At 46.6% G+C, this 72,089-nt stretch overlaps 3 protein-coding genes across 3 annotated transcripts; 1 reads left to right on the forward strand and 2 right to left on the reverse strand.

The window, feature by feature from the left end:
• Positions 1–4,734: 4,734 nt before the first annotated feature.
• Positions 4,735–30,337, reverse strand: LOC120027166 (Y+L amino acid transporter 2-like). The gene is made up of 11 exons (XM_038972037.1): positions 30,238–30,337; positions 24,555–24,667; positions 13,410–13,860; positions 13,120–13,262; positions 10,931–11,056; positions 8,744–8,888; positions 8,364–8,487; positions 7,620–7,820; positions 7,024–7,173; positions 6,372–6,555; positions 4,735–5,892 (listed from the first exon to the last, which is right to left on the reverse strand). Exons 3-11 carry the CDS (start codon positions 13,715–13,717, stop codon positions 5,798–5,800), a joined length of 1,476 nt encoding a protein of 491 aa, XP_038827965.1. The 5' UTR covers positions 13,718–13,860; positions 24,555–24,667; positions 30,238–30,337; the 3' UTR covers positions 4,735–5,797.
• Positions 30,056–55,940, forward strand: LOC120027167 (stathmin-2-like). Its single transcript, XM_038972038.1, has 5 exons — positions 30,056–30,183; positions 53,303–53,398; positions 53,573–53,751; positions 54,070–54,261; positions 54,527–55,940. The coding sequence occupies exons 2-5, from the start codon at positions 53,317–53,319 to the stop codon at positions 54,584–54,586; spliced, it is 513 nt and encodes a 170-aa protein (XP_038827966.1). The 5' UTR covers positions 30,056–30,183; positions 53,303–53,316; the 3' UTR covers positions 54,587–55,940.
• Positions 55,941–62,771: 6,831 nt separating this feature from the next.
• On the reverse strand, positions 62,772–65,517 carry LOC120027243 (hairy/enhancer-of-split related with YRPW motif protein 1-like). The gene is made up of 5 exons (XM_038972144.1): positions 65,301–65,517; positions 64,826–64,901; positions 64,614–64,697; positions 64,308–64,389; positions 62,772–63,896 (listed from the first exon to the last, which is right to left on the reverse strand). Exons 1-5 carry the CDS (start codon positions 65,384–65,386, stop codon positions 63,223–63,225), a joined length of 1,002 nt encoding a protein of 333 aa, XP_038828072.1. The 5' UTR covers positions 65,387–65,517; the 3' UTR covers positions 62,772–63,222.
• Between the last annotated feature and the right edge of the window lie 6,572 nt (positions 65,518–72,089).

Consider the following 72,089-nt stretch of genomic DNA (forward strand, 5'->3'; position numbering starts at 1 on the left):
ACAATGTTGACCCCAATGCTTCCCACAGTTGTGTCAAGTTGGCTGGATGTCCTTTAGGTGGTGGACCATTCTTGATCCACACGGGAAACTGTTGAGCTTGAAAACCCCAGAAGCGGTGCAGTTGATACAAACCAGTAGGCCTGGCACCTACTAGCAGAGCCCGTTCTAAAAGGAACTTTAAATCTTTTGTCTTGCCCATTCAACCTCTGAATGGCACACATACACAATCCCTGTCTCAAAGCTTAAAAATCCCTCCTTAACCTGTCTTCTCCCCTTGACATCAATAAGGGATCATAGCTTTCACCTGGTCAGTCTGCCATGGGAAGTTCTTCATGTTTTAAATGTAATGAATTTGCACCACACTTAGTGTGTGTATATAGATATAGTACTCCAAAAAGATGAACCAGAGAAACTGTACACCACTGATTGATTAGTGTCCCCCCCCACGCAATAAATAAAATTCAAAGTTCAGACACCCAAATATAACATTCCTAGTAAAAGATAACAGTGCACCAGTACTAAAGATTGAGGCAGAAATGCCTATGTTGTTCTGTAAAGTGATGAGCGATCATTGTGAAGTTAGACTTGTAAAGGGACTTGCTTTCTGTATGCACCCTGTGAGTTAGGAATGACGGTAGGAAATACAACTATCAAGTTGGTGAGTTAATTTGTTAAAATGTCCCCAGTTTTGAATACAGTGAATACATTAACATTTTTTAAAAAAGGCATAAAGTTACCAAACCCACCAGCAGTGGAAGATAAGTGACGTCACCAAGAGTAACATATAATGCTAGGGAGATGGGTCTAACGTTCCACTTTTTTTGTTCTGCCCTAACCTGGCCAGAATAATTCCCAAATGTCAAACTGCTGTATACCTGCCCACTGACAACAATCAAAAGTTACATCAAAAAGACTCTAGAGACATTAAAAATGGCAGCCATACATCCGTGGAATTGTTTCCGTTTCACAAATCAGTTCATGTAAGACAAATGAATTTGATTCACCAAGTCTCTTAACCTGTCAACAGCTCTGGATGGAATAAGAGAAAACGTTACATTAAAGCAAATGTCAAGATGCCATTGACCACATCTGTACACTGAAAAATATAAAAACGTAATATGTAAAGTGTTGGTCCCATGTTTCACAAACTGAAATAAAAGATTAGAGAACTTCTCCATACGCACAAAACCTTCTCTCAAATTTTGAACAAATTTGTTTACATCCTTGTTAGTGAGCATTTCTCCGTTACCAAGATATGTCACACCTATCAGGTGGATGGATTATCAAGAAGTTGATTAAACAGAATGATTGTTACACAGGTGCACCTTGTGCTGGGGACAATAAAAAGGACACAAAATGTGCAGTTACGTCACAACACAATGCCACATATATGTCTCAAGTTGAGGGAGTGTGCAATTGGTATGCTGAATGCAGGAATGTCCATGAGAACTGTTGCCAGAGAATTGAACATTAATTTCTACCATAGGCCGCCTCCATTTTAGAGAATTTTGCAGTACGTCTAACCGGCCTCAACATCGCAGACCACGTGTATGAAGTCGCGGGGATGAGCGGTTTGCTGATGTCAACGTTGTGAACAGAGTGCCCCATGGTGACGGTGGGGTTAAGGTATGGGCAAGCATAAGCTACGGACAACGAACACAATTGCATTTTACCAATGGCAATTTGAATGCACAGACACCATGACGAGATCCTGAGGCCCATTGTCGTGCCATTCACTGTCCCTCAACCACCTTCATATGAGTTCATGTAACATTAGATAATGCATATTAGTCCAATATGTCCCAACCAGTAGTTGTAATATTTGGTCCAGTGTCTTAACGAATTGGACCGTAAAGAAGATGTTGCATTATTCTTAAAGAACGCAGCTGACAGAATGTTCAATTAAAATGGCATGAATGCACATATGGCATTGAATCCTACCAAAAGTACAGTTGAAGTTAGACATTTAAATACACTTAGGTTGGAGTCATTAAAACACTCCAAAAATTTCTTGTTAACAAACTATAGTTTTGGCAAGTTGTGCATGACAAGCAATTTTTCCAACAATTGTTTACAGACAGATTATTTCACTGTATCACAATTCCAGTGGGTCAGAAGTTTACATACACTAATTTGACTGTGCCTTTAAACAGCTTGGAAAATTCCCCAAAATTATGTCATGGCTTTAGAAGCTTCTGATGGGCTAATTGACATCATTTGAGTCAATTGGGAGGTGTACCTGTGGATGCATTTCAAGGCCTACCTTCAAACTCAATGCCTCTTTCCTTGACATCATGGGAAAATCAAAAGAAATTAGCCTAGACCTCAGAATCTTTTTTGTAGACCTCCACAAGTCTGGTTCATCCTTGTGAGCAATTTCCAAATGCCTGAAGGTACCACATTCATCTGTACAAACAATAGTATGCAACTATAAACACCATGGGACCACGCAGCCGTCATACCGCTCAGGAAGGAGAAGCATTCTGTCTCCTAGAGCTGAACGTACTTTGCTGCGAAAAGTGCAAATCAATCCCAAAACATCAGCAAAGGACCTTGTGAAGATGCTGGAGGAAACAGGTACAAAAGTATCTATATCCACAGTAGAACGAGTACTATATCGACATAACCTGAAAGGTCGCTCAGCAAGGAAGAAGCCACTGCTCCAAAACCACCATAAAAAGGACAGACTACGGTTTGCAACTGCACATGGGGACAAAGATCGTACTTTCGGGGTTAATGTCCTCTAGTATGACGAAACAAAAATAGAACTGTTTGGCCATAATGACCATCCTTATGTTTGGAGGAAAAAGGGGGATGCTTGCAAGCCGAAGAACACCATCCCAACAGTGAAGAACGGGGGTGGCAGCATCATGTTGTGGGGGTGCTTTGCTGCAGGAGGGACTGGTGCACTTCACAAATAGATGGCATCAGGAGGAAGCAAAATAATGTGGATATATTGAAGCAACATTTCAAGACATCAGTCAGGAAGTTAAAGCTTGGTCGCAACGGTGTCTTCCAAATGGACAATGACCCCAAGCATACTTCCAAAGCTGTGGCAAAATGGCTTAAGTACAACAAAGTCAAGGTATTGGAGTGGCCATCACAAAGCCCTGATCTAAAAAAAAATGTGCGAGCAAGGAGGCCTACAAACCTGACTCAGTTACACCAATTCTGTCCAGAGGAATGGGCCAAAATTCACCCAACTTATTGTGGGAAGCTTGTGGAAGGCTACTCGAAACGTTTGACCCAAGTTAAACAATTTAAAAGGCAATGCTACCGAATACTAATTGAATGTATGTGAACTCCTGACCCACTGGGAATGTGATGAAAGAAATAAAAGCTGAAATAAATCATTCTCTCTACTATTATTCTGACATTTCACATTCTTAAAACAAAGTGGTGATCCTAACTGACCTAAAACAGGGAATTTTTACTAGGATTAAATGTCAGGAATTGTGAAAAAACGTAGTTTAAATGTATTTGGCTAAGGTGTATGTAAACTTCTGACTTCAACTGTATGTTGTAGAATTTCTAGGTCTAAAACAAGATGACAAAAGAACAATTGAAAGTGAGACATGCATGACAAGTCTATGGCTGAGATTTCATTAATAGGATAACCATCTAAAATTGTAAAAAACTGTTTTTTTTTAATACAAAACATAAATTGGACATATTCTTTATACAGTTTCCCATTTCTACATCAGTAACTGTCCGTTTGGTTCTTCAGAAAGGCGTATGGTTTGAAATGTGTCAGTAAAATGTTAATAATTTGAATATCGAGTGCTGTTAACATGTCGCTGTCGGTGACTTCAACGCTGACTGAGAAAGCTAACTAGATTTGTGTACTAAGGGTATTGCTCCGATGTTTGTCGGAGCAAATGGTCGGGGGGGGAACATAATTAAAATACATTTTTAAACTGCAAATTGACCATTACTAAGCCCAAAGAGATTGTATTTGAAAATAAGAGTTGCCAACCCTTGGAATAGGATAAACGGTGTTATTATGATTAGGCTGAAAGGTGTTATGACCTGGGTGGTTCGAGCTCTGAATGCTGATAGGAGTGGTACATCAGACTGTACGCCACGGGTATAAAAATAAAAAAAAATAAAAAAACACGTTTATTTTTATGTTGGTAGCCAGTTTATAATAGCAATAATGCCCCTCGGGGGTTTGTGGTATATGGTTAAGATTTTGTTGAAAAAAATATATGGCGGTTAATATTTAAGTTGTTTTAATGGTTTAAAAGCTGACGAGTTGGGTTTGCATTGTGTCGATATTTGTCTTAGTTTATGCCGGTCTCCCAATGCAATGGCTCTTGGGGAGCAGAAAGCACACAGCTTGAAATAAACTTTTTAAATGTTTGTTCATGTTTTGATGTTTTGTATAACTTTATAGTTATCAGATTTGATTGCATCGTGCATATGAACAGTCCAAACCGTGGTAGATTGGCCATATACCACACCCGCTCGGGATTTATTGCTTAGAGCGCTAGCTTAGCGTAATAACGGCATAGGCTAAAAATCTAAAGAATCTATGGGCCTACGTGTTACTTTCTGGACATCAATAGGACAACCATGGTAACATTAACAATGTCAATAACTGGTGATGTCATAGAATGATAGCATCCAAGTGAGATCAAAAGTGGCCTAAAGGCAACAGTAACTAAATGACTATCGTCAGTCCATCAAGGACAAATTGGTGAGAAATAACACTTTAAAACAAACGGCAGGACAGAAAAGGCAACAAAACAGCAACAGCAATCTATTGTCATGGGACTGAGCGAGTTATCAGGGAGAATAGCTTAGCTTGGTAGAGACAACTAAAGAACCAAATAGGAACCATTTTGTTCTAATTCAGTCGGTTCACCAATAAACATTACTTCAACTCCATAATGGCTCAAACCCATGCCAGTTTCCATACAGTACATATTACATTTACATTTTATGTAAATGTGTCAAAGTCACTTGACACCATCACTAAGTGGATGGAATAACCTTCAGCGACCCTTGTATAGGAGAGTACGGACCTAAAACTGTCAAAGACAGGTCATTGATAAGCAATTTGCGAGCACACACACATGGCCGAAGGAAAGTAAAGTTGGGTCAGAACAGGTATCTTCGATTAACCACTCCCAACTTTAAAAAATAAAAATCATGACATTAATATCCAACTCATTCAATATCTAGACAAAGCAACAAACACTTCAATCTCCACTAACTTCAAAAACAATCTTTGGTCAGTAGGCGGTCCTAAATGGTCAGTAGGCGGTCCTAAATGGTCAGTAGGCGGTCCTAAATGGTCAGTAGGAGGTCCTAAATGGTCAGTAGGCGGTCCTAAATGGTCAGTAGGAGGTCCTAAATGGTCAGTAGGAGGTCCTAAATGGTCAGTAGGAGGTCCTAAATGGTCAGTAGGAGGTCCTAAATGGTCAGTAGGCGGTCCTAAATGGTCAGTAGGAGGTCCTGTTGAAATCTCCATTTGGATTTCTTGCTTTTTTTGAATGGTTCAACTTCCATAATTGACAGTGTCCATAGGTGTAACAAGTAGGAGTGAACTACATTGTGCTGTTTTGCATGTGGCAGGTCACCAGCACAAGAAAGTGGCTTTCCTCATGCCAACCATAGCACTGAATACAACACACTCACTGTGCAGTCCCATAGGAAATCAATTCACATCAATTTTTAAAAAGTCAAGGCCTGGTAGAAAAAAGAAAAAAACTGCTTCATCGATAAGCCTTGTGTCGTGGAGGCGGCGGTGGCCTGTATGTTCCACCTATGGCTTAGTGTCTCTCTCCTTCCTTTACTCCAGCTTCTCCTCAGGGATGTTGTCCAGGTCTATGTCAGGTGAGACCACACAGCACAGACACAGCTTCTGGGTGTTCAGGGAGATCGTGTCTGCGTAGAGAAAATACAACCAGGAAGGTGTCAAAACCAAGCACAGCTTCCCCAGAGCAAAGAAGTGTTACAACTGTTATTGTCCCCAACTACAGCATAGTAGCTCTACATTTAGTTATCCTATTCTAATATTACGCTAATTCAAAAAGGTAACTATGATATGAACTCATTTCTTTCCACCACGTATATGCTGGTTTTAAACAAAGTTCACCTATTATTCCCCTTCAATATTAAATCTTTCCTCTTGAAGCATTTTAGCTCTAATCATTATAATTCTACCTGTAACATTTGTAAAGAAATAAATCCACTCAAACCATCTTTTGGTATTGTTTTCATTAGTCCACTGTTGATACAGTCCCACAATGTTTTACAGGTCAGCAGTCAAGTTTAAGAGATTGGACTTTAAAGAAGAAAAGTGTCACTTGATCATGTGACGCTAGAGGGGCTACAGGAGGGGTACAGAAGGATAGAGGTCTCACCGAGCATCCTGCCCAGGAAGGCAGGTCTGGAGGAGGGGGGCAGGTGGATACAGATATAGTAGACTGGCGCTCCAGACAGAGCCACGCCGATACCCACCAGAGAGTTGATGGTATCACTGTAGAGAGGTACTACCACCAGGAACACACTGCATAGACAGTACACTATGGGGAAGAAGAGGGAGAGCTGGAGAGAGAGGGAGAGAGAGAAAACATGCTCACAAAAGAGATGGAGGGGAAATCTATATTTAAAAAAACATGTTTAAGCAAGTCAGTTAAGAACAAATTCTTATTTTATAATGACGGTCTACCCCGGCCAAACCCTAACACGGACGACGCTGGGCCAATTGTGCGCCGCCCTATGGGACTCCCAATCACGGCCGGTGGTGACACAGTCTAGAATCGAACCAGAGTCTGTAGTGACGCCTCTAGACCTGAGATGCAGTGCCTTAGACCGCTGCGCCACTCGGGAGCCATCATGTTCCCACAAATTCACCAAAGCAGTTGATAAAAAGAACTGAAAAGGTCATTTCAAGGATTTGAGCCATATCCTGTACTAATAAATAACATAGTTAAAATATAATATAACTTCATTGTCCATCCAGAAGGGACATTTTGCTTTGGCATCACCTTACAAGAAGTATTAAAACCTTACCTTGATGGGCCGGTGCATGTCCGGAGCTTTGACCCGGAGGTAGATCTGGCTGGCGATGGAGAGACCGATGAACAGCCAGTAGTTAAAGCTGAAGTAGTTGATGAGCTGGAACACGTCCTTCACACACAGGTAGATCAGAGACATGCCACCCTGCAGGAGACACAGAACACACTTCAATCTGATCCTAGATCAGAGACATGCAGCCCTGCAGGACACAGAACACACTTCAATCTGATCCTAGATCAGAGACATGCCGCCCTGCAGGACACAGAACACACTTCAATCTGATCCTAGATCAGAGACATGCCGCCCTGCAGGACACAGAACACACTTCAATCTGATCCTAGATCAGAGACATGCAGCCCTGCAGGACACACATTGGCCATGGACTTTGCAGGGAGGACCCATGGTTGATTATGTGTAGTCACGGAGCCGCTGCTCCCGGGTGGAAAACACATTAGTAATGTCCATACACGTTCAGACTAGCAGGATAGAACCTGAACAGGAGATTTACACGAGAGAAGTATTCGAAAACTACTTGCAACATCACACTACCCATCCATCAATGTGTGACACTTCAGTCATCATTCACTTACGTTGAAGAGCAGGGCTGGGATGGGAGTGTAGCGCTTGACGTGGATCATGCAGAGGACGTTGGGTAAATGACCCTCCCTGGAGCCCACGAAGAACAGCCTGGAGGCAGCGATGATGGAGGAGTTGAGTCCTCCGTAACAGGAGATGGCCACTGACAGGGGGATCAGCCACCGAGCCCAGCCCAGCATCTCATCAGCAAACGTCTGAAGAGGAACACCAGAGCATAGGTTCTCATCTGAGATTTGTATACAACAACCAGAGTTGAATTTCCATTTCAATTCAGTCCATTCAGCAATTCATTGTCTTTCCATGGAGAAAATAGGAAAAGGGATTTTCAGTTTACTTCCTGAATTGCAATGGAATTGACCCCATCTCTGCTAGCTACTGTCAACGCTCCAGGAAAAGGTCCCTTACTCAGGACCTTCTGTAATTACATGAGCATCATTGTCCTGTGTACAAGCCAACCTCATCAACTAGATGACTTCCTTAACCTGGTTATCATGTCATCTAGCCTCACTAGGGACTTGTGTATCTGGTACAGATGGAGCCTCAGAGGAACCAGAGGACACAACAACAGCTGGTCAATTAGCTACACTGAACAGATGCTGTCAATAAGACCTACCTCGTGACCTGCATATGGTTTAACCATTGTGTGTGTGTGTGTGTGTCTATAGGTAGTCCTTTGTAGTGAGAAAACCTTTTCATTCTTGATCATGATTGACTTTACATGGCAGTTGCCAACTCACCACAGCCACAGCCTCACTGGCCAGCACGGTTTCAGCATTCATCACGGTGTAGTAGGCAACGTTAGTCAGGATGTAGATCACCGTGACGATGGGCATTGAGATCCCTATGGCCAACGGAAGGTTCCTGGAAGGAATCGATAAAGAAATGGCTAGAACCCTATATAAAAACAACAAGTACAAACTTTGTGGGGAGAGAAACCTTGAGAGGAACCAGACGGGCAGGGCCAGGCTTATGCTCCTTGTCTATATTCCACCACCAGTCAGACAAAGACAGTCGAGGAATGACGAGGTTTTGCAGGGATGGTGGAGCCAACAACTTGGGCCATTTTCCATTGTGTATTTTGAAGAACATCATGGGAGGAGGGGAGAGACTGCCTCACCTCTCCGGGTTCTTAATCTCCTCGGTGATGAAGTTGAGTGTGTCCCAGCCGGAATAGGAGTAGAGCGCAGCGTACAGAGCCAGGGCCATGTCCCCAGGGTTCACTTTAGAACCCTTAAACGAATCCTCAAAGTTCTGCGTCTGGCCTGAAGTATACAGAGGAGAGGGGGTAACGGTGAATTATAGTCATGAATTGGATATACAGTTGTTTAATGAGTTGTGTGTGTGTGTATATATATATATATATAAAATCCTGATTGGTTAAAAGCGCATTCCAGCCAGTGTCTATTCCACAAGTTACCACCCATCTATAACATTAAACAGCCCATTGACTCTGTTCCATCTGACTGTACAATCCACTGTCTCATCAGCCCAGGTAGAGAAGTTATAAACTTGATCTTCACTATAAAAATCCTCCAAACATTCTCTTTATTTTAGACTAACATTTAGTTTAACAGCAGAGATTTGTATAAACCTTACTGTCTGTCTGTCTCTCCAACATTGTTTCAATATTCAAATTCGATCGCCAACTGTCCCATAGTAATGAACGTGTAGGGGTCGGGACGAGAGAGAGAGAGAGGCAGGCACCATTTCTCAACCAGTCGAAATCATGAATCAGCTGGCATCATTTTTATGGATATATACAAAGAAATGTCAATTGAAAAAAGGTAAAACAAAATGAAGTGCAGCTGGTTTGCAGTCTTTCTAGCTTCAGTTTGAAGTTAAGAGTTAGCTGTGTTGTTGGCTAGCTCCTCTGAACAACATTGTCCTGACGAGAGAACATTTTCTATGCCAGGCGAAATCTCGCCTCATTAGCTCATTGTTATGTATCCAAATAAAATGTCACTAGAAAACAGCTTAAACAAATGCAGCTACTGTTATTCTGTCTGCACTGTTTGACGTGAATAAGTTAGCCATAGTTGGCTAGCTAGCAAGCGATAAGAATGTTGCCAGCCAGTATGGCAATGGAACGAACAACTGGTTCGCCTCCATAGATTCAGAACAAAAAGACGACTGGGTCACGTTTCTGGCAACCGAACCAATAGAACGAATGACCAGCCGGCTTAGTTAGCAACCCTAGATTTGTGTCGAGACTATATCTTATGGAAGGATGAAATGGTATGAATACATTTCTCAAAACAAATTTTTTTATGAAAATATGTCATTAATTATTTGAATATAGTGGTAAACTGTTGTATAAAAGCGGTAATGCCCTTAAAGCCGGTGTTTAGAGGATATCGGCACGGTTCGCCGGCACTGGACTTCATCTTGGGCCTAACAACACCCGTGACAATTAGGGATGCACGATATATAGGTGAACTTATCTGAATCTGACGATATTAGCTAAAAATGCCAACATCGGCCCGATGTCTAGTTTAACGCCGATGTGCAAAACCCATGTCAAAGCTGACGTGCATACCTATATAACGTAGGTACATGTAATGACGCCATGAAAGATTTTGCGCTACAAGTGCAACACAGCATTCCTAACCTAGCCCACAATGTCTGCTGTGTGGGTGGAGCAGTCAACAAGTCATTTGAAAGAGTAAGAATATTTTAGAGAGACAACTCAAAAGGCGAAATCCATTAAATGCCAAGATAATGGAATTATCTTGATGGATTCGAACCAGGGACTGTAGTGACGCCTCTTGCACTGAGATGCAGTGCCTTAGACCGCTGTGTCCGTGTGTGTGTTAAATAGTTAACTGTACTAGAATGCTTAAAAATGCTGCAATTTAAAAAAATATATATATATTATTTTATTTTATTAAATCGGTAGGGTTGCAAAATTCTGGGAACTTTCAATAAATTCCCTGGTTTTCCCGAAGTCCTGGTTGGAGATTTCCCAGAATAAGCAGAGAAACCAGGATTTCTGGAAAACCAGGGAATCTATTGAAAGTTTGCAACCCCGGTATCGTTTTGTTTTTTGTCAAGGAAAATATCAGATATCGTATTGGCCAAAATCACTAGCGACAATATATCCTCCAAACACCGGCTTCTCGGGCATTATCACTGAAATTGGGCTATATAGCCTAGCTATTTTCCAGTGGTACTATTCTCTTTACTGTGCCAGATGACCGGTTAGCAATATGGCACACCCATTTGACCGATTAGCAAGTAAAGCTCCATCTTGACAATGCATCAGGACATTATCATGGTTACACTGGTGCATCCCCAGGGAACATACCTTGTCCCAGCTTGACCATCCCAGCGATGATGATGACGATGAGAGCCAGGACCTTAGCTACTGTAGAGACCACCTGGAGGATGGCCCCCCACTTCACCTTCATACAGTTCACACACGTCAGGAGACCTAGGAGGAGGAGAGATCAGTGTGTGTTTGACAGCAGAGTCCTCAGGTATAGAGAAGACCTGAACTGAAATTGACCTTGGTAATCCTGGTTAAAAATCAGTTAGCCATGAGTACAACAACTTGCTGACTCACCAAGCTAGTGGAACTAGAAATGGATAGAGATTCAGACCTGATAAAGCCAGCCTAGTTAGTAGAACTACAAATGGATAGAGAATCAGACCTGATAAAGCCAGCCTAGCTAGTGGAACTACAAATGGATAGAGATTCAGACCTGATAAAGCCAGCCTAGTTAGTAGAACTACAAATGCTACCAATAAAGCAGAGTACAAGTCTGATAAGGCTAATGGCTTAGGAATGATTCCAGATAGTGTCTGATAAACCCATCTCTATCCACCACTACAGAGAGTTGATAACATTACAGTCCAGGAGGACAGGCCTCTCTCCATGTAAAGTAATCCGCATCAAATAACAGCAGGACAGTGTGCACCTGCAGGCAGAGAGAGTGATTTGACTCAATTTCCTCCCCACTGGTATGTACCCTGGTCCCAGTGGAGAGGTGTATGGATTTGCATGGTCATGAAAGGAAAATAAACCCGAAGCCTCTTACTGTATTTTCAAGTTTTGAATAGCTATCCTTATTCTGTTGGTCTAGGGTTTCTCAAACGTCATTGTCTCCCGCTAAATCAGGGACTGATTTAGACCTGGGTCACCAGGTGTGGGTAATTATCATCAGGTAGACCAGAAAACCAGCAGGCTCCGAACCTCGTAGGGTCAGAGTTGAATACCCCTGTTCTATACTGTGGTATGTTAATAGCTGCATGCACACACGAGGCAGGAATGTGGCCACACCACATCCAAGGTTAATGGAAGGATAGTGTATGTGAAGAGAGGCTGCTCTTACGACACATATTGTACTCATGTTAAGACGGCTTACAGCACAGGAGGTTGGTGGTACCTTCATTGGGCAGGACGGTCTGGTGCTAATAGATGAAATGGTATGAAACACGTCATGGTTTCCAGCCGTTTTGATACCATTCCATTTGCGCCGTCCTCCCCTCAGCAGCCTCCTGTGGCCTACAGTGTACTATGATCGAGAGATTACCGGTTGTGTGTGAATAGTTACATCGGTAATTAATCAAGAGTTTGAACAAGGACCGAATGTCGCTGGTCAGCGCTTTTATGCTTCAGGGAGAATTTCTACAATGGTTTCACACGACAACCAAATGCTTCCATGGCAAGACAATCCTGCTGTTGTTATGGCCTGTGGCATTTATGTACAATATCCTTTGACATATAGGGTACTGTTATACTCAGGTCTTCTCTGAAACCTGTCACCAATGCCTAGCATATACCATTACAATATACACTCAAAGTCCCCAAAACTAATTCTAACCTTTAGTATAGCAACTATATTTCCCTAAAACACAAAGGATAAATACAGAAAAGTAGGTTTGCAGTTCACTATAATAGGAGGTTGCCTAAGCATAGACCTCAGCCTCTTACACTTACCAGAGAATCACTTCTCTTTTACTCACACATCATTGATGAAGGAAGGACCGCGTTTGAATGTGAATGTCTCCCCAGTGCCCATAGAGAGAAAGAGCACTGACAATATGGCCGAATTCCTGAGGGGATTCAACTAAACGCCACGTCAGGCTGCTTTGGTTTGTTCTGTTCCATCTGCCTGACTCAACAGAATACCTTCTCTGAGCTTTCTCCATGTTTGTCAGACAAACTCATATCGGACCTTGAGCGGCTCCAACTGAACACAAACACACGCACATTTATATCCCCCCTGGCAACCACAGAGATGACACAGGATATGAAAGCAACAACTAAGTAAACACACAGGTGCACCTGCAAGGCATGTAAACATTAGGACAGACATCAAAATAAATGCAGTAGTGATATCAAACTTCTGGGTTGAGTTCAGTAGCACCAAGTAGAAAAACATTTTGCAACAGAGAACGTAAATCTGTGTTCTTATTGGACAAGTTCAGGTAGTATCTCCGTATTTCAAAACAGGCAGAGGGAGGAAAAGTAGTGAGCTCAGCTCATCTTACCGATGATGGCTGCTGCTATGAGTCTCACAGCATCGTAGGGGGCTGTGCAGGTGGGGTAGAAGGGCTGCACCAGGTAGTTAGAGAAGGTGAGGGCTATGACAGCCTGGCAGGCTGGCTCCACGATCATCAGGGACGTCCACAGCCTGAATTAAAAACAACTAATTAAAATTGAGAATAAAAATAAGGATTTGTATAGAACTTAGTTGCTCAAATCACTTTCCATGTAATAGATTATCTCAATGAGAGAAACCTATATAAAAATATACAAATGGAATGAGGGGGGACCTGACCTAATAAAAGCCAGAAAGCCTCCAAAGGACTCCAGGATATATGCGTAACTGGCCCCAGACTTGTGGATGGTGGTTCCCAGCTCGGCGTAGCACAGAGCCCCGAACACGGAGAAGACCCCGCCGATGGCCCACACCACCAGTGACAGGCCGAAGGATCCTGTGTAGAGGAGAACCCCTTTGGGAGACACGAAGATGCCCGAGCCGATCATGTTGCCCACGATGAGGCAGACCCCGTGGAGCAGGGAGATCTCCTGCTTCAAACGCATGGAGCCAGTCGACAAGGTGTCGGCGTCTTTCTTAATCTCCATGGTGATGGTTCGGGTGGGGTGGAGGCAGGGCTGGAGACAGGGACAAGGACAGAGGGAGCAGCACGTCACCAAGCAAGGCCACGATGTTTTACGCTCTCAACGGATGGTCATCATGTGTCCAGCTGATTTTAAAGACAACAAGGCTGTAGGGAAATTAAGACAGTACAATGTTAGCGCAGGAGGCAAGACAATATAACATGCGATGCGAAACTGTTAGGCTTCAGGCAACAACTGATTGTATTAGATAGACACTGGAATACCTAGCTAAACCTACACATGTAGGTGATAACTATTCATTTAACTCGGCAAGTCAGTTAACAACAAATTCTTATTTACAATGACGGCCTACAAAAAGGCCTCCTGCGGGGACGGGGATTCAAAATATAGGACAAAAACATACATCACGACAAGAGAGACAACACTACATGAAGAGAGACCAACATGGTAACAGCACAAAACATGGTACAAACATTATTGGGCACAGACAACAGCACAAAGGCAGGTAGAGGTAGAGACAACAATACATCACGCAAAGCAGACAACTGTCAGTAAGAGTGTTTGTTGCAGCTCGCTCCGGTCGCTAGCTGCAGCGAAATGAAAAGAGGAGAGGCCCAGGGATGTGTGTGCTTAGGGGACCTTTAACAGAATGTGACTGGCAGAACGAGTGTTGTATGTGGAGGATGAGGCCTGCAGTAGATCTCGCAGATCACTAGGGTTGCACATTTTTGGGGAATATTCAGAGGTAAAAACTTTGTGGGAATTAACAGAAATATGCAAATTAATACAATTTAAAATGTAGATGTTTTTTGCATTGGATTTAACCTCAGCAACAAAAAAAAACATCCCTTTTTCAGGACCCTGACTCTGAAAAACACCAAAAGAAAGATGCCCAAGGTTCCTGCTCATCTGCCTGAACGTGCCTTAGGCATGCTGCAAGGAGGCATGAGGACTGCAGATGTGGCCAGGGGAATAAATTGCAATGTCCGTACTCTGAGACGCCTAATACAGCGCTACAGGGAGACAGGACAGACAGCTGATTGTCCTAGCAGTGGCAGTCCACCTGTAACACCTGCACAGGATCGATAAATCCGAACATCACACCTGCGGGACAGGATGGCAAGAACTGCCCGAGTTACACCAGGAACGCACAATCCCTCCATCAGTGCTCAGACTCTCAGCCTATTGCGGACAGAGGCTGGACTAATGGCTTGTAGGCCTGTTGTAAGGCAGGTCCTCACCAGACATCACCGGCAACAACGTCACCTATGGGAAGAAACCCAACGTCGCAGGACCAGACAGGACTGACAAAAAGTGCTCTTCACTGACTCGTCATAGTTGTCTCACCGGGGGTGATGGTTGGATTCGCGTTTATCGTCGAAGGAATGAGCGTTACACCGACGTCTGTACTCTGGAGCGGGATCGATTTGGAGGTGGAGGGTCTGTCATGGTCTGGGGAGGTGTGTCACAGCATCATCGGACTGAACTTGTCGTCATTGCAGGCAATCTCAACGCTGTGCGTTACAGGGAAGACATCCTCCTCCCTCATGTGGTACCCTTCCTGCAGGCTCAGCCTGACATGACCCTCCAGCATGACAATGCCACCAGCCATACTGCTCGTTCTGTGCGTGATTTCCTGCAAGACAGGAATGTCAGTGTTCTGCCATGGCCAGCGAAGAGCCCGGATCTCAATCCCATTGAGCACGTCTGGGACCTGTTGGATCGGAGGGTGAGGGCTAGGGCCATTCCCCCCAGAAATGTCCGGGAACTGGCAGGTGCCTTGGTGGAAGAGTGGGGTAACATCTCACAGCAAGAACTGGCAAATCTGGTGCAGTCCATGAGGAGGAAAAGCACCTGCAGTACTTAATGCAGCTGGTGGCCACACCAGATACTGACTGTTACTTTTGATTTTGACCCCCCTTTGTTTAGGGACACATTATTCCATTTCTGTTAGTCATATCCGTCTGTGGAACTTGTTCAGTTTATGTCTCAGGTTGTTGAATCTTATGTTCATACAAATATTTACACGTTAAGTTTGCTGAAAATAAACACAGTTGACAGTGAGAGGACGTTTCTTTTTTGGCTGAGTTTATTTACCATATGGAGACAGAAACAGAAACCTTTTACCTTATCATAAGTAGACATAATTGCAAATGATTAAATCCTTCCATAGAAATTTTAAACTATTTAGTTACAAATTGAACTTTAATTAAATGAGTTGACTCTTCACATGGGGTGATGTCACTGAACAACAAAAGGGAATATTGAATCCATTGCACCTCCCAAAAACGTTTTCAACATCTGTAAAATGATAGTCTAGAAACTAAAGCTTTAGTTGTCTTCCTCCTCTTCTCCCTGGACCTCCTCAATGTCCACCTCTTGAACATCAGACTATGAAGCCTCATCTTCCCTGTCACTTTCCAACCTTGTTGAGGATGGCTTGTTGTCAGGCTCAAAGACTCAAATTTGCCCAGATGGCCACCAATTTTTCAACCCTTGTATTGGTCAGCCAGCCTGTTGCGTGCTTCCGTGTGCGTGTTCCCAAACAAGGACCAGTTGCGCTCTGAGGCGGCTGATTTTGTTGGCCTTGGAGGATGATGGAGGCAACAGGGGAAAGAGCCTCAGATCAACAGTCCCTTCCACCAGGTGGTTGATGAGATATGTTGGCACAACTGCCATATTGCATCTCCATCCCAAAGCCCTTGCTTGGAAGTGTACTTCACCAGACTGCCAAGAACCTTGCCCGCTTCCATGCTAAGGTGACGAGACACGGTAGGGATAGGCCTTGTTGATCTCTGCACCAGACAGGATGCTCTTGCCAGCATACTTGGGGTCCAACATGTACGCTGAGGCGTGTATGGGCTTCAGGCTTCCCGCCTTTTGATATATTTCAGAACTGCAGTTTCCTCTGCTTGGAGCAACAGTGAAGTGCTGCCCACTTCACTGTTGCTCCAAGCAGAAGAATCTGCAGTTCTGAAATATAAAATCGGCACTGATTTCTTCTCTTACATCTGCAAGCGGAGTCTGAACATCAGACAGGATGGCATTGTCTCCCTCAATCCGTGCAATGGCTACTGAAACCTGTAGCAGGAGTTTCAGGCTGCTTACCACTCTCCCCCAAAATCATCCAGGAGGATCCTCTTGATGGGGCTGTCCATATTGGCAGACTGAGATATGGCCATTTCTTGGAGAGACTCCTTCCCCTCCAGAAGACTGTCAAACATGACGACAACACCACCCCAACGGGTTTTACTGGGCAGCTTCAATGTGGTGCTCTTATTCTTCTTACTTTGCTTGGTGAGGTAGATTGCTGCGATAACTTGATGACTCTTCACATACCTAACAGTTTCCTTGGCTCTCTTATTGAGTGTATCCATTGTTTTCAGTGCCATGATGTCCTCGAAGAGCAGATTCAATGCAGATAATGCCACTTTAGACCAAGCAGCCTTCATGTTCTCAGCATTGTCTGTCACCAGTGCAAATACCATCTGTGGTCCAAGGTCATGGAGATGTAGTTAATTATTCCTTGCCCAAACATTTGACCACTCAGAGATGACTGCAATAGTTTGCTTTCTCTATGATTTGCTTGACCTTCACTTGAACTCTATATCCAGAAAATTAATAGATAAAGCAGGTCTGTTTGGAGGCGTGCATGTTGGGCAAAGAACATTCAGAAATCTCTTCCAATACACATTGCCTGTGAGCAGCAGAGGTGAACCAGTTGCATACACAGCTTGAGCAAGACATTCATCAGCATTTCTCCGACTACGTTCCTCCATTGAGTCAAAAAAACTTCAGATTCCAGGAGGACCATGAGCTGTTGCTAATGATAAGGTGTCTGGTTCATCATTTTCACCTCGAATAGAAGTAGAAGGACTTTTGGTCAGAGGTTGCTTGTGCACTTGGCCAGATGATTCTGCATCTTTGTTGCATTCTTCACATATGATTTGGCACAGTATTTGCAAACGTACACAACTTTTCCTTCTACATTAGCTGCAGTGAAATGTCTCCACACATCAGTGCCTGTTGCATTTTCCTCTAAAGATAAGAAAAAAATATATACCCAAATACAATTCCATGTACAGATACAGTTGTAGTCAGAAGTTTACAAACACTTGGGTTGGAGTCATTAAAACTATTTTTTCAAGTTCACAAACTATAGTTATGACAAGTCGGTTAGTACATCTACTCTGTGCATGACAAGTAATTGTTCCAACAAGTTGTTTGTTTACAGACAGATTATTTCACAATTCCAGTGGGTCAGAAGTTTACATACACTAGGTTGACTGTGCCTTTAAACAGCTTGGAAAATTCCAGAAAATTATGTCATGGCTTTAGAAGCTTCTGATAGGCTAATTGACATCATTTGAGTCAATTGGAGGTGTACCTGTCGATGTATTGCAAGGCCTGCCTTCAAACTCAGTGCCTCTTTGCTTGACAATATGGGAAAATCTAAAGAAATCAGCTAAGACCTCAGAAAAAAAAAGGTGGACCTCCACAAGTCTGGTTCATCCTTGGGAGCAATTTCCAAAACACCTGAAGGTACCACGTTCATCTGTACAAACAATAGTATGCAAGTATAAACACCATGGGACAACGCAGCCGTCATACCGCTCAGAAAGGAGACGCGTTCTGTCTCCTAGAGATTAATGTGTTTGGGGGCGAAAAATGCAAGTCAATCCCAGAACAGCAGCAAAGGACCTTGTGAAGATCCTGGAGGAAACAGGTACAAAAGTATCTATATCCACAGTAAAACTAGTCCTATATCAACATAACCTGGAAGGCCGCTCAGCAAGGAAGAAGCCACTGCTCCAAAACCGCCATAAAAAAAGCCAGACTGCACATGGGGACAAAGATTGTACTTTTTGGAGAAATGTCCTCTAGTCTGATGAAACAAAAATAGAACTGTTTGGCCATATGGACCATCTTTATGTTTGGAGGAAAAAGGGGGAGGCTTGCAAGCCGAAGAACACCATCCCAACTGTGAAGCACGGGGGTGGCAGCATCATGTTGTGGGGGTGCTTTGCTGCAGGAGGGACTGGTGCACTTCACAAATAGATGGCATCATGAGGGAGGGAAATTATGTGGATATATTGAAGCAACATCTCAAGACATCAGTCAGGAAGTTAAAGCTTGGTCGCAAATGGGTCTTCCAAATGGACAATGACCCCAAGCATACTTCCAAAGTTGTGGCAAAATGGCTTAAGGACAACAAAGTCAAGGTATTGGAGTGGCCATCACAAAGCCCTGACCTCAATCCTATAGAAAATATGTGGGCAGAACTGAAAAAGCATCAGTTGCGAGTAAGGAGGCCTACAAACCTGACTCCGTTACACCAGCTCTGCCAGGAGGAATGGGACAAAACTCACCCTTATTCTGGGAAGCTTGTGGAAGGCTACCCGAAAGTTTGACCCAAGTTAAACAATTTAAAAGCAATGCTACCCAATACTAATTGAGTGTATGCAAACGTCTGACCCACTGGAAATGTGATGAAAGAAATTAAAGCTGAAATAAATCATTCTCTCTACTATTATTCTGACATTTCACATTCTTAAAATAAAGTGGTGATCCCAACTGACCTAAGACAGGGAGTTTTTACTAGGATTAAATGTCAGGAATTGTAAAAAACTGAGTTTAAATATATTTGGCTAAGGTGTATGTAAACTTCCGACTTCAACTGTAAATAGTTAAGCAGTTAGATTAAACATCTCCTTTGTAAGAAATGTTTTAAAATGAAACATGTATGGAAACAGGTGAATTAACACTCAGCAGGCTCAAGCAAGCTAAAACCCTCATGGTAGCAAAAACAAACTAGCATAACTTGTTAACAAGTTAAATGATTTAAACCCACTGCGGTAGGCTACTATTTACTAGTTAATAAAAAAAATAATGTCATTAAATATATTCACCCCACCCAGTAACTTACTAGAAAGCATGTAGTACTTGGGTCAGACAGTGTAGTAGTGTGGGCTCAATAGCATCTCATTAGTGTGCAAGATCTTGAGAATCAGCTGTACATGTGATGGAAGAGTGCACTGTGCATGTAAAAGGTTGCAATTCCATTGAATTGGGGATAGTTTAACCAAAATATGCCACAAGGCCTAGAATTGGCCTATGTGTATCCCACAAAAAAGTTACCTTTTTTGATTAATTTAAGCAACATTTCCGGGCTTAACTTCCCATGGAAAATGTCCGACCCTTTGCAACTCTACAGGTATCATGTATGAAGTCTACAGTCTGTCTGCGCCACAAGCAGCAGCAGCGGAGGAGGAGTTCAATCATTATGCATTCTGGGTATTTGTATGTATTATGGATCCCCATTAGCCAAGGTAGCAGCTACTTTTCCTGGGGTCCTGCAAAATTAAGGCAGTTATACAATTTAAGATATTACAATAAGTTCACAACAGATTTCACAACACATTAAGTGTGTGACCTCAGGACTCTACTACAACAAAATCCATGTGTACATGTGTGTATAGTGCGTATTATATCGTGTGTTTGTATGCATCTATCTGTGACTGTTTGTGTTGCGTCACAGTCCCTGCTGTACAGTGCATTTTTAATCGAATTTTACTGCTTGCATGAGCTACTTGATGTGGAATAGAGTTCCATGTAGTCATGACTACGTATTACTGTGCTCCTCCCATAGTCTGTTCTGGACTTGGGGACTGTGAAGAGATCTCTGGTGGCATGTCTTGTGGGGCATGCATGCGTGTCTGAGCGATGTGCCAATAGTTCAAAAACAGACTAACTCTGTGCATTCAACATGTCAATACCTCTCACAAATACAACTAGTGATGAAGTCAATCTCTCCTCCACTTTGAGCCTGGAGAGATTGACATGCATATTATTAGTGTGCTGCCCTTTTCTGAGGCAACTGCAATTTTCCTAAGTCCCTCTTTGTGGCACCTGACCACATGACTGAACAGTAGTCCAGGTGTGACAACTAGGGCCTGTAGGACCTGCCTTGTTGATAGTACAGGTTGACCGATTAATCGGAATGGCCGATTAATTAGGGCCGATTTCAAGTTTTCATAACAATCGGAAATCGGCTTTATTTAACTAGGCAAGTCAGTTAAGAACACATTCTTATTTTCAATGACGGCCTAGGAACGGTGGGTTAACTGCCTCGTTCAGGGGCAGAACGACAGATTTTTACCTTGTCAGCTCGGGGGATTCAATCTTGCAACCTTACAGTTAACTAGTCCAACGCTCGAACCACCTGATTACATTGCACTCCACGAGGAGCCTGCCTGTTACGAGAATGCAGTAGAAGCCAAGGTAAGTTGCTAGCTAGCATTAATCTTATAAAAAACAATCATCACTAGTTAACTACACATGGTTGATGATATTACTAGTTTATCTAGCTTGTCCTGCGTTGCATATAATCGATGCGGTGCGTATCGTTACTCCAATGTGTACCTAACCATAAACATCAATGCCTTTCTTAAAATAAATACACTGAAGTATATATTTTTAAAACTGCATATTTAGCTAAAAGAAATCCAGGTTAGCAGGCAATATTAACCAGGTGAATTTGTGTCACTTCTCTTGCGTTCATTGCACGCCGAGTCAGTGTATATGCAACAGTTTGGGCCGCCTAATTTGCCAGAATTGTACGTAATTATGACATAACATTGAGGGTTGTGCAATGTAACAGGAATATTTAGACTGATGGATGCCACCTGTTAGATAAAATACGGAACGGTTCTGTATTTCACTGAAAGAATAAACGTCTTGTTTTCGAGATGATAGTTTCCGGATTCGACTATATTGACCTAAGGCTCGTATTTCTGTGTGTTATTATGTTATAACTAAGTCTATGACTTGATAGATCAGTCTGACTGAGCGGTGGTAGGCAGCAGCAGGCTCGTAAGCATTCATTCAAACAGCACTTTCCTGCATTTTGCCAGAAGCTCTTCGCTGTGCTTCAAGCCTATCAACTCCCGAGATTAGGCTGGTGTAACCGATGTGAAATGGCTAGCTAGTTAGCGGGGTGCGCGCTAATAGCGTTTCAAACGTCACTCGCTCTGAGACTTGGAGTAGTTATTCCCCTTGCTCTGCATGGGTAACGCTGCTTCGAGGGTGGCTGTTGTCGTTGTGTTCCTGGTTCGAGCCCAGGTAGGAGCGAGGAGAGGGATGGAAGCTATACTGTTACACTGGCAATACTAAAGTGCCTATAAGAACATCCAATAGTCAAAGGTTAATGAAATACAAATGAGAGAAATAGTCCTATAATAACTACAACCTAAAAAACTTCTTACCTGGGAATATTGAAGACTCATGTTAAAAGGAACCACCAGCTTTCATATGTTCTCATGTTCTGAGCAAGGAACTTAAACGTTGGCTTTCTTACATGGCACATATTGCACTTTTACTTTCTTCTCCAACACTTTGTTTTTGCATTATTTGAACCAAATTGAACATGTTTCATTATTTATTTGAGGCTAAATTGATTTTATTGATGTATTATATTAAGTTAAAATAAGTGTTCATTCAGTATTGTTGTAATTGTCATTATTACAAACAAATAAAAATCGTCATCGGCTTTTTTTGGTCCTCCAATAATCTGTATCGGCGTTGAAAAATCATAATTGGTCGACCTCTAGTTGATAGTGTTGTTAAGAAGGCAGAGTAGCGCTTTATTATGGACAGACATGTCCACATCTTAGTTACCGTTGTATCAATAGGATTTTGACCATGACAGCTTACAATCCAGGGTTACGCCAAGTAGTTTAGTCACCTCAACTTGCTCAACTTCCATATTATTTATTACAAGGATTTAGTTGAGGTATAGGGTTTAGTGAACTGTCCCAAATACAATGCTTTTAGTTTCTGAAATATTTAGGACAAATGTATTCCTTGCCACCCATTCTGAAACTAACTGCAGCTCTTTGTTAAGTGTTGCAGTCATTTCACTCGCTGTAGTAGCTGACGTGTAATGTGGTGTTGTGTCAACCGCATACATAGACACTCTGGCTTTACTCAAGGCCAGTGGCATGTCGTTAGTAAAGATTGAAAAATGTAAGTGGCCTAAACAGCTGCCCTGGGGAATTCCTGATTCTACCTGGATAATGTTGGATAGGCTTCCATTAAAAAACACCCTCTATGTTCTGTTAGACAGGTAACTCTTTATCCACAATATAGCAGGGGGTGTAAAGCCATAATACATACGTTTTGCCAGCAGCAGACTATGATCAATAATGTCAAACGCCGCACTAGAGTCCAACAAAACAGCCCCCACACACAATCTTTTTTAAAATAAATTTCTCTCAATAAGTCAATTGGCAGGTCCTACAGTCAATTGTGTAAGTGCTGTGCTTGTTGAATGTCCTTCCCTATAAATGTGCTGAAGGTCTGTGGTCAATTTGTTTACTATAAAATAGCATTGTATCTGGTCAAACACAATTTTTGCCCAAAGTTTACTGAGGGTTGGTAACAGGCTGATTGGTCAGCTATTTGAGCCAGTAGAGGGGCTTTACTATTCTTAGGAGGGGAATAAGGTTTGCTTCCCTCCAGGCCTGAGGCACACACTTTCTAGTAGGCTTAAAATTGAAGATATGGCAAATAGGATTGGCAATATCGTTCGGTATTATCCTCAGTAACTTTATCTAAGTTGTCAGACCCCGGTGGCTTGATTGTCCTTCATAATTTAGTCAGATATACATGGATGTGTAGTATCAGCGTTTGTTGCTGGCATGTCATGCCCAAGTTTGCTAATCTTGCCAATTAAAAAAATTATTAAAGTAGCTGGCAATATCGGTGGGTTTTGTGATGAACGAGCCATCTGAATCAATGAATGATGGACCGGAGTTTGCCTTTTTGCCCAAAATTTCATTTAAGGTGCACCAAAGCTTTTTAATATAATGTATCTTTGTTTCATAGTGTAATTTCTTATTTTTAATTCAGTTTAGTCGCATGATTTCTCAATTTGCAGTACTTTGCCCATCGGTTGTGCAGCCAGACCTTTTGCCTCATCCCTCTCAACAATAAAAATGTTCAATTCCTCATCAATCCGCAGGGATTGAACAGTTTTAGTAATTTTCTTAATGGGTGCGTGCTTATTAGTAACTCTGATAAGCAATTTCATAAAATGTGTCAAGTGCAGCGTCTGGTTGCTTCTCATTACATACTAACAAATATTATTTGCATCAACATGGGAATCACTACAAAATGTATTGTATGACCTCTTATGCACTATATTAGGCCCAGCCTTGGGAACTTTGGTTTTCCTAGATATGGCTACAATACCAAGTTAATTTCTGCAGCATTAGTAAAGATGCATTCAATACATGTTGATGATTTCATTCCTGTGCTGTTTAACTACCCTGGTACAGTAGGTTGGCTGACCCTGAACCAGGATGCAGGCACTAGTTAGTTTGAAGCTCTTGAGTGAGCAGCCTGATGAAAGACAGTCAATATTTAAATTACCCAGAAAATATACCTCTGTTGATATCACATACGTTATCAAGCATGTCACATGTTATCCAGATACTGACTGTTTGCACCTGGTGGTCTAAAGCAGCTTCCCACCAGAATGGGCTTTAGGTGAGGCAGATGAACCTGTAGCCATATTAACATCACAGTATTTAACACAACATCCTCTCAAAGCTTTATAGGAATGTGGTTCTGAATATAAAAAGAGCAGACCAGCTTTGGCATATCTGTCTTTTCTTTAGACCTTAGAACCAGCAGATACAGTGGAGTAGTGGTGGTGAACGCTACAGCGAGGTCTAGTGACAGACTGTTTTCCCACTAACAGGCATTGTGCCTGGCTACTGGAACAAAGTAGTGGGTGCCTTAGAATGCAGAACAAGGCTTTTGTTATTGGAACACTCACCTCACTGATTTTAATCCCTTCTTCTCCGCTCTCTGAAGTGTAAATAAAATGACGTAGAGGAGAGGCCCAGCTCAACTCGTCTCAGATTCAAGTCGCTGTTCTTTACTCGAACTCTGGAACAAAGAAAGAACAAGGAGTGAATTTTTAATCTTAGTTCAAATACCTGGTGTTGCTATGGGAGGATTTCCCATGGCTGTGTTTGGTTTGTTAACCGACTAGAATAGCAAAGTGACTGTGGAACAGCCCGCTCACTTTGCATTTCAAGGTAGATAGATGGTTATTACAATGCAGTAATGGCGCACTATAGCTTGAACATGCACCTGCAGGATATAGCCTAATTTATTTTTTATCCAAGGAAAAATACATTTGTTCTCTTAGAACTTTCCCTAAATGTCTGGCCTAAAACACTCAGTTTAGACGAGCTCGATTTCACTGAAAATGTGCTTTGCATTTATCAACCGTGTCATCAAGTTAGGACATTCTTGACAGCCGAGCAAGGCCTCCAAACAGCAGGGGGGAACATTTACCTGATCCAGAACATCATCGGTCTCCGTTTAGCTCTGTTCTTGAGCGACGAACAGAGAAGCTTAATTTATTGTAGGACATCACATGGACTCCTATGGTTGCGGTCTACACCAGCACAAACAACTATGGGACCAGGCTACCCTTATCAAGGAAATCCCTTATCAAACAAACATAATGGTCCTGCTGCGTCTGTGTGTTTGTAATACCTCTGTGTGTGTATTTATAATAACTGAGTGTTTAATGCCTTTCTCCATTTGTGTTTGTAATACCACCGTTTGTGTGCATTTATAATACCTCCGTTTGTAAAGCCTGTGTGTTTAATGCCTCGGGTGTTACGAACACAAACAGCCTCTCAGGAAGAGGCTTCCTCTTCTCCTTTACTAGTTCCTCTCTCATCTCCATTAATAGGAAATCAGAGGGACGCCAGTCATGCAGACATGCTTATTAGATTCCAACAGCATCTGGTCTGATGGTCTGCCTTTATGCTCTGTGAAATACACTGCCCTCAATTAAAAAGTATTCAGAATTCCTGGCAGTACAACATTAGGCTACTGCATGCATATGGGTTCTAGGAATGACTCCTAGCATAGACTACTCACTGAATCAACAAGAACATATCAGTAGTGCCATAGCACAAGGAATGCCATGTGGGAATTGGTTTTCCACTCCTGTGTCAACATCAGCTTGTAGCAAGTGATGCAATAGTTTGATTAATCTGGCTGTAATATATAATTAAAATGGGTATATAAAAAGCCTAAAACTAGGCCAGAATGTTTAATAAAATTACATTTAAACTGGCTCTACCCGTTGTCTTTGCGCTTTGTCCTTCAGCTGCTCGAAATTTTTGAAAAATATCCAGAGGAAAGTAATGTTTACCCGACTTTTGGTTCAGTACCAAGGTCAAGTTAGTCCAATATAAAACTCTCGTCAATAGCTTTTGAACCAACCATGCCATGAAAATTGTATATTCTACACACAATACCCCATAATGACAACGCAACAGCTTTATACCCCGACTCGCGTCGCAAAATAAATTTAGGAATCTATGTTATTCAATTATTGCGCGCGCCAACGACCGTCTGCGTTGCCAAGGGCTAAAATAGAAGTCATTCCTATTTCTGACGCAGATTGCACTGCAAGTCCTGCCTCTCCCATCTCCTCATTGGTTTATAGAAGCAGGTACCCACGTGCCATCTCCTCATTGGTTATACCCACGTGGGTGATTGAAAGACGAACTATTGCCAGTTATCGTGGTAATACTATGAAAGTTGAGATGCCAATCACCATATAAGTTAAACGATGAAAAAGCCTGGAAGGAGGAGAGATGACTAGAAACGATTCGGTTGACCATTTTTATGTGTGGATTAATTGTCGGAGAACCTTGTGCATTTCAGGTAAAATAACAACCTAATGTTTATATCCCAGGACAAATTAGCTAGCAACAGCAAGCTAGCTAAATAGGACAAATTAGCTAGCAACAGCAAGCTAGCTAAATAGGACAAATTAGCTAGCAAGTGCAAGCTAACTAGCTAAATTGCCATAAATGTTTAATGCTTTTCGACCTGTCCCCAAATTAATGTCATTGGTTCAGAGTTTGTTTTGATATTTTAACCTGCGTGTCGAGATCGCATATGGTGTGGGGGGACAAAATAAACGTATGCACGATGGCGCACGCGCGCAGCCGGTTTGGGTTCCGTGTTAGAAATTGTTGCCAATTTATTCAAAACACAAAACGTAAATCACAGTTACAAAACTGCCGACCCTTTACTCAGTACTTCGTTGAAGCACCTTTGGCAGCGAATACAGCCTCGAGTCTTTTTGGGTATTACGCTACAAGCTTGGCACACCTGTATTTGGGGAGTTTCTACCATTCTTCTCTGCAGATCCTCTCAAGCTCTGTCAGGTTGAATGGGGAGCGTCACTGCACAGCTATTTTCAGGTCTCTCCAGAGATGTTAGATCAGGTTCAAGTCCGGCCTCTGGCTGGGCCACTCAAGGACATTCATTGACGTGTCCCGAAGCCACTCCTGCATTGTCTTGGCTGTGTGCTTAGGGTTGTTGTACTGTTGGAAGGTGAACCTTTGCCCCAGTCTGAGGTCCTGAGTGTTCTGGAGCTATTTTTCATCAAGGATCTCTCTGTACTTTGCTCCGTTCATCTTTCCCTCAATCCTGACTAGTCCCCCAGTCCCTGCTGTTGAAAAACATCCCCACAGCATGATGCTGCCACCACCATGCTTCACCGTAGGGATGGTGCCAGGATTCCTCTAAATGTGAAGCTTGGCATTCAGGGCAAAGAGTTCAATCTTGGTTTCATCAGACCAGAGGATCTTGTTTCTCAAGGTCAGAGTCCTTTAGTTGCCTTTTGGCAAACTCCAAGCGGGCTGTCATGTGCCTTTTACTGAGGAGTGTCTTCCGTCTGGCCACTCTACCATAAAGGCCTGATTGGTGGAGTGCTGCAGAGATGGTTGTCCTTCTGAAAGGTTCTCCCATCTCCACAGAGGAACTCGGGTTCTAGGTCCCTGACCAAGGCCCCTCTCCCCCGACTGCTCAGTTTAGCCAGCTCTAGGAAGAGTCCACATACTTTCATATGCAATTGAAACCAGTAGCCTTCTTCATGTTCTATTTCTTTCATTGTCCGGCAGCCAAATGCATATTCGCACAAACTATTTCTTAACATTACTAAGGCAGTAGGCTATCAACAATTTAAGCTAACTGTTCTGATCTGTTGCATCAGAATAACTATTTTTTATGTAACCTAGGCCTACTGGTTGTATGAATTTGGGATTCATCGTTCCACAACTGTCCCAGAGTCTGTTTGGACCATTTCTTTCTCGACAAGGTAAACTTTTCTGGGGGCGGCCCGTCAGAGTCCAGGACCCAGTTGCACAGGGCGGGGTTGAGACCCAGGGCCTCCAGCTTGATGATGAGCTTGGAGAGTACAATGGTGTTGCATGCTGAGCTGTAGTCAATGAACAGCATTCTTACTTAGGTATTATTTTTGTCCAGATGGGATAGGGCAGTGTGCAGTGTGATGGCGATTGCGTCATCTGTGGACCTGTTTGGGCAGTATGCAAACAGGTTCTATTCATGATGACAGAAGTGAGTGCTACTAGTAATTTAGTTCAGCCTACTTTTGTCTATACAGATTTTTTATTTTTTTTATTTAACTAGGTAAGTCAGTTAAGAACAAGTTCTTATTTACAATGACGGCCTACCCCGGCCAAACCAGGACGATGCTGGGCCAATTCTGCACTGCCCTATGGGACTACCAATCACTGCCGGATGCGATACACCCGTGTTTTGAACCATTGACTGCAGTGACGCATCTTGCACTGAGATGCAGTGCCTTAGACCGCTGCGCCACTTGGTAGCCCAAGCAGTTCGTATTATTCTGTACCAGGGTTTCCTTTATGAAAATGTGGCACTGGACATTTGACTAGCAGCATTTAATTAAAAAAGCATGATTTGGTCACAGAGGATCATTAGCTTCCCCTAGCCTTAAAAAGATATTTGTGCATTGCCTACAGTCGGAAGGAAAGGCAGCACGAACTGAAAATGCCAAATACAGGAGGACAGAAACTAGCTGTCCTCCGGCTACACCATGGTGCTTCCCTACAGACTGCTGCTGAGGCTACTGTAGACCATTGCAAAATAGTGTGTTTTAATCAATTATTTGGTGAGATTAATATTTTGTATAGTTTTAATCAAAAAGTTTTTAAAAACTGTGAAACATTTTAAAGTTATGAAATTCGCTGAGGATGGTCTTCCCCTTCCTCCTCTGAGGAGACTTCACTGATGCATATGGGTCCGGTACATTTCGCCAATGTCAGATAAATTAAAATGCCACATTTTCATAAAGGAAACCCTGGTACAGAATAATAGGAACTGCTCTGAGACCAGGTTTTCCACAAGGACAACAGGTAGAGTAAGTTTAAAGGTAATGTTATTAAACATTCTGGCTTGTAAGGAACAGTTACACGATTTTTGGGGGTTAGCATTAGTTTCAAGCTGTATATAGGCTACCAATGAATTGTGTATTACAGCATGATCACATTAAGTAATTTTACTTGCTTGAAAGTCAGATATCACTGACCATATGTTCTGGATAGAAAAACTGGGAAAATATGCGCAGGCTACATTCTTTATGACACAACCGTTTGCGTATTTTCTGACAATTTAGGATGTTGGGACCCCCATGTCTGAACGCGGTGTGTAACATCCTAAATTGTCCGAAAGTACGAAAACGGTGGTGGAAAATTGTGTTTAATTATTTAAGTACGCATATTTTCCCCACAATTATATTTAGTTAAGGAGGGAAATGATGGCCTTTGCCGTCTGAATGGAGGATACTTTATGTACGCGCCGGTCCACGAGTGCATTAGTCGGGAATGCACATTAAGCCTTAGCGGACTAAACTCGCCATGGAGTGGATTTTAGTCCGCCAATCAAGCCATGTGAATAGATCGGAACTATCCGCTGCCTATAAGCAAAACCTACGTTACCAGGGAAACGAATATACTTTTGTTTGCCCACATCATCAATCCAAAGTGCAATACATTTAGCCCACGACCCCAAAGTACCATACTAGGCAGTCAAGCAACAAACGTGGACAGATTCGCACAAACTGGCATGCGTAAAAATTGACAAGCATAACTTAGCCAGACCGTTTTTTGATTTGTTTTATGCTTTAGCCACACAGACTCCAGTCCGTTGAGCTGAAGTTAGCTAAATAATTTGCTGTAAACTGTATTGTTTTGCTAACGTTAGTAGTCATGGCAAAAGTTAGCTAGCTAGTTACAGTAGCTAAAGCTAGCAAAGCTATCTTTTGTCGGTAGCTATCTACATTTAATAATACTTGCAGCTAGAGAACTCTCAAAACGTACAACTGATAACCATTTTCCAGGTAGTTCGAGTAAATGCCCAGAAAGTACCAGATTGTTTCATCTAACTAGCTACTAACCACGTTTGAAACCCTGTCCAACCACGACACACGCTGATGATGCTGAACTGCCGCATGTGCGTGGCAGTTCAATCCAGTTACGTTTCACTAGCTAGCAAGTTGAGCTAAACAACTGACTAGTCAAACATCTGAAAGTGAATAAAATGTAGGTAAGAAGCTAAATCTAATTTTCTCTCAAAATACTTAGATAAAGCCTTACCTTGAGAGCTTCTTTCAATGAGACTGAAAACCCATGTGCAAGCGTACTCAATGCTGGATGTTTGATTATCGTTGCTGGCTGCCTCTTCGTCATCACTACATTTCCTCGCTCCTCCTTCACTTGGAGGAAGTGGTGATTTTATGTGTATTTTATTAATGCGATACCCTGTGATGAAAATAGATGCTTCATCCTCCTCCTATCTAAAGTCAGGTTGAACTCAGTTGTTGAGTTTAGTTAGGATGAAATCCTTTAACTACACTGAACAAAAATATAAACGCAACATGTAAAGTGTTGGTCTCATGTTTCATGAGCTGAAATAAAAGATTTCAGAAATTTTCCATACACACAAAAAGCTTATTTCTCTCAAATGTTGTGCACAAATTTGTTTACTTCCTTGTTAGTGAGCATTTCTCCTTTGCCAACATAATCCATCCACCTTACATATGTGGCATAGCAAGAATATCAAGAAGCTGATTAAACTGCATGATCATTACACAGGTGCACCTTGTGCTGGGGGACAATAAAAGGCCACTCTAAAATATGCAGTTTTGTCACACAACACAATGCCACAGATGGCTCAAGTTTTGAGGGAGTATGCAATTTTCATGCTGACTGCAGCAATGTCCACCAGAGCTGTTGCCAGAGAATTGTTTGTTAATTTCTCTACCATAAGCCGCCTCCAACGTAATTTTAGAGAATTTGGCAGTACGTCCAACCGGTCTCACAACCACAGACACGTGTATGGCGTTGTGTGGACGAGCGGTTTGCTGATGTCAACGTTGTGAACAGAGTGCCCCGTGGTGGCGGTGGGGTTATGGTATGGGCAGGCATAAGCTACGAACAACAAACACAATTGCATTTTATCGATGGCAATTTGAATGCACAGAGACACCATGACGAGATCCTGAGGCCCATTGTCGTGCCATTCATCTGCCACCATCACCTCATGTTTCAGCATGATAATGCACGGCCCCATGTCGCAAGGATCTGTACACAATCCCTGGAAGCTGAAAATATCCCAGTTCTTCCATGGCCTGCATACCAGACATGGCATCCGTTGAGCATGTTAGGGATGCTCTGGATCGACATGTGCAACAGCATGTTCTAGTTCCCACCAATATCCAGCAACTTCTCACAGCCATTGAAGAGAAGTGGGACAACATTTCACAGGCCACAATCAACATGCTGATCAACTCTATGCGAATGAGATGTGTTGTGCTGCTTGAGGCAAATGGTGGCCACACCAGATACTGACTGGTTTTTGGATCCACGCCTTTTTTTAAGGTACCTGTGACCAACAGATGCATATCTGTATTACCAGTCATGTGAAATCCATAGATTAGGGCCTAATTAATTTATTTCAATTGACTGATTTCCTTATATGAACTGTAACTCAGTAAAATCTTTGAAATTGTTGTGTTGCATTTATATTTGTGTTCAATATATTCAACCGTCTAACAAGGGAACCTTAGCTCATTGATTTCCTTTTCTGTGAGAAGGGGAAACCTGTGTGCCTGTGAACACTCCTGAAAATTGCCATTTCAAAAGTTGAGTTCACAATCTCACTGGATGATGATCAGGTTATGAGACCAGAGTGTGTGAACTGTGAAGTGCATCTATTTCAGTTCCCCTAAATGAGTGTGCGGTGCTCATCCAGCCAGTCCTAAAGAGGCCCATTATGGTTAATCAGTACCTCTTGGGTTGAACCATACTGGTTCACTCTTGGGTGTGATGTGGCTGGGTCTTCCTTGTTATTTTGTTGATTATTAACTTTAGATAGTAGTGCCATAGCCTCTTTAATGGGAATACCCAACACTTTTTCATAAAAATACTTTTTTAATAGTTGAAAAAGTCACACTAATGTCTTATGTGAAATGAATGTGATCCCATGTACCCATTCATTATTACGGTTTATTTGTCTAATAACCCACTCTGGTTGATGGCTGAAAATCTAGTAAAGAAGATCTGGGAACTAGTAAATGTAACTAACTACTGCCATCTACTGGTTGGAGAGGGAACATTGTAGAGAGCGCATTCACAGTAAGATTTTGGCAGATACCAGGTTTCAATTTTGGATAGGCTATATTTTCAGCCAGCCTTTTATCATGCAGACGTATGAATAAGACGTGTTACTGTTAAGTAAAAGGCCATTTAGCGCTTTACCATTTAAATAACTAATTGTATACCAATGAAATATGCTATAGACTAGAGAGGGTATTTGTCTGCATTGATATATCAATTTTAAGATTTCACTGCAGTCCTATTTGTTACTTTGTAGTTAGGTCACGCACGGAACATTAGCCTTATATATTGTGGTCAAATGATGTTTAATTTACTTTCAACGTTTATTTCCATTAAGTTGAGCCTATTATTAGCCTGCCTGCCTCCCTGATGCCTTTTCAGCACCATGGACAAGAGCCATTAGGAGCGGTTCAGCTCTGCCAAGCCTTTTTCACGGGCGTCACCCTAAAAACAACAGAGGGGCAACAGCCACCCCGTCTCCTTTAATAGGGGCGACTGAACACTCCAATACAAAGGGACATTAGAGGAAAAAGCGACCGTCTCTTGCTTTGGGGATGCGCGTCAGGGGACTACGGTAGCCAATCTGCTTGAGCACGTAGATGCTCGTAATTCACGAGCCCCCTTGCTGTCTCGCGCAGTGCTGTCTTTCCCCACATAGCAGTGTTCTTGCTGACTCAGTGCCTTACAGCAGTGCTCCCCGTTCTCTCCACGCACCGACCAGAAACTGCGACGCACGCTCCCTCTAGTTGCCTAGCCCACTTCTTTCAACACCAACGCCGCACAAACTGACAGACATGGCTAAAACAGCAATTGGTAAGCTAACGGTTTACCGTTATTTGTCTGTGTTTTTGGGACGGGTTGATAGGCACAGAGCTGTGGGTGGTGGTTTTGCTTGACTGTGTGTGAGGATGCTGCCTGTGTGAGATAACAGCGGCGACACCTTGGCACAAAAGACTGCCAAGCATTGAATCAAGGGAGCGGTCAAAGTCTGTCGCATGTCAAACAATATTTTTGTTTTCTACTTGTGAGTGGTGCAATCATCTTGCTTTTGTCTTCATTGAGCCTGAACTGCGTGCATTCGTGTTTGTTTTATATCAACAGGGTCGGATGATGATAGTGGGCTACACCTTATGATTAAATAGCCTAGCCCAATAATATTTTATTATAGACAGATTCAATCTCCAATTTTACATTGTGCATAATGCGAATAAATAGCCTAGATTGAAGAAATCCAATGGCACATTTGCGATAGGTTATTCGAACGCGATAGGGAATCCATGGATGGATGCTGGCTGCCGCACCTGCCGCTCTAGCCCCCGACACATGCTCATACAGCAGCATAATGCAGACAGACCGACCGCACCCAACATCCCGGTCTCTCTCCCTCTCATCATGAGCGCAGAGCAGCTCTTCAAGGCTCTAAATTAATCTAGCCCGTTACAAATCCTATTATAGAGACTGGACTAGCGTTAATTAGAATGTTATGCTCAATCCATTTGAATGATGAGAGGAATTGTTGAGAATAAATGTATCTTTGTTCGTGCACTTTATATCCAAGCCGAAGCTGTCAGGTGAAGAATTACGAATTGCAATGAATTAATGGATGGAAGTTGAAATGTGGCATCATATTCCAGCAATTTCATGCCTGGTCTTGATATCATTTGTATTGCATGGGCTGGTCTTGATATCATTTGTATTGCATGGGCTGGTCTTGATATCATTTGTATTGCATGGGCTGGTCTTGATATCATTTGTATTGCATGGGCTGGTCTTGATATCATTTGTGTTGCATGGGCTGGTCTTGATATCATTTGTATTGCATGGGCTGGTCTTGATATCATTTGTGTTGCATGGGCTGGTCTTGATATCATTTGTATTGCATGGGCTGGGCTTGATATTATTTGTATTGCATGGGCTGGGCCTGATTTGCTTATACAGTATGGGCATCTATTATATTGCTGCGTCAGTCACAATACATGTTTAAAGACATTCTCGAGTTTAAAGTGTAAAAGTCTATCCAAGATTCTGTAATGCGTAATGGAGCACATTCATGCGCATTTAGTGCCCTTTTGAGTGAGGCCTGTCTCTATGGTGACGGCCAAGGGGTTACTTTTATTCTGGATGAATATGTCGTTGATGGATAGATGCGCCGGCAGACAGACAGCAATAAATGGAAGTGTGTCAGGTCCTGACGTCTGTCTGCTTTGGCAGCGGGCTGGTTCATCATGACCCGGCCTAGCCGTGTCGCTGTTATGTTTTTTTAAATTATTGAGTTGTAGACTTACACAGGGCGAGTGGGGTGGGCCAAACCCTCCGGGGTACATAATCGTCATAGACGTTGTAGGTGGGCGCAAGGGCAGGCAGGTCGGCAGGCAGGATCAGCTGTGGGTTGGTTGTGTACTATATTATAAATGACAATGACTGGAATAGAAATGGACATTAATTTGAGAATATGTACAGTCTGGGATCAATGCACTTTTTGCAGGGGGGCAAACAGACAGACAGACAGACAGACAGACAGACAGACAGGAAGACAGACAGGAAGACAGATAGACATGCAGGAAGACAGACAGGAAGACAGATAGACATGCAGGCAGACAGGAAGAGAGACAGGCAGGCAGGATATTTGAGAGATGTGGCATACACAGCCTTCTCCCAATTGCGTATAGCTGCAGGCCTATTGACCACCAGCCAAAATTAATGCTCTTGGCCCACTTGGCTTCTGATTTGTCTAGGGACATCAAACATGTTTACATTAACATACAGATCCTCAGATCTGTTAACATAACACATCCATTAACATAAGAGATCCTCATTCATTTATATTATATATTATAGAGATTTAATAAATATTCTCAGATCCTGATTATTAGGTTATATGTATAGGGTACAGCCTACGGTCTGATCTCTTAGGCAACCCCATGAGTTAGATGTGGCCACCAGATTTCTCCTCTCCAGCCTTTGTGTTCAGGGGCCAAAGCTTTCTGGGAGAATGGCGCCACCCAGAGTTCATCATGCACAGCCTCTGCAGTGTCACTGAGTGCATCCCTGAACCAGTTCTGCCAGACTCACTCTTGTGCCTGTTGTTGCCATTGAGCTGTATTCATCACTTCTGAAGACCGATCGATAGTTGGAGAAGAAAATGTATACGACTGAAGCAAAAGATGAAATCCAATATCCCAGCCAGAGAGGAGAGGCTATCGTTGGGAACCTGATGAATGCACCTTAGTTAAACTAGTCATTATACCCTAATATATGTCCAGGTCTATGACATTACATCAAATAGGGAACATTAGTCTTGGGTGTGGTATGAAACATAGAAACCGTTTGGGCTCAGGCGTGTTAGGCCTCTTGTCTGCATTTCAGTGTTCAACAATGCATACTAATGTCTGAAACCTCCCTCGGTGGTAATATTCTCCACCTACCATCCCACTCAGTAGCCCATTTTCACTGTAACCCCTCATGAATGCTGTAATTACTCTACTGATTATATTGTAGAGTAAAGGCTGGGTTGTAAACTAACTGATGAGCTTTATCCATCACACACACACTCACGCACACGCACGCGCACACACACACACACATAGTGCAGTCAGGCTGCTGTTTGGGCTTATTGGGCTCTGGAAACCTATAAGGCCCCAGTATTGACAGTGACAACAGGACGGTATTGAGTTGGGGTGGAGGGACGGGAACAACAGGACAGTATTGAGTTGGGGTGGAGGGACGGGAACAACAGGACAGTATTGAGTTGGGTTGGAGGGACGGGGGACAACAGGACAGTATTGAGTTGGGTTGGAGGGACGGGGGACAACAGGACAGTATTGAGTTGGGGTGGAGGGACGGGGGACAACAGGACAGTATTGAGTTGGGTTGGAGGGACGGGGGACAACAGGACAGTATTGAGTTGGGGTGGAGGGACGGGGGACAACAGGACAGTATTGAGTTGGGTTGGAGGGACGGGGGACAACAGGACAGTATTGAGTTGGGGTGGAGGGACGGGAACAACAGGACAGTATTGAGTTGGGGTGGAGGGACGGGGGACAACAGGACAGTATTGAGTTGGGGTGGAGGGACGGGGGACAACAGGACAGTATTGAGTTGGGGTGGAGGGACGGGGGACAACAGGACAGTATTGAGTTGGGTTGGAGGGACGGGGGACAACAGGACAGTATTGAGTTGGGTTGGAGGGACGGGGGACAACAGGACAGTATTGAGTTGGGTTGGAGGGACGGGGGACAACAGGACAGTATTGAGTTGGGTTAGAGGGACGGGGGACAACAGGACAGTATTGAGTTGGGTTAGAGGGACGGGGGACAACAGGACAGTATTGAGTTGGGTTGGAGGGACGGGAACAACAGGACAGTATTGAGTTGGGGTGGAGGGACGGGGGACAACAGGACAGTATTGAGTTGGGTTGGAGGGACGGGGGACAACAGGACAGTATTGAGTTGGGGTGGAGGGACGGGGGACAACAGGACAGTATTGAGTTGGGTTGGAGGGACGGGGGACAACAGGACAGTATTGAGTTGGGTTGGAGGGACGGGGGACAACAGGACAGTATTGGGTTCGGGTGGAGGGATGGGGGACAACAGGACAGTATTGAGTTGGGGTGGAGGGACGGGGGACAACAGGACAGTATTGAGTTGGGTTGGAGGGACGGGGAACAACAGGATAGTATTGAGTTGGGTTGGAGGGACGGGGGACAACAGGACAGTATTGAGTTGGGTTGGAGGGACGGGGGACAACAGGACAGTATTGAGTTGGGTTGGAGGGACGGGGGACAACAGGACAGTATTGAGTTGGGTTGGAGGGACGGGGGACAACAGGACAGTATTGAGTTGGGGTGGAGGGACGGGGGACAACAGGATAGTATTGAGTTGGGGTGGAGGGACGGGGGACAACAGGACAGTATTGAGTTGGGTTGGAGGGACGGGGGACAACAGGACAGTATTGAGTTGGGTTGGAGGGACGGGAACAACAGGATAGTATTGAGTTGGGTTGGAGGGATGGGGGACAACAGGACAGTATTGAGTTGGGTTGGAGGGACGGGGGACAACAGGACAGTATTGAGTTGGGTTGGAGGGATGGGGGACAACAGGACAGTATTGAGTTGGGGTGGAGGGACGGGGGACAACAGGACAGTATTGAGTTGGGTTGGAGGGATGGGGGACAACAGGACAGTATTGAGTTGGGGTGGAGGGACGGGGGACAACAGGACAGTATTGAGTTGGGTTGGAGGGACGGGGGACAACAGGACAGTATTGAGTTGGGGTGGAGGGACGGGGGACAACAGGACAGTATTGAGTTGGGTTGGAGGGACGGGGGACAACAGGACAGTATTGAGTTGGGTTGGATGGACGGGGGACAACAGGACAGTATTGAGTTGGGTTGGAGGGACAACAGGACAGTATTGAGTTGGGTTGGAGGGATGGGGGACAACAGGACAGTATTGAGTTGGGGTGGAGGGACGGGGGACAACAGGACAGTATTGAGTTGGGGTGGAGGGACGGGGGACAACAGGACAGTATTGAGTTGGGTTGGAGGGATGGGGGACAACAGGACAGTATTGAGTTGGGGTGGAGGGACGGGGGACAACAGGACAGTATTGAGTTGGGTTGGAGGGATGGGGGACAACAGGATAGTATTGAGTTGGGTTGGAGGGACGGGGGACAACAGGACAGTATTGAGTTGGGTTGGAGGGACGGGGGACAACAGGACAGTATTGAGTTGGGGTGGAGGGACGGGGGAAAACAGGACAGTATTGAGTTGGGGTGGAGGGACGGGGGACAACAGGACAGTATTGAGTTGGGTTGGAGGGATGGGGGACAACAGGACAGTATTGAGTTGGGGTGGAGGGACGGGGGACAACAGGACAGTATTGAGTTGGGTTGGAGGGATGGGGGACAACAGGACAGTATTGAGTTGGGGTGGAGGGACGGGGGACAACAGGACAGTATTGAGTTGGGTTGGAGGGACGGGGGACAACAGGACAGTATTGAGTTGGGGTGGAGGGACGGGAACAACAGGACAGTATTGAGTTGGGTTGGAGGGATGGGGGACAACAGGACAGTATTGAGTTGGGTTAGAGGGACGGGGGACAACAGGATAGTATTGAGTTGGGGTGGAGGGACGGGGGACAACAGGACAGTATTGAGTTGGGTTGGAGGGACGGGGGACAACAGGACAGTATTGAGTTGGGTTGGAGGGACGGGGGACAACAGGACAGTATTGAGTTGGGTTTGAGGGACGGGGGACAACAGGACAGTATTGAGTTGGGTTGGAGGGACGGGGGACAACAGGACAGTATTGATTAGGGTTGGAGGGACGGGGGACAACAGGACAGTATTGAGTTGGGGTGGAGGGACGGGGGACAACAGGACAGTATTGATTAGGGTTGGAGGGACGGGGGACAACAGGACAGTATTGAGTTGGGGTGGATGGACGGGGGACAACAGGACAGTATTGAGTTGGGTTGGAGGGACGGGGGACAACAGGACAGTATTGGGTTGGGGTGGAAGGACGGGGGACAACAGGATAGTATTGGGTTCGGTTGGATGGACGGGGGACAACAGGACAGTATTGAGTTGGGTTGGAGGGACGGGGGACAACAGGACAGTATTGAGTTGGGTTGGAGTGACGGGGGACAACAGGACAGTATTGAGTTGGGGTGGAGGGACGGGGGACAACAGGACAGTATTGAGTTGGGGTGGAGGGACGGGGGACAACAGGATAGTATTGAGTTGGGTTGGAGGGACGGGGGACAACAGGACAGTATTGAGTTGGGTTGGAGGGACGGGGGACAACAGGACAGTATTGAGTTGGGTTGGAGGGACGGGGGACAACAGGACAGTATTGAGTTGGGTTGGAGGGACGGGGGACAACAGGACAGTATTGAGTTGGGTTGGAGGGACGGGGGACAACAGGACAGTATTGAGTTGGGTTGGAGGGACGGGGGACAACAGGACAGTATTGGGTTCGGTTGGAGGGACGGGGGACAACAGGACAGTATTGAGTTGGGTTGGAGGGACGGGGGACAACAGGATAGTATTGGGTTCGGTTGGAGGGACGGGGGACAACAGGACAGTATTGAGTTGGGTTGGAGGGACGGGGGACAACAGGATAGTATTGGGTTCGGTTGGAGGGACGGGGGACAACAGGACAGTATTGAGTTGGGTTGGATGGACGGGGGACAACAGGACAGTATTGGGTTGGGTTAGAGGGACGGGGACAACAGGACAGTATTGAGTTGGGTTAGAGGGACGGGGACAACAGGACAGTATTGGGTTCGGTTGGAGGGATGGGGGACAACAGGACAGTATTGGGTTGGGTTGGAGGGACGGGGACAACAGGACAGTATTGGATTCGGTTGGAGGGACGGGGGACAACAGGACAGTATTGAGTTGGGTTGGAGGGACGGGGGACAACAGGACAGTATTGAGTTGGGTTAGAGGGACGGGGGACAACAGGACAGTATTGAGTTGGGTTGGAGGGACGGGGACAACAGGACAGTATTGGGTTCGGTTGGAGGGACGGGGGACAACAGGACAGTATTGAGTTGGGTTGGAGGGACGGGGTACAACAGGACAGTATTGAGTTGGGGTGGAGGGACGGGGGACAACAGGACAGTATTGGGTTGGGGTGGAGGGACGGGGGACAACAGGACAGTATTGGGTTGGGGTGGAGGGACGGGGGACAACAGGACAGTATTGGGTTGGGGTGGAGGGACGGGGGACAACAGGACAGTATTGAGTTGGGGTGGAGGGACGGGGGACAACAGGACAGTATTGAGTTGGGGTGGAGGGACAGGAACAACAGGACAGTATTGAGTTGGGTTGGAGGGACGGGGGACAACAGGACAGTATTGAGTTGGGGTGGAGGGACGGGGGACAACAGGACAGTATTGAGTTGGGGTGGAGGGACGGGGGACAACAGGACAGTATTGAGTTGGGTTGGAGGGATGGGTGACAACAGGACAGTATTGAGTTGGGTTGGAGGGACGGGGGACAACAGGACAGTATTGAGTTGGGGTGGAGGGACGGGGGACAACAGGACAGTATTGAGTTGGGTTGGAGGGATGGGGGACAACAGGACAGTATTGAGTTGGGTTGGAGGGACGGGAGACAACAGGACAGTATTGAGTTGGGTTGGAGGGACGGGGGACAACAGGACAGTATTGAGTTGGGGTGGATGGACGGGGGACAACAGGACAGTATTGGGTTCGGTTGGATGGACGTTGGACAACAGGACAGTATTGAGTTGGGTTGGAGGGACGGGGGACAACAGGACAGTATTGAGTTGGGGTGGATGGACGGGGGACAACAGGACAGTATTGAGTTGGATTGGAGGGACGGGGGACAACAGGACAGTATTGGGTTGGGGTGGAGGGACGGGGGACAACAGGACAGTATTGGGTTGGGTTGGATGGACGGTGGACAACAGGACAGTATTGAGTTGGGGTGGATGGACGGGGGACAACAGGACAGTATTGGGTTGGGTTGGATGGACGGTGGACAACAGGACAGTATTGAGTTGGGGTGGATGGACGGGGGACAACAGGACAGTATTGAGTTGGGTTGGAGGGACGGGGGACAACAGGACAGTATTGGGTTCGGTTGGAGGGACGGGGGACAACAGGACAGTATTGAGTTGGGTTGGAGGGACGGGGGACAACAGGACAGTATTGGGTTGGGTTGGAGGGACGGGGGACAACAGGACAGTATTGAGTTGGGGTGGATGGACGGGGGACAACAGGATAGTATTGAGTTGGGTTGGAGGGACGGGGGACAACAGGACAGTATTGAGTTGGGTTGGAGGGACGGGGGACAACAGGACAGTATTGAGTTGGGGTGGATGGACGGGGGACAACAGGACAGTATTGAGTTGGGTTGGATGGACGGGGGACAACAGGACAGTATTGAGTTGGGTTGGATGGACGGGGGACAACAGGACAGTATTGAGTTGGGGTGGAGGGACGGGGACAACAGGACAGTATTGAGTTGGGGTGGAGGGACGGGGGACAACAGGACAGTATTGGGTTGGGGTGGATGGATGGGGGACAACAGGACAGTATTGAGTTGGGTTGGATGGACGGGGGACAACAGGACAGTATTGAGTTGGGTTGGATGGACGGGGGACAACAGGACAGTATTGAGTTGGGGTGGAGGGACGGGGACAACAGGACAGTATTGAGTTGGGGTGGATGGACGGGGGACAACAGGATAGTATTGAGTTGGGTTGGAGGGACGGGGGACAACAGGACAGTATTGGGTTGGGTTGGAGGGACGGGGGACAACAGGACAGTATTGAGTTGGGGTGGAGGGACGGGGGACAACAGGACAGTATTGGGTTGGGTTGGATGGACGGGGGACAACAGGACAGTATTGAGTTGGGGTGGATGGACGGGGGACAACAGGACAGTATTGAGTTGGGGTGGAGGGACGGGGGACAACAGGACAGTATTGGGTTCGGTTGGATGGACGGGGGACAACAGGACAGTATTGAGTTGGGGTGGAGGGACGGGGGACAACAGGACAGTATTGGGTTCGGTTGGATGGACGGGAGACAACAGGACAGTATTGAGTTGGGTTGGATGGACGGGGACAACAGGACAGTATTGAGTTGGGTTGGAGGGACGGGGGACAACAGGACAGTATTGGGTTCGGTTGGATGGACGGGGGACAACAGGACAGTATTGAGTTGGGGTGGAGGGACGGGGACAAAAGGACAGTATTGAGTTGGGGTGGAGGGACGGGGGACAACAGGACAGTATTGGGTTCGGTTGGATGGACGGGGGACAACAGGACAGTATTGAGTTGGGTTGGAGGGACGGAGGACAACAGGACAGTATTGGGTTCGGTTGGAGGGACGGGGGACAACAGGACAGTATTGGGTTGGGTTGGAGGGACGGGGGACAACAGGACAGTATTGGGTTGGGGTGGATGGATGGGGGACAACAGGACAGTATTGAGTTGGGTTGGAGGGACGGGGGACAACAGGACAGTATTGAGTTGGGTTGGAGGGACGGGGGACAACAGGACAGTATTGAGTTGGGGTGGAGGGACGGGGGACAACAGGACAGTATTGAGTTGGGTTGGAGGGATGGGGGACAACAGGACAGTATTGAGTTGGGTTGGAGGGACGGGGGACAACAGGACAGTATTGAGTTGGGGTGGAGGGACGGGGGACAACAGGACAGTATTGGGTTCGGTTGGATGGACGGGGGACAACAGGACGGTATTGAGTTGGGGTGGAGGGACGGGGGACAACAGGACAGTATTGGGTTCGGTTGGATGGACGGGGGACAACAGGACAGTATTGAGTTGGGGTGGAGGGACGGGGGACAACAGGACAGTATTGAGTTGGGGTGGATGGATGGGGGACAACAGGACAGTATTGAGTTGGGGTGGAGGGACGGGGGACAACAGGACAGTATTGAGTTGGGTTGGAGGGATGGGGGACAACAGGACAGTATTGAGTTGGGTTGGAGGGATGGGGGACAACAGGACAGTATTGAGTTGGGTTGGAGGGACGGGGGACAACAGGACAGTATTGGGTTGGGGTGGATGGACGGGGGACAACAGGACAGTATTGGGTTGGGGTGGAGGGACGGGGGACAACAGGACAGTATTGAGTTGGGTTGGAGGGACGGGGGACAACAGGACAGTATTGGGTTGGGGTGGAGGTACGGGGGACAACAGGACAGTATTGAGTTGGGGTGGAGGGACGGGGGACAACAGGACAGTATTGAGTTGGGGTGGAGGGACGGGGGACAACAGGACAGTATTGGGTTGGGGTGGAGGGACGGGGGACAACAGGACAGTATTGGGTTCGGTTGGATGGACGGGGGACAACAGGACAGTATTGAGTTGGGGTGGAGGGACGGGGGACAACAGGACAGTATTGGGTTGGGGTGGATGGACGGGGGACAACAGGACAGTATTGGGTTGGGGTGGATGGACGGGGGACAACAGGACAGTATTTAGTTGGGGTGGAGGGACGGGGGACAACAGGACAGTATTGAGTTGGGGTGGAGGGACGGGGGACAACAGGACAGTATTGAGTTGGGGTGGAGGGACGGGGGACAACAGGATAGTATTGGGTTCGGTTGGATGGACGGGGGACAACAGGACAGTATTGGGTTGGGGTGGAGGGACGGGGGACAACAAGACAGTATTGAGTTGGGGTGGAGGGACGGGGGACAACAGGACAGTATTGAGTTGGGGTGGAGGGACGGGACGGGGGACAACAGGACAGTATTGAGTTGGGGTGGAGGGACGGGGGACAACAGGACAGTATTGAGTTGGGTTGGAGGGACGGGGGACAACAGGACAGTATTGAGTTGGGTTGGAGGGACGGGGGACAACAGGACAGTATTGAGTTGGGGTGGAGGGACGGGGGACAACAGGACAGTATTGAGTTGGGTTGGAGGGACGGGGGACAACAGGATAGTATTGAGTTGGGGTGGAGGGACGGGGGACAACAGGACAGTATTGAGTTGGGTTGGAGGGACGGGGGACAACAGGACAGTATTGGGTTGGGGTGGAGGGACGGGAACAACAGGACAGTATTGAGTTGGGTTGGAGGGACGGGGGACAACAGGACAGTATTGGGTTGGGGTGGAGGGACGGGAACAACAGGACAGTATTGAGTTGTGTTGGAGGGACGGTGGACAACAGGACAGTATTGAGTTGGGGTGGAGGGACGGGGGACAACAGGACAGTATTGAGTTGGGTTGGAGGGACGGGGGACAACAGGACAGTATTGAGTTGGGTTGGAGGGACGGGGACAACAGGACAGTATTGAGTTGGGTTGGAGGGATGGGGGACAACAGGACAGTATTGAGTTGGGGTGGAGGGACGGGGGACAACAGGACAGTATTGAGTTGGGTTGGAGGGACGGGGGACAACAGGACAGTATTGAGTTGGGTTGGAGGGACGGGGGACAACAGGACAGTATTGAGTTGGGGTGGATGGACGGGGGACAACAGGACAGTATTGGGTTCGGTTGGATGGACGGGGGACAACAGGACAGTATTGAGTTGGGGTGGAGGGACGGGAACAACAGGACAGTATTGAGTTGGGTTGGAGGGACGGGGGACAACAGGACAGTATTGGGTTGGGGTGGAGGGACGGGGGACAACAGGACAGTATTGGGTTGGGGTGGAGGGACGGGGGACAACAGGACAGTATTGAGTTGGGGTGGAGGGACGGGGGACAACAGGACAGTATTGAGTTGGGTTGGAGGGACGGGGGACAACAGGACAGTATTGGGTTCGGTTGGAGGGACGGGGGACAACAGGACAGTATTGAGTTGGGGTGGATGGACGGGGGATAACAGGACAGTATTGAGTTGGGGTGGATGGACGGGGGACAACAGGACAGTATTGAGTTGGGGTGGAGGGACGGGGGACAACAGGACAGTATTGAGTTGGGGTGGAGGGACGGGGGACAACAGGACAGTATTGAGTTGGGGTGGAGGGATGGGGGACAACAGGACAGTATTGGGTTGGGGTGGAGGGACGGGAACAACAGGACAGTATTGAGTTGGGTTGGAGGGACGGGGACAACAGGACAGTATTGAGTTGGGGTGGAGGGACGGGGGACAACAGGACAGTATTGGGTTGGGTTGGAGGGACGGGAACAACAGGACAGTATTGAGTTGGGTTGGAGGGACGGGAACAACAGGACAGTATTGAGTTGGGGTGGAGGGACGGGGGACAACAGGACAGTATTGAGTTGGGGTGGAGGGACGGGGGACAACAGGACAGTATTGGGTTGGGGTGGAGGGACGGGGGACAACAGGACAGTATTGAGTTGGGGTGGAGGGACGGGGGACAACAGGACAGTATTGAGTTGGGTTGGAGGGACGGGGGACAACAGGACAGTATTGGGTTCGGTTGGAGGGACGGGGGACAACAGGACAGTATTGAGTTGGGGTGGATGGACGGGGGATAACAGGACAGTATTGAGTTGTGGTGGATGGACGGGGGACAACAGGACAGTATTGAGTTGGGGTGGAGGGACGGGGGACAACAGGACAGTATTGAGTTGGGGTGGAGGGACGGGGGACAACAGGACAGTATTGAGTTGGGGTGGAGGGATGGGGGACAACAGGACAGTATTGGGTTGGGGTGGAGGGACGGGAACAACAGGACAGTATTGAGTTGGGTTGGAGGGACGGGGACAACAGGACAGTATTGAGTTGGGGTGGAGGGACGGGGGACAACAGGACAGTATTGGGTTGGGTTGGAGGGACGGGAACAACAGGACAGTATTGAGTTGGGTTGGAGGGACGGGAACAACAGGACAGTATTGAGTTGGGGTGGAGGGACGGGGGACAACAGGACAGTATTGAGTTGGGGTGGAGGGACGGGAACAACAGGACAGTATTGGGTTGGGTTGGAGGGACGGGGGACAACAGGACAGTATTGAGTTGGGTTGGAGGGACGGGGGACAACAGGACAGTATTGAGTTGGGGTGGAGGGAGGGGGGACAACAGGACAGTATTGAGTTGGGGTGGAGGGACGGGGGACAACAGGACAGTATTGAGTTGGGGTGGAGGGATGGGAACAACAGGACAGTATTGAGTTGGGTTGGAGGGACGGGGAACAACAGGACAGTATTGAGTTGGGGTGGAGGGACGGGGGACAACAGGACAGTATTGAGTTGGGGTGGAGGGACGGGGGACAACAGGACAGTATTGAGTTGGGGTGGAGGGACGGGGGACAACAGGACAGTATTGAGTTGGGGTGGAGGGATGGGGGACAACAGGACAGTATTGAGTTGGGTTGGAGGGACGGGAACAACAGGACAGTATTGAGTTGGGGTGGAGGGACGGGGGACAACAGGACAGTATTGGGTTGGGGTGGAGGGACGGGAACAACAGGACAGTATTGAGTTGGGGTGGAGGGATGGGGGACAACAGGACAGTATTGAGTTGGGTTAGATGGACGGGGGACAACAGGACAGTATTGAGTTGGGTTGGAGGGACGGGGGACAACAGGACAGTATTGAGTTGGGTTTGAGGGACGGGGGACAACAGGACAGTATTGAGTTGGGTTGGAGGGACGGGGGACAACAGGACAGTATTGAGTTGGGTTGGAGGGACGGGGGACAACAGGACAGTATTGAGTTGGGTTAGAGGGACGGGGGACAACAGGACAGTATTGAGTTGGGTTGGAGGGACGGGGGACAACAGGACAGTATTGAGTTGGGTTGGAGGGACGGGGGACAACAGGACAGTATTGAGTTGGGTTGGAGGGACGGGGGACAACAGGACAGTATTGAGTTGGGGTGGAGGGACGGGAACAACAGGACAGTATTGGGTTGGGTTGGAGGGACGGGAACAACAGGACAGTATTGAGTTGGGGTGGAGGGACGGGGGACAACAGGACAGTATTGAGTTGGGGTGGAGGGACGGGGGACAACAGGACAGTATTGAGTTGGGTTGGAGGGACGGGAACAACAGGACAGTATTGGGTTGGGTTGGAGGGATGGGGGACAACAGGACAGTATTGAGTTGGGTTGGAGGGACGGGAACAACAGGACAGTATTGAGTTGGGGTGGAGGGACGGGGGACAACAGGACAGTATTGAGTTGGGGTGGAGGGACGGGGGACAACAGGATAGTATTGAGTTGGGTTGGAGGGACGGGGGACAACAGGACAGTATTGAGTTGGGTTGGAGGGACGGGAACAACAGGACAGTATTGAGTGTGGTTGGAGGGACGGGGGACAACAGGATAGTATTGAGTTGGGTTGGAGGGACGGGGGACAACAGGACAGTATTGAGTTGGGTTGGAGGGACGGGAACAACAGGACAGTATTGAGTTGGGTTGGAGGGACGGGGGACAACAGGACAGTATTGAGTTGGGTTGGAGGGACGGGGGACAACAGGACAGTATTGAGTTGGGTTGGAGGGACGGGAACAACAGGACAGTATTGAGTTGGGTTGGAGGGATGGGGGACAACAGGACAGTATTGAGTTGGGGTGGAGGGACGGGAACAACAGGACAGTATTGAGTTGGGTTGGAGGGACGGGGGAAAACAGGACAGTATTGAGTTGGGTTGGAGGGACGGGGGACAACAGGATAGTATTGAGTTGGGTTGGAGGGACAGGGGGAAAACAGGACAGTATTGAGTTGGGTTGGAGGGACGGGGGACAACAGGACAGTATTGAGTTGGGTTGGAGGGACGGGGGACAACAGGACAGTATTAAGTTGGGGTGGAGGGACGGGGGACAACAGGATAGTATTGAGTTGGGGTGGAGGGACGGGGGACAACAGGATAGTATTGAGTTGGGGTGGAGGGACGGGGGACAACAGGACAGTATTGAGTTGGGGTGGAGGGACGGGGGACAACAGGACAGTATTGAGTTGGGGTGGAGGGACGGGGGACAACAGGACAGTATTGAGTTGGGTTGGAGGGACGCGGGACAACAGAACAGTATTGAGTTGGGGTGGAGGGATGGGGGACAACAGGACAGTATTGAGTTGGGGTATAGGGATGGGGGACAACAGGACAGTATTGAGTTGGGGTGGAGGGATGGGGGACAACAGGACAGTATTGAGTTGGGGTGGAGGGACGGGGGACAACAGGACAGTATTGAGTTGGGGTGGAGGGACGGGGGACAACAGGACAGTATTGAGTTGGGTTGGAGGGACGCGGGACAACAGAACAGTATTGAGTTGGGGTGGAGGGATGGGGGACAACAGGACAGTATTGAGTTGGGGTATAGGGATGGGGGACAACAGGACAGTATTGAGTTGGGGTGGAGGGATGGGGGACAACAGGACAGTATTGAGTTGGGGTGGAGGGACGGGAACAACAGGACAGTATTGAGTTGGGGTGGAGGGATGGGGGACAACAGGACAGTATTGAGTTGGGGTGGAGGGACGGGAACAACAGGACAGTATTGAGTTGGGGTGGAGGGACGGGAACAACAGGACAGTATTGAGTTGGGTTGGAGGGATGGGGGACAACAGGACAGTATTGAGTTGGGTTGGAGGGACGGGGGACAACAGGACAGTATTGAGTTGGGGTGGAGGGACGGGGGACAACAGGATAGTATTGAGTTGGGTTGGAGGGACGCGGGACAACAGAACAGTATTGAGTTGGGTTGGAGGGACGGGGGACAACAGGACAGTATTGAGTTGGGGTGGAGGGATGGGGACAACAGGACAGTATTGAGTTGGGTTGGAGGGACGGGGGACAACAGGACAGTATTGAGTTGGGTTAGAGGGACGGGAACAACAGGACAGTATTGAGTTGGGGTGGAGGGACGGGGGACAACAGGACAGTATTGAGTTGGGGTGGAGGGATGGGGACAACAGGACAGTATTGAGTTGGGTTGGAGGGACGGGGGACAACAGAACAGTATTGAGTTGGGTTGGAGGGACGGGGGACAACAGGACAGTATTGAGTTGGGGTGGAGGGACGGGGACAACAGGACAGTATTGAGTTGGGGTGGAGGGACGGGGGACAACAGGACAGTATTGAGTTGGGGTGGAGGGACGGGGGACAACAGGACAGTATTGAGTTGGGGTGGAGGGACGGGGGACAACAGGACAGTATTGAGTTGGGGTGGAGGGACGGGGGACAACAGGACAGTATTGAGTTGGGTTGGAGGGACGGGGGACAACAGGACAGTATTGAGTTGGGTTGGAGGGACGGGAACAACAGGACAGTATTGAGTTGGGGTGGAGGGACGGGAACAACAGGACAGTATTGAGTTGGGGTGGAGGGACGGGAACAACAGGACAGTATTGAGTTGGGGTGGAGGGACGGGAACAACAGGACAGTATTGAGTTGGGGTGGAGGGACGGGGGACAACAGGACAGTATTGAGTTGGGGTGGAGGGACGGGAACAACAGGACAGTATTAGAGTTGGGGTGGAGGGACGGGAACAACAGGACAGTATTGAGTTGGGGTGGAGGGACGGGGGACAACAGGACAGTATTGAGTTGGGGTGGAGGGACGGGAACAACAGGACAGTATTAGAGTTGGGGTGGAGGGACGGGAACAACAGGACAGTATTGAGTTGGGGTGGAGGGACGGGAACAACAGGACAGTATTGAGTTGGGGTGGAGGGACGGGAACAACAGGACAGTATTAGAGTTGGGGTGGAGGGACGGGAACAACAGGACAGTATTGAGTTGGGGTGGAGGGACGGGGGACAACAGGACAGTATTGAGTTGGGTTGGAGGGACGGGGGACAACAGGACAGTATTGAGTTGGGTTGGAGGGACGGGGGACAACAGGACAGTATTGAGTTGGGGTGGAGGGACGGGGGACAACAGGACAGTATTGAGTTGGGTTGGAGGGACGGGGGACAACAGGACAGTATTGAGTTGGGGTGGAGGGACGGGGGACAACAGGACAGTATTGAGTTGGGGTGGAGGGACGCGGGACAACAGGACAGTATTGAGTTGGGGTGGAGGGACGGGGGACAACAGGACAGTATTGAGTTGGGGTGGAGGGACGGGGGACAACAGGACAGTATTGAGTTGGGGTGGAGGGACGGGGGACAACAGGACAGTATTGAGTTGGGTTGGAGGGACGGGAACAACAGGACAGTATTGAGTTGGGTTGGAGGGACGGGGGACAACAGGACAGTATTGAGTTGGGGTGGAGGGACGCGGGACAACAGGACAGTATTGAGTTGGGGTGGAGGGACGGGGGACAACAGGACAGTATTGAGTTGGGGTGGAGGGACGGGGGACAACAGGACAGTATTGAGTTGGGGTGGAGGGACGGGGGACAACAGGACAGTATTGAGTTGGGTTGGAGGGACGGGAACAACAGGACAGTATTGAGTTGGGTTGGAGGGACGGGGGACAACAGGACAGTATTGGGTTGGGGTGGAGGGACGGGGGACAACAGGATAGTATTGAGTTGGGGTGGAGGGACGGGGGACAACAGGACAGTATTGAGTTGGGGTGGAGGGACGGGGAATAACAGGACAGGGGAGGAGGGGTTATTGATGATCTGTGGTCTCATGCTAAAGGATTACAACAGGAAGCATGGTACCTGCCTCTGTTTCCGTGGTGAGGAGGAGATCTCCGTGGGAATAGAAGAGGATGCTCAGTGTAAAACTTGCTGAAAAGATGACAAAATTATTTCTCTTTATGATTAATACACAGTAGAATTGTGTGTTTTTACTGCATTCTAATAGAATAACAATGTTTAGTTTAGAATTGGGTCAAACATTGAACAAATGCATTTAATATACATATCTTTTCCAGTATAACTCTGTTGACAACATTCCCTAAACACCAAAACACACAGCTGGCCAGGGCGAGAGCAGGCTGACAGCTGCCAGCCGCAGTTATCTTCTGACCTGCTCAATAAGCACTTAACCTGCATTATCTGGTGCACTGATCCACCAAGTGTTCACATCACTGACATCACTGACAAGCTGAGTCGTCCTGAAGGGAAAATGGCTGCTGTCTGTGGTTCCCGGCACGCACAGGGCTGTTAGTGTGGTGTGTGTGTGAACCTAGTCATGCTCCACTGAAGGCAGCAGCCTCCATTTGCTTTCCCTGAGGACCCTCGATCCTTGTGGGAGTCAGCCAGCCCAAATCAGCCCTCAACTCCTCCTCTTCACATCCCCCTTATCCCCTTTCTTTTTCTCCTCTATGGGAGAGGTTAACCCAGTCCCCCTTTTCTCCTCCTCCTCCACGTCTCCTGGAAAGGAGGGGTTAACCCAGTCCCCCTTTTCTCCTCCTCCTCCACGTCTCCTGGAAAGGATGGGTTAACCCAGTCCCCCTTTTCTCCTCCTCGTTTTCTGGAAAGGAGGGGTTAACCCAGTCCCCCTTTTCTCCTCCTTCTCCTCGTCTTCTGGAAAGGAGGGGTTAACCCAGTCCCCCTTTTCTCCTCCTTCTCCTCGTCTTCTGGAAAGGAGGGGTTAACCCAGTCCCCCTTTTCTCCTCCTTCTCCTCGTCTTCTGGAAAGGAGGGGTTAACCCAGTCCCCCTTTTCTCCTCCTCCTCCACGTCTTCTGGAAAGGAGGGGTTAACCCAGTCCCCCTTTTCTCCTCCTCCTCCACGTCTTCTGGAAAGGAGGGGTTAACACGCCTATCAAAGAGAGCTAACCCAGTCCTCCTCTCTGCGCTCTCCTCTCATTCTCTTCCCTCTCTTCTAGGAGGGGTTAACAAGCCCATCGGAGAGTCAGTCATCTGATGCCCCGTGGCGTCTGCTAGGCTGAGAGTTGCCTGTTATGGCAGACAGATAGAGACAGGGAGAGGAGAGGGGTTGTCTGGTGGTGCAGCACCACTGCTGTAGGTGCTAGAATACACTTCATTCGAAACAGACAGAAAGACAGGGAGATGGTTTGGCCGGGTGTGCAACAGCAGAACGTCCATGGGCACTAGCTACACTTCTCTCCTCCATGTCCAACTGTAAATTTTAGAGATTTACTTTTCTCAGTGTTGACTCCCAGCCAGGGACATCAGTCAGGGGTCAATGTAGCACATTCCAGCCCTGCAGCCCACAGCGTGTGATGGATGATGGATCATATAAGCTGGGTTCTACTTGGCACGTCGAGGTGCCCCGGCGGTACACTGTGCCTTCAGACACTGTACTGTACACTATAAACAGCAGCCAGGAGAGGTAGAGGACATAGCCAGACTGTCTGTTGCAGTACAATATGATGAAGTAAATGTCTTCTTTCTGCTGGCTCCCTGATGGGATGCTACAGTAGGTTCACATCCCACTTTGGGTGCCAGTACAGCTCTGTAGCATTCTAACACTATTGATTCACTTAAAAGTCATGATGGAAGAACAATTCAGTTTGGATTCCGGAACAGGCTAGTAGCTTTCAGCAACATCAGCCATAATCAGTATGACTGCAGGTGCTATCCCTGCTGTTAAATGGCTGTTGGATGTTACCAATGCTAGCGACAGACTCTGCTAGCTAAGTGAATAAATAATAGGCTAAAATGAAATGTTTGGCTGATGATGAATGAATCCTGTGGGGAGGTGGTCGACCGCTGTGGAGAATGAATCCTGTGGGGAGGTGGTCGACCGCAGTGGAGAATGAATCCTGTGGGGAGGTGGTCGACCGCTGTGGAGAATGAATCCTGTGGGGAGGTGGTCGACCGCAGTGGAGAATGAATCCTGTGGGGAGGTGGTCGACCGCTGTGGAGAATGAATCCTGTGGGGAGGTGGTCGACCGCAGTGGAGAATGAATCCTGTGGGGAGGTGGTCGACCGCAGTGGAGAATGAATCCTGTGGGGAGGTGGTCGACCGCTGTGGAGAATGAATCCTGTGGGGAGGTGGTCGACCGCAGTGGAGAATGAATCCTGTGGGGAGGTGGTCGACCGCTGTGGAGAATGAATCCTGTGGGGAGGTGGTCGACCGCAGTGGAGAATGAATCCTGTGGGGAGGTGGTCGACTGCAGTGGAGAATGAATCCTGTGGGGAGATGGTTGACCGCTGTAGAGAATGAATCCTGTGGGGAGGTGGTCGACCGCAGTGGAGAATGAATCCTGTGGGGAGGTGGTCGACCGCTGTGGAGAATGAATCCTGTGGGGAGGTGGTCGACCGCTGTGGAGAATGAATCCTGTGGGGAGGTGGTCGACCGCTGTGGAGAATGAATCCTGTGGGGAGGTGGTTGACCGCTGTGGAGAATGAATCCTGTGGGGAGGTGGTTGACCGCTGTGGAGATTAGAGCATAGGAGGACACAGCACACACACACACACACACACACACACACACACACACACACACACACACACACACACACACACACACACACACACACACACACACACACACACACACACACACACACACACATCCCACTTCCCTTCACAGTCTGCACAAACAAAGCCCAATAAAATGGGGCTTAGAAACCTCAAGCTGATTCTTCTCTCCAGACTAGACCGCCTTTGATGATCATGCGTTCTTTTATTTTTAAGGATTTGCTGAATATTTATTTTCCTAAACATCTAACGATGGCGATGCCATGTGAGATGATAATTTATGAGGATGAGAAAGTAGGTTAACGGTCTGTCTGTCTGTCTGTCTCTGTGTGTGTGTTCTCCACAGCGTACAAAGAGAAGATGAAGGAGATGTCTGTCCTGTCTCTCCTCTGCTCCTGCCTGTACCCAGAGACACGCAAGAACCTGGTGGGAGAGTTCCAAGGTAAACAGAAATGTCACCTGACTTTTTAAAATGTTTCTTTCAACTTACAGCAAAGGCAACCAAGAGGCAATTACAAACAAAAGTGAAAGTTTGATTTGTGGTAATATTATCACTACAAAGGCAGGATTTAGAGTTTCCCTCTTTGGTTTTCCTCTGCCTGTTCCCTTCTTCTAGTAGCAGGCATGGAGGTGAAGCCCATCAACAAGCGTGCCTCTGGCCAGGCCTTTGAGGTGATCCTGAAGCCCCCCTCTCCGGTGTCGGACACGGCTCACTGCGTCACCTCGCCTCCCAAGAAGGATGTCTCTCTGGAGGACATCCAGAAGAAGCTGGAGGCCGCTGAGGACCGGAGGAGAGTGAGTCCTTTAGCATAAGCCGACAACTTAATTCAGTCACTGTATCACACTGAATCATGCTAGCATATGACACTTTGTCCTATCCTTCTTAGCCTATACCTTGGCTTGGCTTAGACTTTGACTGTTATACTTACTTACTTATTACTAAGCAATTATCATATTCATCAGGCAAAGGAATGACACTAAAACCAATTCTTACCCTCTCGTTCCCACCTTGTTTCTTGGATTATCCTGCATTCTACTCTATTCTATTCTATTCTGTTCTATTCTACTGTTTTCGATTATATTCTACTCTATTCTATTCTATCGCCGCTTCAGTCCCAGGAGGCCCAGGTTCTCAGGGCACTGGCAGAAAAGCGGGAGCACGAGAGGGACGTGGTGATGAAGGCCATGGAGGAGAACAGCAACTTCAGCAAGATGGCAGAGGAGAAGCTGACCATGAAGATGGAGCAGATCAAGGAGAATCGCCAGGCCTACCTGGCCTGCATCATGGAGCGCCTGCAGGAGAAGGTGAGAGGAGAGCTTGGTGGGAAAGATGGTAGGTGGAGACAGCAAGACCAGGGGAGTGGACAAGAGGTTGTGCAAGGTAGAAGGCTTTGATATTTTTCAGTAGGGGCTTCGGGCATCATTCATGGATGAAACACTGGCCATTGTAGTTGAATATGTCAGCTGAAAAGGGAGCGTAAATTGACAGACTTGAACCAGAGAATCTCAGGGCTGGGTCAGTATTGAGAGGTTTCCAACATGGCAGCATCTCTCTCTGTGTTGTCCTCAGGAGAGGCATGCCCAGGTGGTGCGCAGGAACAAAGAGCTGAGGGAAGCGCTAACAGCGTGAGCAGACGAGGGGCGCCACAAACCATCATACCCCCCTACAGCCACCCTCCTGTACCCTGTACTCCTCCCTGCCCCCTCCCAAGGGACTCCCCTGACAACCCCACTTCTACAGCACCCCCAGCGTCAGAAGACCCCCCCAAGAGTGAGGAGGAGGACCCACCGGAAACCCCACACCAACAGCATTAGCAAATGGGGGGGATTGCAAAAAAATTACCAAAATGTCGCCCACTCCTCCCTAATAAATAATGTTTTTGCTCGATTTCAAATGCTGAAAAAAGAAAAGATGAAAAACCAACCAAGTTAAAGTGGGTATTGTTTTTGTAAATACTTATTTTTTTGTTATATACAGTAGGATAGTACAGCAGAAGTATTGCATTGTGCCATTTTAGCATTTTCTCTATCTATGGATGTACTTTATTTAATTTTTTTCTCAAACAAAAATCGTTTGCAGTTTCTCTCGTATTATAAGGCTTCTGTGTTGCTGTGAGTTCGCCAGCTAGCCGACGTGCGTTTGCGCTGGTTATCTTCTGACCATGTCTGTTTCTGTATCAGTCAGTCAGTCAGTCAGTCGGTGTGGGGATGATGATAATGCAGGCTGCTCATTGACTCCCAGGAGAGAGACTAGTTAGACTTCAGGAGAATACCATAGCTTTTATGAGCCGATTCTCTCCTGTCTGTCTGATCTCCCACTCTCTTACATAGAGTAGTTCATTCACACACACGCACATACACAGACTGAGGAATTTGGCAAACATGACATGTCGTTTAAGAGGAGCTTGCTAAATTCTGTCAGTTGGGCATCGCAGAAGTCACATGACACCATTGGTTCATACCGTGATGTCACAGAGGGGTGTTATGGTCCTTTCTCGTTCCCAAGACCCCCCAGTGTCATCTGTCAATCACTCTCTCAGCATGTACTGTATGTACCATCTTAGACGTGTAGATAATGTAATCGTGCCTAGAATGCTACAAGCTCATATAGCGATTAACGCATAAGCAATGGTAGATCACTAAGTAACATCCATGTCCTTAAATAGGCTAATGGGCCCTCTCAGCTCTTTCATGTTGTGCCACAGAGAAACCAAGCCAAATGCTACTACGGAGGTTTCACTCTCTCTGGAGAATCATAGTTTGACTCTCTCACTATTGAGAATGAGTCATTGTACCGTCGTCTCTTAACTGTGTTCGGCAAACTATGGCACAGGAGAACAAGTAGGTAACATGTAAGACGTGAGAAAACAACCAACACACAGACATATAATAACTGCTAGAAGATCCTGACATGACAATGGAAGACAAAGGGTGTGTGTTTCAGTAGGGGTGGATGGATGTGTGTGAGAGAGTGTGTGTTTCAGTAGGGGTGGGTGGATGTGTGTGAGTGTGTATGTTTCAGTAGGGGTGGGTGGATGTGTGTGAGAGAGTGTGTGTTTCAGTAGGGGTGGGTGGATGTGTGTGAGTGTGTATGTTTCAGTAGGGGTGGATGTGTGTGAGAGAGTGTGTATGTTTCAGTAGGGGTGGGTGGATGTGTGTGAGAGTGTATGTTTCAGTAGGGGTGGGTGGATGTGTGTGAGAGTGTATGTTTCAGTAGGGGTGGATGTGTGTGAGAGAGTGTGTATGTTTCAGTAGGGGTGGGTGGATGTGTGTGAGAGAGTGTGTATGTTTCAGTAGGGGTGTGCGCGTGTGTGTGCGCGTGTGCTGTTTCTCTGGTTTAGAGCTTAATTATACCAGCCAGGATGTTGGAGCTGTATATCCAACCATCCGTCACATACTAATGACATCACAGCATCCTGTCTGCGACATCACAGGGTCCTGTCTGCGACATCACAGGGTCCTGTCTGCGACATCACAGGGTCCTGTCTGTGGTGATGAATCTGGCTGTCTCTCTCTCTTCCTGTTTGTGTGTTTTCCCCCTCCACATATATCTTTGTGAGCAAGCTGTGGTAATTAAAGGTTTCGGGTTCTGTGAATGATATTGGCTTTGTTTGTTCTTATTCTTGTTTGTTGTATTGCCTTTGAATAAGACAAAAATAATTCAAAGGACCTATGAAAAAAAAAAAGGATTTATATATGTATTATCCTAGAATGTTTATTTCTGTCTCTGAATTAGTTTTGAGAAATAAATAAAAATATGGAACAGACAAAGGAGAATAGGTGATCTCCCACAGTTGTAGAGTCACATATGACCAGCAGGTGGTGACAAAAGATCACAGTTGGCAGTGCTGTAACAACTTGACCCCCGTACAAGAAAACAAATTACAGACTCCTCTTTGAATCTGCGTATTCCTCCAAAGGTCAGTTGTCCAGTTGTCTGCACAACACGACCAGGACCTAGAATCACAACACTACCAGGACCTAGAATCACAACACGACCAGGACCTAGAATCACAACACGACCAGGACCTAGAATCACAACACGACCAGGACCTAGAATCAATGGAGACACTCAAGTTTTTTAATCCTATATCTCTTGACACATTCATGAAAATAGTCATGGCCTCTAAACCTGCATACTGGACCCTATTCCAACTAAACTACTGAAAGAGCTGCTTCCTGTGCTTGGCCTTCCTATGTTGAACATAATTAGCAGCTCTCTATCCACTGGATGTGTACCAAACTCACTAAAAGTGGCAGTAATAAAGCCTCTCTTGAAAAAAAAGCCAAACCTTGACCCAGAAAATGTAAAACACTATCGACCTATATCGAATCTCCCATTGCGCTGTTGAGCAGCAACCCACTGCCTTCCTGAAGACAAACAATGTATAAGAAACGCTTCAGTCTGATTTTAGACCCCATCATAGCACTGAGACTGCACTCGTGAAGGTGGTAAATGACCTTTTAATGGCGTCAGACCAAGGCTCTACATCTGTCCTCGTGCTCCTAGACCTTGTGCTGCTTTTGACACCATCGATCAACACATTCTTTTAGAGAGATTAGAGACCTTAATCTTATCTGTCGGAAAGATATCAGTTCGTCTCTGTGGATGGTTTGTCCTCTGACAAATCAATTGTAAGTTTCGGTGTTCCTCAAGGTTCCGTTTTAGGACCACTATTGTTTTCACTATATATTTTACCTCTTGGTGATGTCATTCAGAAACATAATGTTAACTTCCACTGCTATGTGGACGACACACAGCTGTACATTTCGATAAAACATGGTGAAGCCCCAAAATGTCCCTCCCTGGAAGCCTGTGTTTCAGACATAAGGAAGTGGATGGCTGCAAATGTTTTACTTTTAAACTCAGACAAAACAGAGATGCTAGTTCTAGGTCCCAAGAAACAAAGAGATCTTCTGTTGGATCTGACAATTAATCTTGATGGTTGTACAGTCGTCTCAAATAAAACTGTGAAGGACCTCAGCGTTATTCTGGACCCTGATCTCTCTTCTGACGAACTTATCAAGAATATTTCAAGTATATTCTTGAAATATCTTCGTAACATTGCAAAAATCTGAAACCTTTTGTCCAAAAATTATGCAGAAAAAGTCATCTATGCGTTTGTCACTTCTAGATTAGACTACTGCAATGCTCTACTTTCCGGCTACTCGGAGAAAGCACTAAATAAACTTCCGTTATGCTAAACACGGCTGCTAGAATCCTGACTAGAACCCCAAAATGTGATCATATTACTCCAGTGCTAGCCTCTCTACACTGGCTTCCAGTTAAGTCTAGGGCTTCCTGTTAAGGCTAGGGCTTATTTCAAGGTTTTACTGCTAACCTACAAAGCATTACATGGACTTGCTCCTACCTATCTCTCTGATTTGGTCCTGCCGTACATACCTACACGTACGCTACGGTCACAAGACGCAGGCCTCCTAATTGTCCCTAGAATTTCTAAGCAAACAGCTGGAGGCAGGGCTTTCTCCTATAGAGCTCCATTTTTATGGAATGGTCTGCCTATCCATGTGAGATACGCAGACTCGGTCTCGCCCTTTGAATATTTACTGAAAATGAATCTCTTCAGTAGGTCCTATGACTGAGTGTAGTCTGGCGCAGAGGTGCGAAGGTGAACGGAAAGGCACTGGAGCGACGAACCGCCCTTGCTGTCTCTGCCTGGCTGGCTCCCCTCTCTCACTGGGATTCTCTGCCTCTGACCCTATTACGGGGGCTGAGTCTCTGGCTTACTGGTGCTCTTCCATGCCGTCCCTAGGAGGGGTACGTCACTTAAGTGGGCTGAGTCCCTGACGTGATTTTCCTGTCCAGGTTGGTGCCCCCTCGGTCTCGTGCGGTGGAGATCTTCGTGGGCTAAACTCAGCCTTGTCTCAGGGTATTAGGTCTTGCTGCTGCTCCAGTTTCAACTGTTCTGCCTGCGGCTATGGAACCCTGACCTGTTCACCGGACGTGCTACCTTGTCCCGGACCGGCTGATTTCGACTCTCTAGCTCACCTGATGTCTCAGACTCTGAATGCTCAGCTATGACAAGCCAACTGACATTTATTCCTGAGGTGCTGACCTGTTGCACCCTCTACATCCACTGTGATTATTATTATTTGATCCTGCTGGTCATCTATGAATGTTTGAACATCTTGACCATGTACTGTTATAATCTCCACCCGGCACAGCCAGAAGAGGACTGGCCACCCCTCAGAGCCTGGTTCTTCTCTAGGTTTCTTCCTAGGTTCCCGCCTTTCTAGGGGAGTTTTCCCTAGACACCGTGCTTCTTAATCTGCATTGCTTGCTAGTTGGGGTTTTAGGCTGGGTTTATGTATAGCACTTTGTGACATCTGCTGATGTAAAAAGGGCTTTATAAATAAATGTGATTGATTGATTGAAGTCCATCATTGGTTTGAGGGATTACATAAGAAAACACGAGACTGTAGTGTAGACTCTTCCCCCATAGTTACTGGTGAGAATCACCTTTCAAGTCTGGCAAACGAAATACAGGAAAAACTATAATGAGGATGGATGGAGACAGAAAGAGTGAAAGAGGGAGGGAAAGGGTGTGGGAGAGATAGAGGATAATTTGGCTGAGCGTCGATGAAAGGAGGAGGCTGTTTTATCATTCCTCTGACGGGCAGCCCAGCACAAGTAACTTAGGGGAGCGTGGGAGTCAAGCACACCGGGAGGAGAGTGGGCTGTAATCATGGCTCTGGGACAAAGCAGCACTGTCCGCTCTCTCTCTCCTACCTCTCCCCTCTCTCGTCTCTCCATCTCGATCTCTCCCTCTGCTCTCTTTTCCCACACTCCTCTCTCCCACACTGCCTTCTCTGCCTCCCACACTACCCTCTGTTTCTCCTCGCTCTCTATGTCCTCCTCTCTCCTCCCCTCCCTCTCTCCCCCTCCTCCCTCTCTTCCCACACTATTCTCTGTTTCCCGTCTCTCTCTCTGTCCTCCTCTCTCCCCCTCCTCCCTCTCTTCCCACTCCCACCCGGTAGGGCCCGCCAGGCTGCCATTGTTCAGGATATCCCCTCGTTGTTAATAGCTTCCTGTACACTCAGAGAGGCCACAGAGAGAGACCCAGAGGCTGTGGCTAATGCCGGGCGTTGACTCTCACAGCACAGCAGAGAACACCACAGGGACAGAGCCAGAGATAGGGACAGGAACAGGGATTATTCCCACTGGGCACACCACATCCTTTCTACGTGGAAAATTGGGTAATATTTGGTTGAGACGTTGATCAATGACATTACAACCTATAGTCACATACTCAAAAACACAGCCCAAAGTTAGTTGAATTGACAATGTGTTATCACTATGCTTTTAAGCATCTAAAAGCACAACCAAATTCCAATGGAAAAACACAACGTAGGATTTTTGGTATAGTCGTCACCCAAATGTCTATCACTGCGCTTTCAAACATTAAAAAGCACAGCAAAGTTCCAATTGGAATAAAATGTCAGGTATTTTGTTTATTTATACAACTGATTAATCTGTTATCACTGTGATTCATCTAATAAGAGAGACAAATGTCAACATTTAAAGGAGATGTATGTCCTGCTTGCATAGTTCCATCTGAGGCACTGACTTAATCCCATTCTTTAACTTTGATTTTTGGTTGAGTTGAGACGTGAATCCAACATATAATTTGTTAACTTGTCGACAAGTTATCAGGATATTTATTGTATTTCAAAAGTGATATTTAATTGTGTTTGGTTGTCAACGCAACCAAATATCAACATTTGAAGGAGATTTATCTTCTGCTTGGATGGTTCCATCTGTACCACTGACTTAGTCTGGCTTTAATTCCAGTTTGTCTAACAAATTAATAATTTATATGTTGTATTAAAGTCTCCATCTCAACCAAAAATCTAACTAAAAGAATAGGACTAAATCAAATCAAACTTTAAATGCTCTTTCAATAAAGTTTCATTTGATTTACTCCTATTCTTTAACTAACATTTTTGGTTGAGATGTAGGTGTGAATTCAGCATATCAATTATTAAATTGTAGACAAAATGGAATTAAAGGCAAACTAAGTCAGTGGCACAAATGGAACTATCCAAGCAGAAGATAAATTATCTTTGGTTGTCAACCAAAGATAATTCAATATTACTTTTGTAATAAAGTAAAGAGCCTGAAGTTAAGTTACATGAACGTTAATGTAACATTCAACCTTTAAATGAGTAACACATCCATGGCCACATTGAGGTTACTGTAACTATATATTGTCTGGTGTAATCATATGAAGTCAGCATGTTCACAATAATCTGTGCAGAATTTCAAACAGCATTGATCACTTGCACCATGTCATTTGAATGTCATCTCAAAATTGGACTGTAATATATAGTCTATATACTGTATCTCTGAGCAAAGATACAGGTACACAGGGACACTGCAGTGTGTTTGAGGGATTGTTGCCATATGTTGAAGATGATATATTATTAATTAATTAATTCGCAATAAACTGTTTTAATGGAGAAGAGTGTCGTGCCTCCACCACTTTTTATGGATCATATAATATCATAGAATGTAAAAAGTGAACAGTAACAGGTATTACTGTTGGAGCTAGAAACACAAGCATTTAGCTAGGTATTACTGTTGGAGCTAGAAACACAAGCATTTAGCTAGGTATTACTGTTGGAGCTAGAAAAACAAGCATTTAAATATAACTGTTGGAGCTAGAAACACAAGCATTTAGCTAGGTATAACTGTTGGAGCCAGAAACACAAGCATTTAGCTAGGTATAACTGTTGGAGCTAGAAACACAAGCATTTAGCTAGGTATTACTGTTGGAGCTAGAAACACAAGCATTTAGCTAGGTATTACTGTTGGAGCTAGAAACACAAGCATTTAGCTAGGTATAACTGTTGGAGCTAGAAACACAAGCATTTAGCTAGGTATTACTGTTGGAGCTAGAAACACAAGCATTTAGCTAGGTATTACTGTTGGAGCTAGAAACACAAGCATTTAGCTAGGTATAACTGTTGGAGCTAGAAACACAAGCATTTAGCTAGGTATTACTGTTGGAGCTAGAAACACAAGCATTTAGCTAGGTATAACTGTTGGAGCTAGAAACACAAGCATTTAGCTAGGTATAACTGTTGGAGCTAGAAACACAAGCATTTAGCTAGTTTTTACTGTTGGAGCTAGAAACACAAGCATTTAGCTAGGTATAACTGTTGGAGCTAGAAACACAAGCATTTAGCTAGGTATTACTGTTGGAGCTAGAAACACAAGCATTTAGCTAGGTATTACTGTTGGAGCTAGAAACACAAGCATTTAGCTAGGTATAGCTGTTGGAGCTAGAAACACAAGCATTTAGCTAGGTATTACTGTTGGAGCTAGAAACACAAGCATTTAGCTAGGTATTACTGTTGGAGCTAGAAACACAAGCATTTAGCTAGGTATAACTGTTGGAGCTAGAAACACAAGCATTTAGCTAGGTATTACTGTTGGAGCTAGAAACACAAGCATTTAGCTAGGTATAACTGTTGGCGCTAGAAACACAAGCATTTAGCTAGGTATAACTGTTGGAGCTAGAAACACAAGCATTTAGCTAGGTATTACTGTTGGAGCTAGAAACACAAGCATTTAGCTAGGTATTACTGTTGGAGCTAGAAACACAAGCATTTAGCTAGGTATTACTGTTGGAGCTAGAAACACAAGCATTTAGCTAGGTATTACTGTTGGAGCTAGAAACACAAGCATTTAGCTAGGTATTACTGTTGGAGCTAGAAACACAAGCATTTAGCTAGGTATTACTGTTGGAGCTAGAAACACAAGCATTTAGCTAGATATAACTGTTGGAGCTAGAAACACAAGCATTTAGCTAGGTATAACTGTTGGAGCTAGAAACACAAGCATTTAGCTACACCCACGATAACATCTGCAAAATATGTGTGTGACCAACAATCTTTGATTTGAAACACAATTTCTAAGAAATCCTCTATAGGATGTGAGATAGAAAAACTCCATCTTGTCTTGGCCATGGAAGAGTCTAGAAAAACATAATCTTGTCTTGGCCATGGAAATGTCTAGAAAAACATTGTCTTGGACATGGAAAGGTCTAGAAAAACATTGTCTTGGACATGGAAAGGTCTAGAAAAACATTGTCTTGGCCATGGAAAGGTCTAGAAAAACATTGTCTTGGACATGGAAAGGTCCTGCTCAGCTGGTGAACTGAGTTGAGTTCATAGTGATGGTGCGACCTCTATTGATCTATATGGTCAGTTTAGTCTGTGTGGAGGGGGGTTAAAGATCGTTCAGAAAGCCCCTATCTCCATGCCCCAGGGCCGGTAGGGCTGCTTCCCCAGGCTGGCCTGGCTGGAGGGGGTGTAGGCAGGGGAGCTGAGGGTGCTGGGGGACAGCAGGGGGAAGGCACTGAAGGGGAAGGGGAACGCCGACAGGGTGGAGAGGGAGGACAGAGAGAGGGGAGGGGAGAGCTTGGCGGTCACGGCGGCTGAGGAGGTCACGGTGAGGTTCAGTCCCGGGGGGAGGGGCTCAGAGAGGGGGGTGGGACCGCTAAGCCTGCTGGGAGCATGGCCATGGGGCGAGGAACGTGGCGCTCTCTCAATCGGAGAGGAGGATGAAGGAGTAGAAGAGGAGGATGAAGGAGGGCTGTTGGAGGCGCTCCGTGGTAACTGTAACGTCGCCCCCTGCTGATGTTGATGGTGCTGCTGCCGGAGGAGGAGGTGGGCCAGGTGGGCGGAGGGGGGCGACCCGAAGGCCGAGCCCCAGGCCAGCTGCCCCAGCCCAGAGATGGAGAGGGCCTCTCTCTGGGACGTGTAGCTATTCAGGTGGGAGACCAGGCGGATCCTCAGGGGGTCAGCGCTGTCCAGCCCCTCGATGATGCTCAGGTAGCGGGCTGTCTCAGCCAGACACTCCCTGAAACCCAGACCTCGGTAGTCCGTGGCCAGAGCATGGGCATCAAAGTAACCTAGAAGGGAGAGGGAACAAGAACGGTTAATGAGGTGTTTTCAGCGAATAACACCAAACAAGTAGAGCTGGAATAGCAGATGTCTAAGGGAGTGTACAGAAGTCTACTAATAACAATCAATTGGCCCCAGGGTGTGTCAGGCCAGGGAGAGAGTTAAAGTAAGCCTGCCTGACCTGTTTTGACTATTGTAGACCTATTGGTGTGTTATTCAACATCTAAATCATGTTTTAAAAGATTTAATGAGATGTGCATATAGTAGCTTGAGTTTCCAGAACAACTCAGTGAAGTGAAAGATATTATCCATATCACTAACCTTATAGTCAATCAATATTATGGCACTTCAAAAACATGTTACAGTAATAATGAATTTATTATGGTTATTTATTCTAGTATTTAAAATATATAATGTACCTTTTCCTCCAACAGCATGAAGCATCTTCAGATGTTCCACCGTCATCTGCAGAATCTCTGCTTTCTCCAGTTTAGCTGACCCCTGCAGGATTGCAGAATGCACATTAATTAAACAAATAAAACGGCATTGAATATCTTTAAATCATTGAATATATAAACTGGACATTTTTATTCGTTATTTTCTGAAAACGTGCAGAAAATGTATGATCTTGATTTTTCTCTACGAGTTCAAAGCACTATATGGTATTCTGTCAGACATGTTGATGGGGCGTTGGTTTTATGAAAGACCCGCGGATCGGATTTTACCTGCTTCTCAAACGCGCTCGGGACCAGTCTACGCAGCTCGGTGAGGCTGTTGTTGATTCTGTCGCGGCGCCGTTTTTCAATGATCTGTAAGAGAGATTGGAACATCTAGTCATTGCAGAAAGAGAACATTTAGCTAGTGTAAAAACGTGCGTATTACACACTTTTATGCACAAGAATTCCAATGAGATATTGGGGAAATGTAGGTTACTCACTCCTCGACGGCGCTTCCTCGCATTCACTTGAGTTTTTGTTGATGGAGACATCGGCCCAAGGAGTGAACTCACATTCCTGAAAGAAAAATACATACAATTATTATATTAATGTGTATTATTTTTCAGTGGTTCCCAACCTTTTTCAATTACTGTACCACCAAATACATTTAGCTTTGTCTGGAGTACCCCTGAAGTACCCCCTCGTGCATTTTAACAGTAAGCCTATGGTATCATGAGTCTTCAAGTACCCCCTGTTGATAGGCCAAGTACCCCCAGGGGTTCTAGTACCCCTTGTTGGGAACCACTTAGATAATGCCATGGAAATGACCAAATTGCGCAATTCAGTTTCTGCTTTTCACACGTCTTTTCTTAAACAGCACTAAAGCAAGGGGTAAGATACTTGGAACAGGATTCGGAACGTATAATAGTAACGCAGTAAAAACGCAAATTACCCAAATATTGGACACAAACGTACCCATTTTCATCGGCACTCTCCTTCTCAACCTCAATGTTCTCGTCCAGCTCGCTGTCCGATGAGCTAAAATCGTGATTCCTTTTCATTTTAATCCGCGTCTGTTTTTCCCTCGTTCAGAGTACAGTACAGTGTATATATATAAAGTCCACGTCTTCCAATTCTCCGACTCTCTGTGCGTCTGTCAGGTACACCTCGAGTTGATTCGTTTGAAGGACCAAGCCTTCCCACCGTATCATTTCTACACGCCTGCCACCCAGGAGGGGCGGGACATGGCACCATAACTTGCCAATTACGAGACAGCCATGAGTTTGAGTGACAGCACAGTTGCACGCAAACTCTATGGCCCAGACACACCCCGTTCTATGAATAAGTTTGACAGGGGTCCAATAGACTGTCGGTTCGTGACACACTCACCCCAGTGTCCGTCCGTCCATCCGCAAGCACTGTGGCTGTCTGTCCCGGTTGTAAGGAGTGGCTGGCCGGTTGTCAGCACGCGCTGGCCGTGGGAAAGTTTCTTAGCCCAAGGCTGATAACCAATCAGGGGCGACGCCGTCTCCGGCGTTTGGAATGAATGGGGCAATTGGTCGGGGCGACGGGCGGTCTAGAGGCTAGCGTGTGAACCTGTAATCCAATACTAACTCATCAAAAATAGAGCCAGTGTACATGAGCAAACTATGAAATCTAATCCTACCCACCACGGAGCGGAAGGAGCGACGTAATGCGTAGTTAAGACGCTTTAGGGACCGGAGAGGATGGGGACTGTGCCACATAAAAGTTAAAACGCTTCTCCAGTGTGTCACCGCCACACCACATCCCCTATGGGTCCCAATAGTGACCACACTCCCAAATCAGTTGACAGACATTGTTGTGCGTTGGTATATCCCCTCTCATCGTGTGACAATCAGATATAACTCTTACTGTTGAAGTGTTTTTCGTGTCACACGCACTCATACTCACATGCCGTTCCTGTGCTGCTGGTGAGAGTTTTCTGTGAGGATCTTATTGTAGAGAAGGAAGCTCGGTTTATTGACCTGGTGTAAAAGAAGACAGGCAGGTCTGGAATCTCCCACTTGCAGACATCTTCAAAATCCTTCAAAAATATATTTGGAAAAGATTATGTCTACATGCAGCTACTTGTTGATTCATTCAGGTATTAGACAGAAATCAGTTGAAATATGAATCAAAAAATGTGTCTGAAAACGTATGGTTTTATTTCCATGTTTGAATGCTTTCTATAACACTGCAATAAGAGGAACAATGGAGTGATGGTAATATGTTCTGCTGGTCTTGGCTGTTTCCCAGAGTGACAGCCTGACACGTTTCTCCACCTCCTGCCACTGTGACCTGACCACACAAAGATTATGATAAAAGGAGGAAATGTGAGAGGGTCATAGTGCCCCCTGGCCCCTGTCCATATAATCTTAGTCATTATGATCTGAAAGGTAAAACTGATCCTACTCTGAGACTCTCTATGAACTGTTGATCCTTATCTCTGTGAGTCACTGTACTAACCCCCAGGCAGCTGTACTAACCCCAGGCGGCTGTACTAACCCCAGGCGGCTGTACTAACCCCCAGGCAGCTGTACTAACCCAAGGCGGCTGTACTAACCCCAGGCGGCTGTACTAACCCCCAGGCAGCTGTACTAACCCCAGGCGGCTGTACTAACCCCCAGGCAGCTGTACTAACCCCAGGCGGCTGTACTAACCCCCAGGCAGCTGTACTAACCCCCAGGCAGCTGTACTAACCCCCAGGCAGCTGTACTAACCCCAGGCGGCTGTACTAACCCCAGGCGGCTGTACTAACCCCCAGGCGGCTGTACTAACCCCCAGGCGGCTGTACTAACCCCCAGGTGGCTGTACTAACCCCCAGGCAGCTGTACTAACCCCCAGGCGGCTGTACTAACCCCAGGCGGCTGTACTAACCCCCAGGCAGCTGTACTAACCCCAGGCGGCTGTACTAACCCCCAGGCAGCTGTACTAACCCCAGGCGGCTGTACTAACCCCCAGGCAGCTGTACTAACCCCCAGGCAGCTGTACTAACCCCCAGGCAGCTGTACTAACCCCAGGCGGCTGTACTAACCCCAGGCGGCTGTACTAACCCCCAGGTGGCTGTACTAACCCCCAGGCGGCTGTACTAACCCCCAGGTGGCTGTACTAACCCCCAGGCAGCTGTACTAACCCCCAGGCGGCTGTACTAACCCCAGGCGGCTGTACTAACCCCCAGGCGGCTGTAATAACCCCAGGCGGCTGTACTAACCCCAGGCGGCTGTACTAACCCCCAGGTGGCTGTACTAACCCCCAGGCGGCTGTACTAACCCCCAGGCGGCTGTACTAACCCCCAGGTGGCTGTACTAACCCCCAGGCGGCTGTACTAACCCCCAGGCGGCTGTACTAACCCCCAGGCGGCTGTACTAACCCCCAGGTGGCTGTACTAACCCCCAGGCGGCTGTACTAACTCCAGGCGGCTGTACTAACCCCCAGGTGGCTGTACTAACCCCCAGGCGGCTGTACTAACTCCAGGCGGCTGTACTAACCCCCAGGTGGCTGTACTAACCCCCAGGCGGCTGTACTAACCCCATGCAGCTGTACTAACCACAGGCGGCTGTACTAACCCCAGGCGGCTGTACTAACTCCAGGCGGCTGTACTAACCCCCAGGTGGCTGTACTAACCCCCAGGCGGCTGTACTAACCCCAGGCAGCTGTACTAACCCCAGGTGGCTGTTCTAACCCCCAGGCGGCTGTACTATCCCCCAGGCGGCTGTACTAACCCCCAGGCAGCTGTACTAACCCCCAGGCGGCTGTACTAACCCCATGCAGCTGTACTAACCCCCAGGCAGCTGTATGCATAATAGTCTTCAGGCTGGGAGAGGAGAGGAGCTGCCTTGTTTAGAAACATGAATGAGAGGAAGCTCTTAGGGCTGTTTTCATGTTGTTATTGCTGCCTGCTACCAGCTAGTCTCAGGTTCAAACATGACACAGGCACTCCCACAAACTCCCATATTCTGCTGCCTGCCGATTGTTAGTGGCTTGGCGGGCTGCGAGTCGGATGCTAGGTTCCCACGCTGCTGTTATTTTCTGCTCTGTTGTCTCTGTACTCCAGGCTCATCACATGTTGGGATTTCAGAGTGCTGCCTTTGAAGGTGACCGAGGAACACACACATGAGCGCACAAGCACACGAACTCACTCGTACACGCACGCCCACACATCCAAATCAAATCAAATGTTATTGGTCACATAATCGTGATTAGCAGATGTTATTGCGGGTGTAGTGAAATGTTTGTGCTTCTAGCTCCGGCAGTGCAGTAATATCTAACAAGTATTATCTAACAAATTACACAACATATACCCAATACACACAAATCTAAGTAGGAATGAATTAAGACTATATACACTACCGTTCAAAAGTTCGGGGTCACTTAGAAATGTCCTTGTTTTTGAAAGAAAAGCAAAAAAATTGGTCCATTAAAATAACATCAAATGTTTCAGAAATACAGTGTAGACATTGTTAATGTTGTAAATGACTATTGTAACTGGAAATGGATGATTTTTAATGGAATATCTCTACATAGGCATACATAGGACCATTATCAGCAACCATCACTCCTGTGTTCCAATGGCACGTTGTGTTAGCTAATCCAAGTTTATAATTTTAAAAGGCTAATTGATCATTAGAAAACCCTTTTGCAATTATGTTAACACAGCTGAAAACTGTTAAGCTGATTAAAGAATCAATAAAACTGTTCTTCTTTAGACTAGCTGAGTATCTGGAGCGTCAGCATTTGTGGGTTCGATTACAGGCTCAAAATGTCCAGAAACAAAGGACTTTCTTCTGAAACTCATCAGATGCTGGCCTTCTAGGCAAAGTTGCAAAGAAAAAAACATATCTCAGACTGGCCAATAAAAAGAAAAGATTAACATGGGCAAAATAATACAGACACTGGACAGAGGAACTCTGACTTAACTCTTAACTCTCTTAACTCTGACTTAAAATTTGCTTTACTTTCAAAAACAAGGACACTTCTAAGTGACCCCAAACTTTTGAACGGTAGTGTACATATGGATGAACGATGTCAGAGCAGAACGGACAGCCAAGATCCTGGCTGCAACACAACATAACCCCCCCCCCCCCCCCCCCCCCCCCCCCCCCCCCGCTAGCCAATCAGGCTGAAGCTCAGACAGTCATATCTCATGGTTGGCTGGGGGTTTTGGTCCTGTGACTGTCTGCCACACATAGGCCCTGTGTAGTCTACTGCAGAAGTTCATTACTCAAATGTTGTTATGCCAAACCCTCTTTTTCCCTGCCAAGCAAAGGGGGAATACTCTGTCTACTGATTGATTGATGAAGTAAAGGATCAGTTGAAAGAGAAAGAGTTTGGGAAACCTTGCTCTAACCAACATGGGATAAGTTGGCGACTAACGGCGTGGGCCTTGTCGCCGTCCATGCCTTGTAGACAAAGGAAAGGCTAGCTTTGTCTCCACCACTCACTTGGAGAGGAAGCACTGGCTAATTCTCCCTGAGACGTGTGTGACACCCGCTCATTGTGGGGGGGGGGGGTGAGGGGGGTGACATTGTTTGTTTGGCCGTGTTCGGTGGTCTGTACACACACACACACACACACACACACACACACACACACACACACACACACACACACACGCTCATTGTGAGGGGGGTGACATTGTTTGTTTGGCCGAGTTCGGTGGTCTGTACACACACACACACACACACACACACACACACACACACACACACACACACACACACACACACACACACACACACACACACACACACACACACACTGTCCGTCCATCATCCTCCTGGGTTTGTTTCTGGCGCTCTCTCTCTCTCACCGTGCTTGACTCCATTCTTCACCCCTGTCCCAAGTGATTACACACAGTGCACGTGCGTGTGTGCGTGCACGTGCACGTGCGCGTGTGTGTGTGTGTGTATATGGAGGATGTGTTCAAGTGGTAACCCACTGACCTCCATGCCTATTATTACTTTGTCCCATCCCCCAAGGGAAGCGCTCTAGGGCCCCTGTGTCTCTCACGGTCAACCTACCACAGCCAGGTTTGATTGACTGAAGTTAGGAGGGTCACTTCCCATTGCCATGTATATTCAATGCATAATCATAATGCGCACTTGTTGAATCCACTTGTTGGATGGAACTATGTTAGAAATTATAAGACATTTAACATGGCCAAAAATGGTGCCAAAGTTCATCCCACGAGAACACACTAGTGTACTTTTTACATCTTCATTATTTCCCAGCAATATTGGCCTGTGCGTGTTGATTTTAGAATGGCGCCCTCTTGTAAATATGCAACTGCAGTAGCTATATGTGTTGTGCTGGAGGGAGTTTCTAGATGAGGAAAATGGGCCGACAGGTTTAGCGTGAGTCAATTTTTACTCCCGGTGGGTAGCATTGACACCTAGAGACCACAGACTTATACCTGGGGACGGAAGGGGGGTGTACTTTCATCTAAATTCGGGTTTGGGGGACTGGATGTATGCTTGAGGGCAAGGCCAACGAGCAAAAGATTGGATTGTCCGTGTTCATTTAGCACTTTGAATGGTATGTTGATGCCAGTCAAGGTGTGATGTATTGCTGGTGAAATAATTTGAGGCAAATGCATATTCAGCATACAGTGTAAAATGTATACTGAACAAAAATATAAACGCAACATGTAAAGTGTTGGTATCATGTTTCATGAGCTGAAATAAAAGATACTTGAAATTTTCCATACTCTCAAATTTGTTTACATCCCTGTTAGTGAGCATTTCTCATTTGTCAAGATAGTCCATCCACCTGACAGGTGTTGCATATCAAGAAGCTGATTAAACAGTATGATCATTACACAGGTGCACCTCGTGCTGGGGACAATAAAATGCCACTCTAAAACGTGCAGTTTTCTCAAACAACACAATGCCACAGATGGCTCAAGTTTTGAGGGAGCGTGCAATTGGCATGCTGGCTGCAGCAATGTCCACCAGAGCTGTTGCCAGAGAATTGAATGTTAATTTCTCTACCATAAGCCGCCTCCAACGTCATTTTAGAGAATTTGGATGACGTCCAACCAGCCTCACACCGCAGACCACGTGTAACCACACCAGCCCAGGACCTCCACATCCGGATTCTTCACCTGCAGGATCATCTGAGACCAGCAACCCAGGCAGCTGATAAAACTGTGGGTTTGCATAACCTAATAATCTTTGCAAAAACTGTCAGAAACCGTCTCAGGGAAGCTCATCTGCGTGCTTGTCGTCCTCACCAGGGTCTTGGCCTGACTGCAGTTTGGCATCATAATCGACTTCAGTGGGCAAATGCTCACCTTCGATGGCCACTGGCACGCTGGAGAAGTGTGCTCTTCATGGATGAATCCTAGTTTGAACTGTACTGGGCAGATGGCAGACAGCATGAATGTCTTGTGGGCGAGCGGTTTGCTGATGTCAACGTTGTGAACAGAGTGCCCCACGGTGGCGGTGGGGTTATGGTATGGCTAGGCTTAGGCTATGGACAACGAACACCATTGCATTTTATCAATGGCAATTTGAATGCACAGAGATACCATGACGAGATCCTTAGGCCCATTGTCGTGCCATTCGTCCGCCGCAATCACCTCATGTTTCAGCATGATAATGCACGGCCTCATGTCGCAAGGATCTGTACACAATTCCTGGAAGCTGAAAATGTCCCAGTTCTTCCATTGCCTGCATACCAGACATGTCACCCATTGAGCATGTTTGGGATGCTCTGGATCGACAGGTACGACAGCATGTTCTG

The sequence above is a fragment of the Salvelinus namaycush genome, chromosome 32 (assembly GCF_016432855.1).
Source record: "Salvelinus namaycush isolate Seneca chromosome 32, SaNama_1.0, whole genome shotgun sequence".
Taxonomy (NCBI): domain Eukaryota; kingdom Metazoa; phylum Chordata; class Actinopteri; order Salmoniformes; family Salmonidae; genus Salvelinus; species Salvelinus namaycush.

Excerpts from the sequence above, each read along its gene's own strand:
- LOC120027167 (XM_038972038.1), top strand. The coding sequence starts at position 53,317 with ATGAAGGAGATGTCTGTCCTGTCTCTCCTCTGCTCCTGCCTGTACCCA. Across the intron at positions 53,752-54,069 it reads CCGCTGAGGACCGGAGGAGA|TCCCAGGAGGCCCAGGTTCT; the intron begins GTGAGTCCTTTA and ends TCGCCGCTTCAG. Across the intron at positions 54,262-54,526 it reads TGGAGCGCCTGCAGGAGAAG|GAGAGGCATGCCCAGGTGGT; the intron begins GTGAGAGGAGAG and ends TGTTGTCCTCAG.
- LOC120027166 (XM_038972037.1), bottom strand. The coding sequence starts at position 13,717 with ATGGAGATTAAGAAAGACGCCGACACCTTGTCGACTGGCTCCATGCGT. Across the intron at positions 8,488-8,743 it reads GAGATTAAGAACCCGGAGAG|GAACCTTCCGTTGGCCATAG; the intron begins GTGAGGCAGTCT and ends GATTCCTTCCAG. Across the intron at positions 7,821-8,363 it reads CCAGTGAGGCTGTGGCTGTG|ACGTTTGCTGATGAGATGCT; the intron begins GTGAGTTGGCAA and ends GTTCCTCTTCAG.
- LOC120027243 (XM_038972144.1), bottom strand. The coding sequence starts at position 65,386 with ATGAAAAGGAATCACGATTTTAGCTCATCGGACAGCGAGCTGGACGAG. Across the intron at positions 64,902-65,300 it reads GAGAGTGCCGATGAAAATGG|GAATGTGAGTTCACTCCTTG; the intron begins GTACGTTTGTGT and ends TTTTTCTTTCAG. Across the intron at positions 64,698-64,825 it reads CGAGGAAGCGCCGTCGAGGA|ATCATTGAAAAACGGCGCCG; the intron begins GTGAGTAACCTA and ends TCTCTCTTACAG.